A 72089-nucleotide genomic window follows, 5' to 3' on the forward strand; every position below is an offset into this window, starting at 1 on the left:
ATGAAATAAATCTAACTAGACTGTCAATGAAAATAAAGTCTAGTACTCTTTTTAAAAAGTGTTTAACACAGGATGTACAAGGTACCATTGAAATGCTAATTGTACACAACAAAGGGCATTCTCAAAAGAAGCACAGAAGTTTAGCCTTCTAGTAGAGGTGGTTATTAGGTCTGTTTATAAGCAGGTCAGATTTACAGCAGAGGTGGTAATGTAGTTAAGTTTGAAACAGTTAAAAAAAACATATATTCTAATGATGTACAACACACTGAAATAGCCAAAATATAGTTGTTTTTAATCAACATTTTCCTAGCGACTGCTCAATATTTTTTATTTTAAGATTGTTTTAATAATGTAATCTGGGGAACAGACCCCAAAGAGTGTGTCTCTCACAGCATCATTTGCCAAACTACCTTACATACCCCTAATGCAAGTAATTAGCTTATCTATAGGGCAGTGAAGCATCAGACTAAAACAGAATTTAAATAAAAATAAAATTGTTTCGTTTACCAGTAAAAGTAAATTAAAGTCACATTTTTGTTTGAAAAGTGTACATCATAGAATGTACAATATAGCATTTAAATTGTAATTTTATGCATAGACAGTGAGCAATGTATACATCCTGTAAAGGAGATCATATGTATATTGTTAATAACAAGTTAACCTTCCACCAGAGGAAGTTTCTCATGTGACACAGTTAAAAGTTTGCTTTAAAAAATGTTTTTAAAGCTATATTAATTCTGAATGTAATCTACAGCAGACTCCACATAGTGTGTCATTCTCACACAATATAACTTGCAAAACCTTCCAATAGGAAGGAATTGACATTTGCATATCTATAGGACAAGCTACAGCTAGGTGTAACAAGAAATATCGACCTTACTTGTAAACAGTGTATAGTGGCGTTCAGTTAATGTTCCTTGGTCAATATACAAAGAAAGGTTACTTGTAAGGGATTGTACCCCTGACACTATGGGGCCTATTTATCATATGTCTGTCGGACCTGATCCGACAGTGCGGATCAGGTCCGACAGACATCGCTGAATGCGGAGAGCAATACGCTCTCCGTATTCAGCATTGCACCAGCAGCTCACAATTGGCCGCCAGCAGGGGGTGTCAATCAACCCAATTGTACTCGATCGGGTTGATTTCCAGCAATTCCTGTCCGTCTCATCAGACCGCTGCTCCATAACTTGCCAGAAACACGGGCCATCAAGCTCTGTTCGGAGCATGATAGATAGGCCCCCAGGGTCTTCCGGGGGGGGGGGGGTTAGTATAATTTTTATGGATTTGGGGTAATATATACAATGTGGGAGTCCTAAGAAATTTGTTAAATAAAAAATCATATTCACTTTTATATAGTATACCCAATTTCATTCCTTTATTCAAATATTTTGATAATTTCTCCTTGTATGAGATACAAGTAACCTTTCTTTGTATATTGACCAAGGAACATTAACTGAACGCCACTATACGCTGTTTACAAGTAAGGTCACCAGGACAGGTATTGAGAGATTACTACTTACCCAGGGGGAACTAGCTAAGCCGGTGTGGCACCCTATTTCTCTCCACCCTACCAAAGGATAAGTTATCTCTCCCACTTAAAGCTCTGCTAGGGGTTTGATACCCAAGTGACTGTATACATTGACGTATATATTTGTGGCTTTTAATGATTTTATGTATTTTAAATAAATATTTTTTTTACCTGAAGCAACTGTTTGCAGTTGGTATATACTGGTTACCTGGCAGTATAAAACCGGGTGTGCGCCTATACCTAGAGCCTGGTAGGCTCAGCAAAGTGCGAGTAACCCCTTGGTGGGACTACGAATGTGAAGATAATATTTTTTTTTACCAAATTGTATTGCACTATATTTTCTTATTTTGTTTTTGAGGCAAGAAACCACTTGAATCACTTCAATCACTGGAAATGAGGAGGACTCCCACAGACCACCCATATCCTTATACACTATATATTATTGTTACTTTTATATTTGTGTATCATTTATTTTCACATATTTATTCACCAAGTGTTTATTGTACTTTTTTTAGCATAGTTGGGGAAGCAGACATGAAGGCAGGGAATATAAACAGGGACAAGCTACTAAGGGGCAAGAAACAGGAATTAAAACAAAGGAGAAACACAGGTCTAATAACCGCTTATAATAGGGCAGCAGGGAGGATTAAACAAGCGCTAAAAAAAGCCTGGCCCATCCTGCTAAAAGATCCACTTTTGAAAGATATCATTGAAAAGAATCCTAAGATTACATTTAGGAAAAACAAAACCATTAAGAATGTTGTGGCACCCAGCCTACAAGGGGTAACATTAAATGTATGGGCATGAGAAACACCATAGTGGAAGGTTTCTTGCTTGTGTTGTAAACAAAGAGATAAAGACAACAGACAAAAGAGCCTTAACTGACAGGAAAAAATCACTATTAATGGATTTATAAACTGCAGATCAAAGTTTCTAGTATACCAGTTGGAGTCTGAGTGCTCCCTGAAGTATATTGGTAGGACAAAAAGAAACTTTAAGACAAGGGTAGCCAAGCATATCCCAAAAATATTGAGGTGGGATATATGAAACAGCATCTCTGCACATTTCTCTATAGTTCACAATAAGAATCCAGCTGGTCTTAAGGTAAAAGCTTTGAACATATAGAGAGAGACATAAGGGGAGGGGACTGCTTACTAGCCCTTTGTAAGAGAGAGACATACTGGATACACAGGCTGGGAACACTTAATCCAGGGGGTTTAAATAGTATTTTAGACCTGGCTGCATTTCTGCAGTGAAGTAATAAAGGATGACTAAATGATAGGATAAATACTGAATGGTGCTTTTGATAGTTGAAGGTACTTTAAGGGTTACACATAGGATGATAATAGCATAGTAGTGATGGGGGGCCACACCAAAAGTATGGATATATTGTGTTAAGGAAAATGTAGGTCACCTAGGTATGCTGTAGAAAGACTATGTCACAGTTAGTACTAGAATCCCAATAGAAGTAATGGGAGTTTATGGATCCACTGGGATTAAGGATGTATAATAATATCCATATAGAGAAGTAGTACAGCATCATAAATTCGATTAGGGGTCCAAATAATATGTTTGAATTCGACAGGACTAGGGGATCAGCGACTATTGGAAACGTTTAATGAGTGAGGGAGTTACACTGAAAGGATACCTAGTATAAGGCGTGACCATTACCTACCTTATTTGGCGTATATAAAGGAGGATTGGTTGGCTTGTGGGCATGCCTCTGACGAAGCGGGATTGGACCTGCGAAATGCATAAGGCCACGCCCACAAGCCATAGCATTTTTTTTGTGTGTTTTTATCATATCCCCATTGAACTTATATTGTATTGGTCACGGATCCTTGGATTGAGAACACAGACCCGGGACTGATAAGCAGCAGTTCAGGACTGAATGACTACAGCCTCCTGAGGACATCTGATTTATCCTGGTATCATACATAAATTTTATGTGCAAGTGTAGTGTACCTCGGCACTAAACAAGGCTTTTATTGTGAGCGAGCATTTGCCTAGTGTCATTAAACAAATGTTAATGTGAACCATATTGATCTCCACTTAGAGCCTTTCCGGTGTGGCGCTTCTGTCTTTTTGTTTCTTATAAATTCTGTATCCACCTACTCCAGTTAGGAGGATTTTTATGAGTAATTGAAGTCACAACCTTTTGAATCTCTGTGCTCCAAGACTGACATATTCTTGTCAGTTTGTCCTGTCCTTTGCAACGTATCTTCAAAATGTGTCTGTTATATTTATAAATGAGCAATGAAATAAACATGATTCATTAGTTGACTAGGACAACTCCCACAGAAAAGCTGGTCCACTCAGCAACGGACCATCCACTTTGTAAAGAAACAAAATGCTGTAATTCTTTTTTTTTAAAAACAAACTTTTTAAGATGGGACAAAAACAAGTGAATATCATGTCCCATCTTAAAAAGTTTGTTTAAAAAAATATTTTACTCTCAAAGGGCAAGAATACATATGCGGCGTTGCCCGTAAAAGCCAGCGACACCGGTTTTTACACGGTTTTGGTATTACATATACGGTGCCACATATAAATGCGGCGCGTTTCACCCGTTGTCCGCAATTTTTACTCCCATAAGCTAACATAGAACCGCGTTGCAAATTGTTGCATATCGTTGCATATTCAGCGCAAGGACTTATGCGGCGAAAATGAAGAAATTTTACTCCATTTTTACATCGCCACACATAGGCAGGCGCAGCAAGCCTTGCTCTGAAAATGTGAGCACCGTAACTCCCATAACTGCCTGAAAATATTAACTAACACCTAACGCATGCGCAATATCTATCTACCTGTCATCTGCAATCCCCCACCGCAATAAATATTGATAAGAATAGGATGAGAGCTACTGAAACCATATTGGCTGTTCAAATCAGCCAATAGGATTTCAGTAGCTCTCATCCTATTGGCTGATTTGAATTTGAAGTATCAAATCAGCCAATAGGATTGCAAGGGACGCCATATTTAAACGCATACCTTGAATTCACTATTCAGTTTACGGCAGCGATCGTATGAAGACGATCCTCCAGCTCCATGGCTCCACAGTCGTCGGTCCTGCTCCGCGCTTATCTCCGCTCCACGCCGGCTTGATCCTGGATGAAGGAGGAAGTGATCCCCGCTTGGAAGAAGATGTCGGCCTCTTGGAAGAAGACTTCACTGCCTGAATCAGGACCTTCTCCGCCGGACTTCAGGAACAGTGACTACCTATTTGGGGGTTAGAGTTATTATTTTTTTTTTTTTTTTTTTTTTTTTTTAGATTAGGGTTTTAATGGGCACTCTTAAAAGAGCTGAATGCATTTTTATGGGCAATGCCCATACAAATGTCCCTTAAGGGGCAATGGGTAGTTTAGATTTTTTTATTGTTAGGTTTATTTATTTTGGGGAGTTTGGTGGGTAGTGTATTTTACTGTTAGGGGGGGACTTAGAATTTGCTTTAATTGCAAAAGAGCTGTTTAACTTAGAGCAATGCCCTACAAAAAACTCTTTTAAGGGCTATTGGTAGTTCAGGATTAGATTAGGGGGGGTTATTTTGGGGGGCTTTATTATTTTCATAGGGATTAGGTTTAATTTTTTTACTTTGGATAATTTTGTTTATTATTTTCTGTAATGTTAGACTTTTTTATTTTTGGTAATTTTAGATTAATTTATTTTAATTTAATGTTAGTTTTTTTTCTAAGTACTGTTAGGATTTTTTATTTTAATTATGATTTAGTATTTTCTTATTTTATGTTATTTGGGGTTAATTTAGTGGGTGTTAGGTTAGGGGCTTAGTAATTAAATTAGCTTTGTGGGGGTTTGGCGGATTAGGGGTTAATAGATGTATTAGGATTATTGCGTTGTGTGGGTTTGGTGGTTTAGGGGTTAATAGTTTTTTTAGGATTATTGTGTTGTTTGGGTTTGGTGGATTAGGGGTTAATAGATTTATAAGGTTTGTTGCGATGTGGGTTAATGACAGATTAGGGGTTAATACATTTATTAGGTAGTTTGCAAAGTTGGGGTTAGCAGATTTAGGGGTTAATACTTTTACTAGGTAGATTGCGATGTTGGTTAATGGCAGATTAGGGGTTAATAGTTTAATTAGGCATATTGCGTTGTGGGGGGTTGTCGGTTTAGGGGTTAATACTTTTATTATTAGTTGTGTTGTGGGTTTGATGGCGGATATAGGGTTTTTTTACGTGTCGGTTATATTTTTGGGAGGCGGGTTAGACTTTTACGGGAAATTTGACATTTTTTTTTATTTTCTTAGGCGCTGCCAGTTTCTAAAGTGCCGTAAGTCACTGGCGACTCCAGAAATTTGTATTTATGGTTATTTCTGGACATCGCTAATTTATTAGACTTACGGCACTTTACAGGGAGTGCAGAATTATTAGGCAAGTTGTATTTTTGAGGATTAATTTTATTATTGAACAACAACCATGTTCTCAATGAACCCAAAAAACTCATTAATATCAAAGCTGAATAGTTTTGGAAGTAGTTTTTAGTTTGTTTTTAGTTTTAGCTATTTTAGGGGGATATCTGTGTGTGCAGATGACTATTACTGTGCATAATTATTAGGCAACTTAACAAAAAACAAATATATACCCATTTCAATTATTTATTTTTACCAGTGAAACCAATATAACATCTCAACATTCACAAATATACATTTCTGATATTCAAAAACAAAACAAAAACAAATCAGTGACCAATATAGCCACCTTTCTTTGCAAGGACACTCAAAAGCCTGCCATCTATGGATTCTGTCAGTGTTTTGATCTGTTCACCATCAACATTGCGTGCAGCAGCAACCACAGCCTCCCAGACACTGTTCAGAGAGGTGTACTGTTTTCCCTCCTTGTAAATCTCACATTTGATGATGGACCACAGGTTCTCAATGGGGTTCAGATCATGTGAACAAGGAGGCCATGTCATTAGATTTTCTTCTTTTATACCCTTTCTTGCCAGCCACGCTGTGGAGTACTTGGGCGCGTGTGATGGAGCATTGTCCTGCATGAAAATCATGTTTTTCTTGAAGGATGCAGACTTCTTCCTGTACTACTGCTTGAAGAAGGTGTCTTCCAGAAACTGGCAGTAGGACTGGGAGTTGAGCTTGACTCCATCCTCAACCCGAAAAGGCCCCACAAGCTCATCTTTGATGATACCAGCCCAAACCAGTACTCCACCTCCACCTTGCTGGCGTCTGAGTCGGACTGGAGCTCTCTGCCCTTTACCAATCCAGCTACGGGCCCATCCATCTGGCCCATCAAGACTCACTCTCATTTCATCAGTCCATAAAAACTTAGAAAAATCAGTCTTGAGATATTTCTTGGCCCAGTCTTGACGTTTCAGCTTGTGTGTCTTGTTCAGTGGTGGTCATCTTTCAGCCTTTCTTACCTTGGCCATGTCTCTGAGTATTGCACACCTTGTGCTTTTGGGCACTCCAGTGATGTTGCAGCTCTGAAATATGGCCAAACTGGTGGCAAGTGGCATCTTGGCAGCTGCACGCTTGACTTTTCTCAGTTCATGGGCAGTTATTTTGCGCCTTGGTTTTTCCACACGCTTCTTGCGACCCTGTTGACTATTTTGAATGAAACGCTTGATTGTTCAATGATCACGCTTCAGAAGCTTTTCAATTTTAAGAGTGCTGCATCCCTCTGCAAGATATCTCACTATTTTTGACTTTTCTGAGCCTGTCAAGTCCTTCTTTTGACCCATTTTGCCAAAGGAAAGGAAGCTGCCTAATAATTATGCACACCTGATATAGGGTGTTGATGTCATTAGACCACACCCCTTCTCATTACAGAGATGCACATCACCTAATATGCTTAATTGGTAGTAGGCTTTCGAGCCTATACAGCTTGGAGTAAGACAACATGCATAAAGAGGATGATGTGGTCAAAATACTCATTTGCCTAATAATTCTGCACTCCCTGTATGAACTGCCGGCGCCGTATATGTGCGAGGTGAAATTACGGGCGGTGCAGGTTTCAGCAGTTGCGCTGATGCTTGCGTCACATATGTAATCTCAAACCAAGATGTAGCCAAGCTGAACTACCCCAAGTTTTTTTTTTTTTTTTAAATTCTTTTTATTGAAGAGACATAGGAGCAAGACAACATATTCATATGCACTCAGAGTAAGATTACAGAGAACAAGTTACAATCAGAGTTCTAGGTTAAATGCTACATTATAAGCATCGATATACAGTATTCGCGTATTTTTGAGAAAGATGAAAGGCACTTATGCATTTAGAGGTACATATAACTTATTCAGGCATTTTCTTATGTTGCACCCATGTCCCTAAATTTTATAATATCATCAGAACTAAACTAAACTAAATAAAACCCAACTAAGCACTAACCTAGCACAACTAAACAATAATAAACTAAAATAAAGTAAACTAGTACCTTCTATCACGGAAAGTATATATATATATGTCCCCCTTTGAAACCAATGTGGAAAACCTCCACTTATTTAGAGTTTTAGGTTCATCGTGAATTGCAATACTGTGTGAGTATTAGGTTAAGGTACAATCCTGAGAGTGCTTGCAGGCCTCATATATAAACATTTTGTAGAGATGGGCTAGTTCTTGTGGGATAAGACCTGATATAATATAGTTATTTATAAGTGAGGATTGGTATTAATAAACGCGGTTCAAAGGGGGGTAAGATGGGATCTATATAAGTATTGAGTATATATATGTAAGCCAAGTTATATTGTGGCGGAAGTATCTTCTAATACATTGGGTGTCAGAGTACATGACATAACAAAATATTACTTACATTAGACACTTAAAGATAGTTACTCTTACCACAGGAGAATAAGTACTAGCAAAACAAAAATTAACAGAATACTAAGAAAATTAAACATCTTCCCAGATGACACAGAGAATTCAGGGGTACGCCATCCCCATTATGCGTATATGAGGGGGGTCCGCATATAAGCTACCTGGTGTTGCCGGGAAAGCAACCTTATGCTTTTAAATTAATAAGACTATTGATCCTATGAGTTGATATGAGTGCTATTGTAGGGGTATATCTGAATCTAATAGTAGGTTATACTGCCCATTAGTTTGCTTTTAATAAACAGTGGTCTGGTAGTTGGTTAAGGAGGAACAGCTATGTATGACATGTGAGAGCCCAATCTATGTAGCATGAAATAGCCTATAAGAGTTGATTAAAATGAGCACTTGTAAAAACTTTTATTTGCTAGAAAATAGTTGGGAGTAGGATAGGAGACTACTTTATTAGGGATAACCAGGCCATATGTGAGTTAACCAGTAGCTGCTAATTTCTAAGAGAGTCTGAGCATCAGAGGGAGAAAAGTAGCATTTTGAAGTTATGTGAGATTCTCCCTCCCATTTGTTGCCATCGGTTGGCTGACAGACTATTATAATCTACAGATACTAAAAGGGAAACCACCAGTCTGCAGAGATATATTTTGATCAGGAAATCCTGCCTGTGATGAGTATAGCATTGTACTCACGCACATCTACAAGACCCCTACCACCTGATGTAGATAGGTCGCTGGGAAGTAAACAGAAATAAAAGCAATAAAAATAGTAGCGCCAAAACAATACATATATGCAACCACAGCGCACAACATAACCAAGTTTATAACAAGATGAAGTATATGCTGTCTAACAAAACTATATACTAGATAGAGTTACAACCACAGCGCACAACATAACCAAGTTTATAACAAGATGAAGTATATGCTGTCTAACAAAACTATATACTAGATAGAGTTAAGCAAATATATACGGTTAATCAAAATTGCCAGGTGTCGTATAGTCAAATGCAGAATTCAGTTCAAAAGTAGACAAATATTTTTGGCAACAGGTAGTTGTTAATTGTCTGAGATATCCCTAAGCCACTCAGTCTTATTGCCTGTAGTTACCAGTTTTCATAAAAAGGTTGCTATGATCTGCAGGCAGTAGTCTAAAAGGACCGCGGGTGGCTAAGATTAAATAAACAGTTCACCCGATTCCAACCCGGGTTAGAGGTATATAACTGTTTCTCAGATGAATATAGCGCTTTTGTGAGAGACAGTTTCTGCAGGAGCCCCTCATATCTGTCTCATGCTGTAGCAGTGTGTCAGTACGGCTCTGCTCTGTAGAGGCAGCTATGGGCATCGGTATGCTGGCAGGACAGCAGGTAATCTTTGAGGCTGTCTTGGCATCCGGTAAAGAGGGAGGGTGCTGCAGCAGGTCAGGCAAAAGTGGTGTCCCAATGTCCTGTCTCAACACGCATAGGGCGGGAGCCGAGGTAGCTAAAAGAGTGCTCAGAGGGCAGTCCATAGCGAGTCCCGCAGGGCCGCAGGGTTTCTCAAATGGTAAGCGCCCAGGGGGTGACCCCTCCTCCGCATGACAAACCGGGCCACAATCACGGACAATGGGATCGGCAAGCAGAGCGGACCCGTGCGGGTGAGTGGGCAGTACATTTTGCAGGTTTCGGACTGTAGAGCCGATTTGCAGGTTCTCCTTAAACTTTAGTGTAGGATCGTGTTTCCCAGCGATATGAACAGCTTCATGCAGTTTCCCATAGCTGTGGATCAGGCGATTAAATGCTGGCATAAAGACTGCTATTATCTGCGCAGCAGGGTTACACTCCGACTCCATTATTCCAGAGTTGGCGGGCAGGAAATCCATATCTGCCAAGTAATCAGTTGTAGTATTGCTCGACTTAGCTGAGCTGATGCGCCAACATGGCGGACCACAAGGGTTTCATAAATTGCTCCCGGGGGCTAGAGCAGGTGTAATGCCCTTCCCTTTCAAAAAGTCGGCTAGCGATGACCGTTGCAGAGTCTCCTAGCAAGACACGTAACATGGGGGGCTGGATGGCGATGTAAAGTGGTAAATAAGCGGTATTTGTAGCTTAAACATGCAGAGCTCCCTGCATTTGCTTCCATCCAGTAATCCCGCCCACCGGAAGTCTCCCGAACTACCCCAAGTTAAAGATAACTATACAACCATTCTAAAATGTGCTACTTATACAAACTTTTACCAAACCTAGTAATCAGAATAAGGCCTCAAATCCCTTATACACCAGGCCTGCTGGGCCAACCATGATGTGCTCTGTTTAAATACTACAAAATGAGATAAAAGGTAAAGGTAAAACACCAAATCTACCTTTACTACATTTACATTTAAACATTTTGCAGAAACACACAATTTTTATTATTTGCTCTAAGTTGAGGCCCAAAGCTAAGGTATATTTACCATCACCCATGATATATCCTGCAATATTCTAAAATTAAATCAATATATAATCTAATTCCTGCAAAACTAATTGGCATAAAGTGGCCACAAAATGTGGTTATTAATGGCGATGGATTTTTAATTTAATACTAACTAAACAGGTCACTCCATAATTTTTTGCAAAGAGGTTTAAAAGGAACAAATTCATATGTTGTAATAAGTGGAATATTTACAGGTTAATATCCTATATAATAAAAGGCCAAGTGTGTTTGTCTGAAGCTGTCATGCGCAGAAGAGACAGCACAAGGACAAACACACCTGGCCTTTGAGTCCCTAGCTGATGATCTGCGGCAGAAGAAGTGAGCGTGGCCGGGCGTGAGCGGGGGGCGTGGTCGACGTAAAGGGGCGTGGCCGGGTGTGAATAGCTGCAAAGCGGCGTGGTCGGTCGTAAAGGGGGCGTGGTCGGTCATAAATGGGGCGTGGCCGGGCACAAGAGAGAGAGAGAGGGGAGAGGGATAGAGATGGGAGAGAGATAGAGAGGGGGAGAGAGATAGAGAGGGTGGAGAGAGAGGGAGAGAGACAGCAAAAGACAGAGGGGAGAGAGACAGAAAAAGAGAGAAGGGGAGAGAGACAGCAAAAGAGAGGGGGGAGAGAGATAGCAAAAGAGAGGGGGGAGAGAGACAGCAAAAGAGAGGGGGGAGAGAGACAGCAAAAGAGAGAGGGGGAGAGAGACAGCAAAAGAGAGGGGGAGAGAGACAGCAAAAGAGAGGGGGGAGAGATACAGCAAAAGACAGGTGGGAGAGAGACAGCAAAAGAGAGAGGGGAAGAGAGACAGCAAAAGAGAGGGGGGAGAGAGACAGCAAAAGAGAGGGGGGAGAGAGACAGCAAAAGAGAGGGGGGAGAGAGACAGCAAAAGAGAGAGGGGAAGAGAGAGCAAAAGAGAGGGGGGGAGAGAGAGCACAAAAGAGAGGGGGGAAGAAAGAACGCAAAAGAGGGGGGAGAGAGAGAGTGCAAAAGACATATATGTCTAGATATCTCGAGATTTATATGCGAATATCTCTTTGAAAATACATCTGAGATATTGTTTAAAATGCATAAGATTTTAATGTGAAATATTTTCATTATCTCCATAGTTAAATATATGTCTATACATATAAATCCATGTTTCTCTATGTATGTGTATGTATGTTAATGTAAAATCCCTGCGTCAGTTTTACTTTTCTAACACCCGAGATCTCGCATCTTTGAGCCCTTATTACTTTTGTATGCAATATTTTTAAAAGACAGGTGGGAGAGAGACAGCGAAAGAGAGAGGGCAAGAGAGACAGCAAACGAGAGGGGGGAGAGAGACAGCAAAAGAGAGGGGGGAGAGAGACAGCAAAAGAGAGGGGGGAGAGAGACAGCAAAAGAGAGAGGGGAAGAGAGAGCAAAAGAGAGGGGGGGGGAGAGAGAGCACAAAAGAGAGGGGGGGAAGAAAGAACGCAAAAGAGGGGGGAGAGAGAGAGTTCAAAAGAGAGGGGGAAGAGCACAAAAGAGAGGGGGAGAGAGCGCAAAAGAGAGGGTGGGGAGAGAGCGCAAAAGAGAGGGGGGAGAGAGAGCACAAAAGAGAGGGGGGAAGAAAGAGCGCAAAAGAGAGGGGGGAAGAGAGAGCGCAAAAGAGAGGGGGAAGAGAGAGCGCAAAAGAGAGGGGGAAGAGAGAGCGCAAAAGAGAGGGTGGAGAGAGCTCAAAAGAGAGGGGTGGAGAGAGCTTAAAAGAGAGGGGTGGAGAGAGAGCGCAAAAGAGAGGGGGAGAGAGAGAGCAAAAGAGAGGGCAAGAGAGAGAGCGCAAAAGAGAGGAGGAGAGAGAGAGCGCAAAAGAGAGGGCGAGAGAGCGCAAAAGAGAGGGGGAGAGAGAGAGCGCAAAAGAGAGGGGGAGAGAGCGCAAAAGAGAGGGGAAGAGAGAGCGCAAAAGAGAGGGGGGAGAGAGAGCACAAAAGAGAGGGGAGAGAGACAGCACAAAAGAGAAGGGGAGAGAGAGAGCGCAAAAGAGAGGGGGAGAGAGAGCGCAAAAGAGAGGGGTAGAGAGAGAGTGCAAAAGAGAGGGGGGAGAGAGAGAGCTCAAAAGAGAGGGGAGAGAGAGAGCTCAGAAGAGATGGGGAGAGAGAGAGCTCAAAAGAGAGGGGGAGAGAGAGCAAAAGAGAGGGGGGAGAGAGCACAAAAGAGAGGAGGAGAGAGAGAGAGAGAGCGCAAAAGAGAGGGGGGAGATAGAGCTCAAAAGAGATGGGGGAGAGAGCAAGCTCAAAAGAGAGGGGGAGAGAGAGAGCAAAAGAGAGGGGGAGAGAGAGCAAAAGAGAGAGGGAGGGAGAGAGGGCAAGGGGTGGGACCGCTGTACTGCAAAAAATGGCCCGTATGAACGGGCTTTAGGACTAGTACACATATATTTTACAACAAAACAGTCTAATTAATACAGGCCAACTCTAGTTACCACAACCCCAATCTGTGAAACACTGCTAACAATGGGCAAATCAGTTGCGAAAACACCACACTTTATAGCTTTTTCGCATTTGGGGTTTTGCAGATATTACAAGTTGCAAAATAAGTTATTTTGCGCGTGCGTAAGCCGCGTAATGCAAACTGCAAAATTGTGTGCACGTTCACGTATTCCCCATAGAAGTCAATGGAGAAGACAAATAGAAAAAAACACAAAAACCCTAATATGTTGCGCAAAGCCCATGGCGTATTCTCCTCAAAAAGTGTACATGAAAATGTGAATATTTCATATTGTGAAAATGTTTTCGCAACGGAATATGTTCTATTTAATTCTAAATAAATATTTCTTTATATATTTGATATTTGGACAGAAATATCTATTTATAGTGAGATATATATATACTGTATATATATATATATATATATATATATATATATATATATATACTGTATATATATATATATATATATATATACATATATATATATACATATATATATATGTCTAGATATCTCGAGATTTATATGCGAATATCTCTTTGAAAATACATCTGAGATATTGTTTAAAATGCATAAGATTTTAATGTGAAATATTTTCATTATCTCCATAGTTAAATATATGTCTATACATATAAATCCATGTTTCTCTATGTATGTGTATGTATGTTAATGTAAAATCCCTGCATCAGTTTTACTTTTCTAACACCCGAGATCTCGCATCTTTGAGCCCTTATTACTTTTGTATGCAATATTTTTAAAAATAATTTTTATTAGACATTGTTAATATGAGTGTAACTGTACTTTTGGATTATGTGTAGAGGAGAAAGTAAGGAACTTTACTAGCACTCATTCCTGTCCTAATATTAACATTTAACATTCAGAAACTTTAATAATAATTCAATTAAAATATCAAGTAACTTCTATATTCCACTATATATACATTACCCTACCCTAACACCTAGCATGTATCACATCCCTGTTTCCTGGCCGATAGCAGGAAACGTCGGCTTCAGGTGACAGAAGTGATAACACACTGTGCTTAAAATAAACTAATAATAAATATCGATAAAGTTTGCAGCAAACACGTTTCAGCCGATTTCCAGGCCTTTCTCAATGCTTTCTCAATGCTCATTTACATTGAAACGATCATTTTGATGTAACTGAGCATTGAGAAATCGTCTGAAACGCGTTTGCTGCAAACTTTATCGATATTTATTATTAGTTTATTTTAAGCACAGTGTGCTAACACTTCTGTCACCTGAAGCCGACGTTTCCTGCTATCGGCCAGTAAACAGGGAAGTGATACATGCTAGGTGTTAGGGTAGGGTAATATATATATAGTGGAATATAGAAGTTACTTGATATTTTAATTGAATTATTATTAAAGTTTATGAATTTTAAATGTTAATACATGTAGTGCCAGTATTTATTTTCTTTGTAACTGTACTTTGTAATGTATTTTTGAAGTGTTTCGTGAAACTTTTTTGTTGTACAAATCTGTTAACGACAGCTCTTCGAGCGCGGAAATGATTGTTACCTAAAAGGCAAATGTGCGCATGCAATCAAGATTTTTCAAGACTTGTAATACCTGCGCAATGGAAATTGATTGCAAAAATACCAAATTACGCGAGGAAAAATCATAACGTGCTACTTGTAATCTTGCTAAAATATTCACAGAGAATTTATCCCAGGAAAAGAAGGTAGAATACTTAGCCAAATTCTCTAATGTGTTTTTGTCTTTGTGTACAAAAGCAACCATCTTCAGCAGGAAGGGGAAAGAGAAGAGAGTGAGACTAGTTTTGTTTTCCAATTTTATGCTTAATTCAAAAGGGTTTGGCCTATCCTATGCCATTCAAAGGCTATAGGGAGTAGTCTTAGAGTGGGTCAAAATCCTTGTCTAGAATATAAAGGTGTATTCAGAGGGGGGAAGGGATTTCTTATATGAAAAAGGCCTGGTGTTGTAATTCCAGGGATAAAATCTCTAAGCTATGTCACCAGACCTTGTACCTGCATATGCTCACCTTGTTCCAGAAACCAAGCATACTTACCTGATACCTATGTATGCTCACCTTGTTCCTGAGACCATGCATACTTACCTTGAACCTGCATATTCTCACCTTGTTTCAGAGACCAAGCATACTTATCTGATACCTGTGTATGCTCACCTTGCTTCAGAGACCAAGCATATTTATCTTCTACCTGTGTATTCTCACCTGGTTCTTTAAAGCCAAACAGTCTTGCTTGATATCTCAAACGCATATACATATATTCAGTGACTTCTTACACATGTTCAGTAGGAGCTGGTGACTCAAAAAGTGTAAATATAAAAACACTGTGCACATTTTGTTAATAGAAGTCAATTGGAAAGCTGTTTAAAATTGCATGCTTTCTCTGAATCATTACATTTTAATTTTGACTTGAGTGTTCCTTGAAGCTTAATTTTTCTTGATTAAAGGGACAGTAAACCTTAAAAATAATGTTATATAATTCTGCACATAGTGCAGAATTATATAACATTATTTAGGTGCTATAGCCATAAAATCATTTTTTCTGTTTAATTTGCTAAAATACGGCGCTTTAACAGACCCGCTCTCTGCTGAGCGGGTCTGCTATTTTTAGTCAGCACATCGGGCCAGCTGTATAGTCACAGCCCGGCCCGACCGCGCCATAAGACTAAGTGCAGCTCGCTCCTGTGACAGGAGCGAGCTGCACTTAGTGCAATGGCGCGGTCGGGCCGGGCTGTGACTATACAGCTGGCCCGATGCGCTGACTAAAAATAACAGACCCGCTCAGTAGAGAGCAGAGAGCGGGTCTGTTAAAGCGCCGTATTTTAGCAAATTAAACAGTAAAAAATTATTTTATGGCTATAGCACCTAAATAATGTTATATAATTCTGCACTATGTGCAGAATTATATAACATTATTTTTAAGGTTTACTGTCCCTTTAAGGAAAACACACTACTGGACCATGTTGAATTATTGTTACATTTATTTGAATATGCAAATGTTTCATTCAGTTGACCACTAACAGGTGACTCAAAAGGTGTTGCAGTAGATGTTGCAGTGTAAGATATATAACAGGACAGTTTATATGAGTTTTAGAACACGTTTTGTCAATCGTTATGACTTGTTTTGCTACTCTTCTATCTGCTATATAGAAATTATGGCTTCGGGATGCTATGGCTCTGAATATGGTAAGACAAAAAGTGTTTCTCACCCATAGAATAATATGGAGACCAACTGTAATGACCTTGTGGCAAAAACTGTAGAATTGCTAGCTGGTGTAGCATGCCTGGAAATTGCCCGTAGTTACGACGTTGGCTCTAGAGCTTCTTTAACCTTATTATACAGTATCAATATCAATATCCTAGTTGAGAGGGAATCTTTACATGTTCACACCTGGGGAGAAAGACCCTCAGAACTCGCCTACATCTTCTTAAAGAGACGACCGGTGCCATTCTTCATGTTAACCCTTCTTATATGCCTGTGAAGAAGCTAAAAAGTAAGCATGTACAATAAGGTATCCACGATAGAGCTCTTGCAGTCAGTATCTTTGCAAAGTGTGTGGTAACTGTAGTGATGTCTGCTCTGGGAAAATCATTTAATAGATTTTACAGGTGTCTGTCTGTGACCCCTATTGATTTCTATTGTATCTGCAACCTAACAACTAGCACATGTAAATCACAGATCTGCAGTTCATGGCTACATAAATGGGACCCTTTGTCTTTTTATAAGAGTATCAGTTTCTGTTATTCTGAAGAATTTGTTAAAGCTAGAGGGAATTTAACAGTATTGTTTATTATGCAACATTCGAAATAGAACTTCTGAATAGTATTTGTTACATTCGAAATTTGAAATGTGGATATTCGATCTAATTATAAACATTCAAAAATGAAAGTAAAATTTGAAAAACAGATATAACGTTTGATTAACGAATTTTAATGGATTTTTGTTCTTATGAACATTTGATTGTCCGAAACGAATGTCCACAGGACTATTCATTTTACTAACCCAATTGCACTTGCATCAAATTTGCCCATCCCTAAGTGTGAGGTCAAGTGTCAGGTAAGGGAATTTGAAACATGTTTAATTTCCCTCATGTAAATACTGAGACTTTACTTTGCAGGGGCTTAACACATCAGGCTTTTCATGTGCTGGGACTGCAATTCACAGAACCTGGACTGGAACCTATGGAAGTGCACATTGTGGAATGGATGGCACATTGTGAACACTGATAGCACACTACCGTTTAGGGGTATTAGTTCTCCAAAAGTAGGATACAGAAGATCTTGATCAATTAGGGAAACCCTAGGAAATGTGGATCCCATTGAGAGCTATAAGTCTAAGTACATGACTTGATCAACCCAAACCAGGTTTTTAATGGTGTCTGGGCTGCACTATATGTAATGGCCTTACGAACACTACGTTTTTTGTACATCCATGGACAAATAAGCAATTCTATATCAAGTATCGAGTGACCTGCACAACTAAGTATATTGTGTATATTTTACACCGTCCTTGTGGAATGTTCTATGTATGGAAGACAGTAGACGACTTATGGACTCGCATGGCCAATCATAGGGCAGGGATAAGGTTCGGCAATAAAAAAACAGAGCTCAGAGAAACCAGTGGTGAGACATGTTGCTATGACTGGACATACGGTTGCTGATTTGAGATATGTTATCATTGATCATGTACCACCTCCTGTTAGGGGCTGTGACAGGGGCATATTATTGTTGCAGCATGAGTCAAGGTGGATATTCACCCTTTATACTCTGGTGCCTAGGGGATTGAATGCCCGCCTTGACGAGCACTGCTTTTTGTGAATAGGTTCTTTTTGAGCAAACTTTTGTATGAATATGCCTGTTGTAATTGTTGATATGAGTAAGCTAGTCAGTTAAGGATAGGTTTTTTAGACTGTAGTATTCAAAGCTTAGGTGTGTAGAACTAGCAAATAAGACTAGTATAGGGCCATAGATTGTATTGTGAATATATTCGTGGAAAGTAAGTAAGTTTAGTTTAACAGTTTAACAGTCACGTGGCTTATAATCATCATGCTGTTTGTTTCCTTTTGTAGTTAATAGTCACAACTCCACTTCCGGTTCCCATGGCAATGACTGTACATGCGCAGTGGTGAGGTATGGACGCCATGGGATTTCCGGATGCGATGTGTTGGTGTGAGGTTTTTAATTTATTGCAGGTATGTGTAATATGTATTTTAAAGTCTGAAGACGGGGATAACATCCTCAAAACGTCACTATACTCATTTGAATAAATAATTATATAAGTCCCGGTGACTGCTTCGCTTTCAGTTGGATATATATATATATATATGTGTGTACAGATGTATTTATGTATTTATATGCGTATATATGTGTATATATACACATAAAAGCACACACACACACATATATATGTATATGTGTGTCCCAGGTTTTTGGAAAGGACCTTGACGTGGTACCTGGGCTTGTCCAATTTGACCAGATGCGGTAACTAACCTTTCCATTTTTGCTTTTAATCTTAGCTGAGAACTTGCAAGTGAGTGCAGGGCTTTCACTGTGTGTTGTATTAATTTGTTTTGTAACTTCCCCTATGGTTCTTGCACCCAGACCTGTCTGGGGTTAACTGCCTGTGACTTTAGGGCAGCACAGCTTCTAGTGAGTGCCAGTGAGCACCCAGGGCTGAGCATGTTTGCAGGGTCATGGGATGTTTACCAGGTTCGGTCTACGAGTGCAGTCCCCTTCCGTGTTTTGTATATGGCTGGGGTGATTACATAAGCCTGTGCACCCTTCACTTGTTCCCAGTTTGTTTGGATTGAGAGCTTGCATTGTGTGGCTGTTTTAGGGTCTCAGGTTTTTGGAAAGGACCTTAATGTGGTGCCTGGGCTTGTCCCATTTGGCCAGATGCGGTAACTAACCTTTCCATTTTTGCTTTTAATCTTAGCTGAGAGTTTGCTAGTGAGTGCAGGGCTTTCTCTATGTGTTGTATATATATATATATATATATATATATATATATATATATATATATATATATATATATATATATATATACACAAGGTTGCCCTTCTTGAATCCCCCCAGGCAGAGGCAAAATAAATAGTGTAGATGGGGGAATTACAGTACATCAGGCTTTACCTACAGCCACGTGGGTAATGTCCATTTTACCCAGATAATCCTAGGATTGCCTGGATTTCTTACCTTACCCGTAACATATATATATATATATATATATATATATATATATATATATATATATATATATACACATACACACACACACACACACACACACATACATTGAAGCCCTTTGCAGTCAAATACCTGAAAACATGAGCAATCAGTTTAATTCATCTTTAATATTTAATGTGTTTGTGTATATACTGTAAATATTCTACATTACAATGTTCCTCACTTAGGAGAATGTTATATGTATATATATATATATATATATATATATATATATATATATATATATATATATATTATATTAGTTAAGGGTAAGGGAGAGAAACCAATTATTTTCTAAAACACCTCTACCGGTATTTATTGTGTTGAAAATATAGTGCTAATATGACCAAGACTGCAATTAGCAAAACTTAGGTCCAGTGCAGACCCCTAAGCTAAATATATATTCAGAATATTTTTTTTGGTGAAAAATATTATAACATAGCAGAGTTATATGAGATTACTATGTATAAAGTAGGGGGAAACAGCACTCTAAAATGATTCCTAGTTGATCTAATATGTAGATAAAAGGCTAAACCTTTGTTTCTAAAATGAGAGACATCTCACACAAACCGGTAATCTTGAAAATACCACGATTTTATTTCTACAAAAACAAGCAGGCATAAGGGAAGTATGCTATTGTAATGCCGAAAATACCACTGCAGTGGGTTTGTCTGTTTAGTGAATCAAACACAAAAGATCTGTGTTTGTTATAACCACAAAACAAGCAAAATATATCTATGCTTCATAAGTATCTTATATAAACTTAGTATCAACAGTGAAATATCATAGTAGCAAAGTATACATGTGAACAGGGATATAAGGATTATTAAACCAAAATCCTTAAAGAGACATTGTAGTGATTCAAGTTGGTAACATTTTATCTCAAAGTCACTGCTGGAAAGTGATATTCATGAAACACATGTAGCTGACAGGGCCGAGGTAAGAGCGTCCTCAAACTGTCAGTAAGTAAGATATTTCAGTTCTAAGATGTTTAGAAGCTTATATTTCCAAATGTGGCAGTTCAATAGAGGCAAAAGCATACGACCTTATACACATAGGCAGCATCATCCGGTTTCACGAGGCTGTTACAAAAGGCATTCAGGTAAGTGGACAGGGACTCCTCCTCTGCCGTCCTTTAAAACCCAGGTTGTTTTGTCTATTTCTTCGTTCAAGAGAACGCGAAAAGGAATTGAAACTCCATACTCGGGTATATGCAAAACGAATTGCCTCCACCTTGCACTTTCCGGACCTTTCTGTGTACACCTTTCAAACTTTCAGGTGCTCCGTGTTTGCTGCCTTTGCCAGCAATGATTCAGTCGACGCGCGTTTCGCCCCACAATGCTGTGCGGTCTGGGCCTCATCAGGATGGTCCTCACAATGCTGTGCGGCCTGGGCCTCGTCAGGACTCTCAATCAAGGAATACCACTTGTTTCATTTATTTGTTATTCACCTTGAGGGAGTGGTGAGGTATGTCTGCGTTACCCAATCACATTCCAGAAATTGGTTCTGCATATCTCTTTACAGCATACTACATAAGATCTAGCTAATCAATTGTTAAAGAAACTAGAAGTACGAAATATTTGCAAAAACAACTTCAGCATTTAGTTATGAGCAGAAACACAAATAAAAAAAAATACAAGTGTTGTTTGTAGAAATACAAATTGCGGCAGAGTCAAGAGACCGGTACTGTGCAGAGCTTCTACATCTATAAACAGACAAAGGCACATAAAAGAACCTACATTAAGTTTATGTCCTATGTACCATTTGTAAGGTAAAAACTAAAGTGTAATTTATGTTAGCAGCGGTGCTATACTTTTTATAGTTTTATAACACAATTATACCTAAACTATTTTTTATTTTTTTTTATTTATTGTTTTTTATTAATGATTTGCACATTACATGAAGACATAGGTAAAAATACATCCTACTGATATAGTCCATACAATAAGTGCTAACATTCCATTCATGTCTATCAGTTATGTGAGTAATGAGTCCCTTGCTCAGATGTCTTCAATTACGTGTTAAAAGTGGAAAACAATATCAGCGTCAATGTGATAAAGTTAAACAATTAATCTAAACAATTTTCCTCAGAAGTTGTTGTTTTTTTTTGTTTTTTTTACCATCAGGTCCCCAGGTCCGGCTCTAAAAATGTTGTATATCCTAGCAGTATGAAGTAGCTATGGAAATTTTGTACGGTCTGGTATTCTCCAGGTCTGCCGCTCCTGACCTATGTGCCTGGATGAGTTGCTATCTAACTCAGGTGGAACTGATACTTATATGATAGGCCCTTCCGTGGCAAGGGGCAGTGAGTGTGTAATGCCGATGTGGTGAGTAGGATGGCCTACTCTGAGAGCGACTCCTGCCATAAAAATTTAGCATTTAAAATTATGTCTGTTTGGTTTCGGCACATGTAACCAATACCTAAACTATTTTATAGGTTGTGTTAGCTTTTGGGCAATTGAGAGCTATTCAGTAGATTAAACTATACTTTTGTTGATCTATAAAATGTGAGAAGACCTCTAAGTTACATAGAATTGGAAGACTTTAGCATTTTGTAAGGGAAGTATTAATAGAAATATTACCCTAGAAAGGACCCATACTCTATTCTTTCATTTAGGCCTAATGGGGACACTGTTTTTAACACATATGTCCATCTTGCTTCTTTCTTAAGGAGACAAGCATTATTGTCTCCTCCCCTGCCATTTATTATCCCGTGATCAATTGCTACAAATTTTAAGGATGAAGTGTTACTATTGTGAAAATCCCTAAAATGGCGTGCAACACTTGTATCTCTCTCATAGAGGATGTCATCTCAGTGTTCCTGAATCCTGTCCTTGAACATTCGATTAGTTTTCCCTACATAGAACAGGGGACACGAGCACCGCAGGAGATATACCACACCAATAGTGTTGCAATTTGAAAAACATCTAATGTCAAAAAAAATTTCAGTGTTTGCTGAGAACGTTTTGCTTTTTAACATATAGGGACAATAGACACAACATCCACAAGGAAAATTACCCTTAACTTGTTGTCTGTTTAACCAACATTTTTCTGAATCAGACCTCACAAATCTACTTTTGACTAACTTATCCTTTAAGTTAGGAGACTTTTTTGCAGTTAACAAGGGATAGTTTCCTACTTTTTCAACAATTTTTTCGTCACTAGATAGAAAATGCCACTTGTGTGATAGAATGTTTCTTATATTTTGCTATTGGCAATTATAAGTCGTTATGAATCTTATGAAATTTTCAGGGTTGGTATTTTTCTTTGAGTATAGTAAATAATTTCTATTTAATTTCCTTACTTTAATCAGGGTAGATTTTAATAAATTATGTGAATAGCCCCTTTCTAGGAAATTTTTACACATTTTTTCTGCATGGACAGTCCTGACGAGGCTCAGACCGCACAGCATTGTGGGGTGAAACGCGCGCCGACTGAATCATTGCTGGCAAAGACAGCAAACACGGAGCACCTGGAAGTTTGAAAGGTGTACACAGAAAGGTCCGGAAAGTGCAAGGTGGAGGCAATTCGTTTTGCATATACCCGAGTATGGAGTTTCAATTCCTTTTCGCGTTCTCTTGAACGAAACAACCTGGGTTTTAAAGGACGGCAGAGGAGGAGTCCCTTTCCACTTACCTGAATGCCTTCTGTAACAGCCTCGTGAAACCGGATGATGCTGCCTATGTGTATAAGGTTGTATGCTTTTGCCTCTATTGAACTGCCACATTTGGAAATATAAGCTTCTAAACATCTTAGAACTGAAATATCTTACTTACTGACAGTTTGAAGACGCTCTTACCTCGGCCCTGTCAGCTACATGTATTTCATGAATATCACTTTCCAGCAGTGACTTTGAGATAAAATGTTACCAACTTGAATCACTACAATGTCTCTTTAAGGATTTTGGTTTAATAATCCTTATATCCCTGTTCACATGTATACTTTGCTACTATGATATTTCACTGTTGATACTAAGTTTATATAAGATACTTATGAAGCATAGATATATTTTGCCTGTTTTGTGGTTATAACAAACACAGATCTTTTGTGTTTGATTCACTAAACAGACAAACCCACTGCAGTGGTATTTTCAGCATTACAATAGCATACTTCCCTTATGCCTGCTTGTTTTTGTAGAAATAAAATCGTGGTATTTTCAAGATTACCGGTTTGTGTGAGATGTCTCTCATTTTGGAAACAAAGGTTTAGCCTTTTATCTACATATTAGATCAACTAAGAATCATTTTAGAGTGCTGTTTTCCCCTACTTTATACATAGTAATCTCATATAGCTCTGCTATGTTATTATATTTTTCTCCAAAAAAAATATTCTGAATATATATATATATATAAATATAAGCACAAGATAGCGCACTCCCACTCGCCAAAGTCCCAAAGTGCATTCAACCCTTCCTCAGACCTTTCAAAAGTGATACAAACAGTGTTTAAATGCATACCAAGCCCCTCCTCCCACAGGATCTAGCCAATCAGCTAGAAATATAACAAATCATTTCATGTGTGTATACTCATAACAATTATATAGCAAACAATGACATCCAAAAAACATATGTCTAATATTCCATAAAAATAAATAAAGTCATCTGACCAAACTGTGAATATATGTGATGTATACATTAATAGTGATAGGTGACCATCAAAGTGCATAACGGTAATATGGACCCATGTGAGCAACTCTAACTATGTAAATATATAGCCAAAAAAAAGCTCCACAATGAATAAACACTTATACATTCAGAGTAATAAACTGTATCAAGCAGTAATTAAACATAGTAGTTGAACAGGGCACAGAAACTTCCGCCATTACCAAACAAACCGAAGACTGCTTGGAATCGGGGGTGTGGCCAGGACATCATCTCAGACACAGCATTAACAACCAATCAGAGAAATGTAGTGAGTGCTGTTATGGAAACCAGGAAGTAACTCTCCAATATCGTGTAGTATGTCTAGCTTATGCATGTTACATCACCAGCTATGTAATACCTGAATACATAAGATCAAATATTGGGAATCAAATATGAATCTTATAACTGTGGCTATATCGATCAGTTATTGTGGGAATTGAACAGCCATCCAAGACGCTAGTTAGTATATCATAAAACAACATAAGAAATCATGAAAAATCATAAAAAATATCATGAAAAATCATAAAAAATATCATAAAAAATCAGAGAGCCTAAATGTAGTTCTGCATAAATTTCATACAGCTTAATAACATCGCCTAATTATTGGAACAGCCAATAGAATGTGAGCTCAATCCTATTGGCTGATTGGATCAGCCAATGCCCCGCAAAAGGCCCTTTTAAGGGCTGGTAAGGTAATAGAGCTGGTAACTTTTTAATGTAGAATAGGGTAGGGCATTTTTTTATTTTGGGGGGCTTTGTTATTTTATTAGGGGGCTTAGATTAGGTGTAAGTAGCCTAAAATTGTTGTAATATTTTTTAAATGTTTGTAACTTAATTTTTTTATTTTTTGTAACTTAGTTTTTTTTTATTTTTTGTACTTTAGTTAGTTTATTTAATTGTATTTAATTGTAGTTATTTGTAGGTAATTTATTTAATTAATTTAATGATAGTGTAGTGTTAGGTTTAATTGTAACTTAGGTTAGGATTTATTTTACAGGTAATTGTGTATTTCTTTTAGCTAGGTAGTTATGAAATAGTTAATAAATATTTAATAACTATTCTAAGTAGCTAAAATAAATACAAAGTTACCTGTAAAATAAATATAAATCCTAAAATAGCTTCAATGTAATTATTAATTACATTGTAGCTATCTTAGGGTTTATTTTACAGGTAAGTATTTAGTTTTAAATAGGAATAATTTATTTAATGATAGTGTAGTGTTAGGTGTAATGGTTACTTAGGTTAGTTTTCATTTTAGAGGTAAACTTGTCTTTATTTTAACTAGGTAGCTATTAAATAGTTAATAACTATTTAATAGCTATTATTTATATTGTAGCTATATTAGGGTTTATTTTAAAGGTAAGTATTTATTTTTAAATAGGATTAATTTAGTTAATAAGAGTTATAATATTTAAATGTATTTAATTAATATTTAAGTTAGGGGGGTGTTAGGGTTAGGGTTAGACTTAGGTTTAGGAGTTAATAATTTTATTATAGGATGCAGCGGTATAGGGGGCAGGATAGGGGTTAATACATATATTATAGGTGGCGACGGTGTAGGGGGGGCAGATTAGGGGTTAATAAGTTTAATATAGGTGGCGGCGGGGTCCGGGAGCGGCGGTTTAGGGGTTAAACAATTTATTTCATAGCGGCGGGGTACGGGATCGGCAGGATAGGGGTTAATAAATTTATTATAGGTGGCGGCGGTATAGGGGAGCAGGATAGGGGTTAATAGGTATTATGTAGGTGGCGGCGGGGTCCGGGAGCGGCGGTTTAGGGGTTAATACATTTATAAGAGTTGCTGCGGGGTCTAGGAGTGGCGGTTTAGGGGTTAATAACTTTATTTAGTTGAGGGGGGCTCCGGGGGCGCCGGTATAGGGGGTAGAACAATGTAGTTTAGTGTGGGTGCTTAGTGACAGCTTGTCAATAAAGCTGTAAAAAAGCCGAAGAGCAACGAGATCGGATGAGTGATAACTATCACAGTCCGCTGCTCATCGCCCCGTACTTGGTGCGCGGCTTTTTGACAGATTTATTGATAACTTTGGCAAGATTTTTTAGGTCCGCGGCGGCGATGGTAGGAGAGCTAAGGTGGGCGTATTGGGGCCGGCGAAGGCAGGTTAGTAGACACATTGATAACTAGAGGCCTGTGTCTCTCATAGTTGAGGTATACCTATGATGAAAATTACAGGCCTCTTTCCTCTTCTTAAGTGAACTTGCACAATTGGTGGCTGACTAAATACTTTTTTGCCCCACTGTAAATACATATACAAAGATAAACATGCACAGAAACTAGGGAATAAATAAACTTTGCACATACCTCCTGTCCCAGGACTGAAAATACATTAAGAACAGTGTATATTTATAATGCAGCATTCCCCAATAAAGACCTATTATGGGAGATAGTTGTGCTGTCCTAAAATATGGTAGCATAAAATAGTAAAAGGTGGCAAGGAATACAATGCTGCTTATCTGGGGTGTGCAAGTTATCAGATTATAATGCCTCTCCTGCAGATTAAACCCCTGTTTATGTGTTATACTCGTCATCTGCCTCTTACCTTTAGAGACTTCTCTCCTACTGCTGGAGGATCACACAGCACCGCAAGGGGGAAGTGTAGGTAGGAGGGAGGTTACTGTCATGAGATGTAGGACACATGCAGGACACAGCAATGATGGTACAACTCTATTTTATTACAGAGCATGGAAACATACATCTATTCAGGTTGATTGTACTAACTAACTGCGACACAGACTACCGGACCTAAGCCCCGCCCCCAAACTAGTGACATCGCATCCTGCTCTCATCACATCTTCCCCTTTTTCAAAGGCAAAGCATACATTTGAATATAACAAATAACAAGATATACGAACAGAGTATACAACAAAAATTTTTCGAACAATATATAAACAAATAGGTTCAGAAAATATAAACACATAAATTACATCCTGCTTTGGACATCGGAGTAGACTACCCTAGTCCACAGTGACCATGGGATTATTCTGCCCATACTTCCGGTCACTGTTCTAGCTAAAGTCAGTCCCTATATCGGGCCGGAAGTTTCACCACTCTTCCGCCTGATGTAACTTTGCATGAACTGTCCTCTGATACAGAAGATGGTGAATAAGAGTCCGCTGGAGGCAAAGATATATCCCCGCTGTGATCTTGCTGTGGGGAAGGCACCTCTCTTAGAAAAGGGGATCCCACTGGCGGTGGTACTGAGGCATCCAGTTCCAGACTCTCAGGTACAGGCTGAAGATGTCTTCGGTTATGGCGTGTAACTGTCCCTCCATCAGTAAGGACTGTATAAGACCTTGGTTCTGGAGAGCGTCCAATTACCGTAGCAGGCATCTTCCATGTCTTCTCATCATCCAGTTTAATTCTGACACTTTGCCCCGCATTCAGTTCCTGTAAGGGCCTGACAGAATGTCTCCTGTCGTAGAAGAAACGATAACCCTTTTTGGCCTCTTCATCCCTCCTAAGGACTTCGTCCCGAGGAACAGGGCCAGGCAGCTTGAAGACACCCACTGAGGGTAAAGTGGTGCAAATCTTGCGTCTTAGCAACAGCTGTGCTGGGCTAAACCCGGTGGCTTGAATGGGCATGGCCCTGTATGACAAGAGGGCTAGGTACGGCTCAGATTGCTTTAGAATGAATTTTGTTGTTTGAACTACCTTTTCAGCCATTCCGTTGGCCTGAGGATAACTTGACGTGGAATGTACAAAGTCATATTCCCTGCTGAAAACACTGAACTCTGTAGAAGCGAACTGCATACCATTATCACTCACCAGCTCCATTGGAATGCCCCACCGGGCAAACAAGCTCTTCAGACGAATGATAACGTCTTGACTTGTGATATCATTCAGAGGTGCAATTTCCAAATACCTGGAATAGTAGTCGATCACAACAAGGAACTTTTTCCTGTGCAGTTCACACAAATCAGCAGCTATTTTCTGCCACGGCCCCGCAGGCAGCAAGAGTAGAAATTAAGGGCTCCCTTCTCTGAGTAGGCCGGTGTTCCCGGCAAAAGGCACAATGTCGGATCTGTTCCCAGGCCACCACACAGCTGTAGCTACCCTTTCTCTGCACTTTGTAATGCCTACGTGGCCATCGTGAATCCAGTTTAACATCTACTTCCTCATGCTGACAGGAATTACGATGTGGTCTTGGAACAGCACCAACCCCTCCAGCTCCGTGAGCTGTGACCTCTCTGGCTGGTAAGAACTTAAAGACATCCAGGCTGCCCGGCTCTCAGGCCAGCCTTCTTTTATGTACTTTATAACCTCTTGCAGATCTGTGTCCAAATATTTCTCTTTCTTTATCTCCTCCAGTTTCCTTGAAGAAATTGACTTAGAGGCCAGAACTGAATCAACATACACTTTCACATCAGATTCAGTGGAGGATTCTTCAGCAGCAGCCAGCGGGAGCCTGGATAGTGTATCCGCCACAACCAGTTGTTTCCCCTGCACATGCACTGCCTGAACATTGAACCTGAGCAGTCTCATTAAAAGTCTCTGGCATCTCAAGGGTGTTTTGTCGATATCATAAGAGTTTATTAGAGGGACTAGCGGTTTGTGGTCAGTCTCCAGACTAAATTTCTCCAAACCCACTAGATAACGCTGAAAGTGATCACAGGCCAAAAGTGCAGCCAGGCACTCTTTCTCAATTTGAGCGTATTTTGACTCCGCAGCCTTCAGTGTGTGGGAACAGTAGGCGATGGGCTGTAGTTTATTTTCATTTAACTGCAGGAGAGCAGCCCCCAACCCATAACTGCTTGCATCAGCACTAACCACAGTCTTTTTGGAAGGGTCGTAGAACCCCAGCACTGGGGAAGACCCCAGCAGGGACTTGGCCTGCATAAAAGCTTTTTCTTGTGAAGGTCCCCAGACCCAGGCAACGTCTTTCTTTAGCAACTCTGTGATAGGGTGTAGAACTGTTGATAAATCTGGAAGAAACTTGCCCACATAATTTACAAGGCCCAATATCTGTCTCAGCTCACGTACATCAGAAGGACTTTTCATCTGTTCAATAGCACAAATTTTCTCGGGGTCTGGCTTGATGCCATCCCCATTGATGATATGCCCAAAGTAACATAATTCAGTTTTCCTAAAATGGCATTTCTCTTTATTCAACTTCAGCCCAGACTCTTTGATAGCCTGCAGTACACAACTAAAACACTGATCATGCTCCTCCACTGTAGACCCATGCACCAGAATGTCGTCCATGATGACTGCCGTGCCCACATGGTCACTTAGGAGAGAACTCATTTCCCTTTGAAAATTTTTTGGGGCAGAGGATATCCCGAAGGGGAGTCTGCAGAAGCAAAACTGACCTACCGGTGTGATAAAGGTAGTCAGTCTGCGGCACTTTGGATCCAGGGGTATCTGCCAAAAGCCATTAGAAGCGTCTAATGTAGAAAAGAACTTTGCCCCAGCCAACTTTGGAGCTATGTCTTCTAATGTCGGCAGCACAAATCTCTCTCTCTCTTCACTGCCTCATTCAACCTTTTCAGGTCCACACAGATGCGCACCTTTCCATTTTTCTTTGCAACCGGAACAATGGGGGCACACCAGTCAGTTGCTTCAACAACCTCTTCAATAACCCCCATAGACTTCATGCGCATAAGCTCCTTCTCCACTTGAGGCATGAGCGGGAACGGAATTCTACGGGGAGTAGAAATACTGTATGGGACTGCGTCACTTTTAAGTGCTATACAAACTGGCTTGCAATTCAGTAGGCCCAATTCGCCAAACATATCTTCGGAGATCTCATTTACTCTGGCCACGAGGCCCAAATCACAGGCTGCTTTTCTGCTCAATAAATTGCTAACTCACTGGCCTCGAATCACGTGCACCCACATGGTGAATTTTCTTTGCTTATACCCACAGCTGGCAAAAAATTTCCCCGCACAATCAATGCGGCCACTGGGACTATGGACATTTGTTGTAACCTTCGCCAGCTGGGGCTGTCGAGGCAGTTTCATAAATGCAGCAAAAGGCATTACAGTGATCTCTGCTCCTATGTCAATCTTAAAATCAACTTTGTCTCCCATTACAGTAAAAGTAACCTTCCAATCTTCCTCTGAGTTTGGCCGTTCCACAACAGACCCCACAAAAGACACTTCCTGACCCTCTTGGTCACTGTCCACCTGCATCTCCTTAATGTATTCAGTTTTACACACCACTTCAAAATGGCCCATTCTGTTACATTTTCTGCATCTTTTATCTCTGGCCGGGCATATAACACTCTGATCATGGGCACGGTAGCACCGTGTGCATCGGCATGCTGCGCCCATCCACTTCTAGGTCTATCCATTATTTTAGATCTACTGCTCACACTGTGCCTTTCACTAGCAGTTTTCCTGGACTGTTGCACTTCATCCACAATACTCTCAGACCAGCACTTTGCTTTTTCACCAGTTCACTCTCGCGGGCCATCCTAATAGCCCCATCTAATGTTAAATCAGGCTCTAACTGCAGCTTCAGTGAGACTTCAGCATCTGCAATTCCAATAACTATTTTGTCTCTGATTTGCTCTTCTTTAGCAACACCAAACTCACAGAATTCAGTTAGTTCATACAGGCTGCGCACAAATGACTCCACAGATTCTCCCACACGCTGATTACCTTTGTGAAAACAAGCTCTCTCATGAATCACATTTCTTTTGGGCACAAAGTGGGCACTGAGTTTATCCATAACTATATCAAAGTTAAATTCTTCCCTTTCTTGGAAAGTAAAAGCATTGAACACAGGCTCCACATCTTTCCCCATAGAGTATAAAAGAGAATTAACTTGTACTTCACCACTCTCCTTGTCCAGCTTGGAAGCTGAAGCGCTGAAACCACTGACGCCATGTGGGCCAAGCTGCAGGCTGAGAGAAGTCAAAGGCTCAGGTGGGGTAAACTTTGACATCATCATCGATTAGGAACAGAAGCGCAGGCCAGAACTTCTGACACCATGTCATGAGATGCAGGACACATGCAGGACACAGCAATGATGGTACAACTCTATTTTATTACAGAGCATGAAAACATACATCTATTCAGGTTGATTGTACTAACTAACTGCGACACAGACTACCGGACCTAAGCCCCACCCCCAAACTAGTGACATCACATCCTGCTCTCATCACTTACTTCCTGTGTAAACAAGCAGCAGATGGTGCCGATCACAGCACAGGCACAGCTGCTATGAGGAGAAAGAAAATGACTAGTCAAATATAAAATCTGAGGGGCATCTGTCTCACTAATTCCTGATGCCTCAAGTGCCAGTATCGTTCACTGCACTGCCACCTTGCCTGGATCTGACTCGTTGCTTCTCAGTGCTCTCTCACTCAGTCACTAACTAAACTTTTGAGGGCAACTGGCAAGCCGAACTCCAGCCCTGCAGTCCCACATCACATGTCCATATGTCATGTCATATAGCCACGGTCCGCTGTGTGCTTCAGCTCCTTACACATACAGTGTCACCAGTGTGTAAAGTTTAACTATCTACAGTACAGTAGAAGTCTGATCTTTTAGCCTAGTCAGTGTGTGGCCAGGGCTAAGGTAACCGGCAGACCAATAGCTGCACAGTACTATATCAGTGAGTCACTTAAATGGACAGTCTAGTATAAATTAAACTTTCATTATTCAGATAGAACTTTTAATTTTAATCAACTTTCCAATTTACTTTTATCATCAAATTTGCTTTTTTCTCTTGGTATTCTTAATTTAAACTAAACATAGGTAGGCTCATATGCTAATTTCTAAGCTTTTGAGGGCTGCCTCTTATCACATGCTTTTTAAATCTCTTTTCAACACAAAGAGACAGAAAGCACATGTGGGCTATATAGATAACACTGTGTTCAGGCACAGGGGGTTATTTAAGATTTAGCACAATACAATGCTAAATTTAAGACAATAGATAATAAACAGTCACAGTCAAGGTAATCACAGAGGTAAAAAGTATAATAATATAACTGTTGGTTATGTAAAACTGGGGAATGGGTAATAAAGGGATTATCTATCTTTTAAAACAATAACAATTCTATGGTAGACTGTCCCTTTAAATAACATTTTGGGGCTAACCAAAGTGCGGTAGTGGTGGGCGTGGCTTAAGTAACTGCGGCCCACCAGGCTTTTGCCCGGTATGCCCTATGGTCAGTCCGGGCCTGTATGGCAGCTTTATGCTTGTAAAAAAAATAATTCAGATGCATAGCCTTTTTAACCTCCATTATGCCAGCTATATGTCCAATTGAGACCCAAGATTAGATATTGTGCTCCTGTAACCCCCTTGTTGCCCAAGTGAGATATCAGATTAGATGGATTACGTCTGTAGCCCCTTAAAAACTTTTGAAAGTGGTGTTGCTGATCTGCATGAAGGATGGAAAAGTGTAATAAAAATGCAGGTCTTGCTACCACACCAACTACAATGCAGCCAGGTAGTTAAAATGCAATTGCAGTCTATACTGCAATGGAAAAGGAGGCAGCATCAGCAAAAATTGCAGAACCCCAGTTCCGATGCAGCTTGCATGCACTGTTGTTCACCATTGTTAGGTTTCAGTCTGTATGTATGTATTGGGTACTTGTAAAGCACGGCTAATCACCCGTAAGGGTCTCAAGGCGCTGCTCATTTTATCGACCTCGGAAGGATGAAAGGCTCAGTGGCCTCGCCAGGGATCAAACCTGCAAACCTTGGTTTGCTACAGAGCTTAGCCACAGTGCCTTAGCATGCTGAGCTATCTGTACGGCAGCTGAGGGATGTGACTGAACTGAAGGCTACCATAAGATAGTGCAGTCAGGAATTTGGATCAGATGAAGAGAACCAAGTTTCTGTAAGTGCCTTAAAGGGATATAAAACCCAAATGTTTTCTTCAACACCTGGGTAGCGCTTGCTGATTGGTGGCTAAATGAAACCACCAATCAGCAAGCGCTACCCAGAGTGCTGGGCCAGCTCCTAAAATTACATTCCTGCTTTTTCAACTAAAGATACCTAGAGAACAAAGAAAATTTGCCAGGAGTAAAAAAGAAAGTTGCTTAAAAATGCATCCTCTATCTGGATCATGAAAGAAAGAAAAAAAGCATTTCATATACCTTTAAGATTAGGGGAATTAAAGAGAAATGAAGAGGTAATGAACTGGATTGATTTTGCTGCAGGAATTCTATTTAAAAAAACACAAGAAATAAAGAGTATTTACCATGTGTTGTCAAGGGATAGATTAAATGTTGTATGTGTTTCTCATCATTTTTGTTCTGTTAGTTAGTTGTGGCTGAATGAGTGTGGGAATGTTAAAAGGACCTGAGTTAGGGGAGAGATCCCCCATAGCTAGAAGTAACAAAATGGAGAGTGATAGCAGGTGGGAATGTGATTTATAATAGCTTGACTGTTTATGAGGTGTGTTGCAGGGTGGGGATAATTATTTAAAATATATGAGAACTAGAATAAGGTGAAGAAATGAGAGATAGGCCTATAAGCACTACAGTTTGAAGGGTGGTAAGGTGGGAAAGGTGAAAATGACAGTTTGATGAGAAGGCAAGTCATAGAAAAGAGGAAAACAAAACATAAATCATATTCATGCATACATTTATTTCAAGCAATATAGTGTATTCCAAGCATTCCATCTGTAAGAATACTGATCCCAGCAAAACTCTAGCACTTGAATATGTTTTCACCTGAGATATGTCAGTTCTGAAATGTCTGTATTTCCTACATCTTATTAGTTAAATGTGTGAAATATAAATATTCTTTACCAGAGCTTTTCTGAGACCTACATGTACGATATGAGCTGCTAATGGGGAAGGGGATATACCCTCAAAAATTGAAACAATATTGATCTTTATAGAAGACCAAATAAACGTCTATATTTTGTGTGGTTCAAGGTGCAGGGATATAAGCAAGCATGCACAGAACAGGAGAATGGTTAGTGAGAGTTAGCTTAAATAAATAGCAAAAATATACTTTTATTTATCAGTCACATAATAATAATAATAAAAAAAAATGTTGATTGAGGGTGTATGAGTGAAAGGGTTTAAGAGAGGAGTAGTGACAACATGGAAGCTCAGAGAGAGCTAGAGGTAAAAAGGTCAGAGATCAAGATGAGTGATGATACAGCAAGGGAATGTGGGACATCGAAAAATATTGGAGCTTGTTGTCAAGCATAAACTAGGCTGCTCCAATGATGTTAGTTGAGTAAGGTAGCCTTGCAAACAGAAAGTTGTTTAAAAACTAGGCTTCATTTAGATTTTTTTTCTCCAGGGCATTAGATTCAGAAATAGATAAGGATGATGCCATAGAACAACTATGGCTCCAACGTTAAAATTGTAGAAAAGTCAACAAAGTTCCCATATTTAACCATTTTTAAAATCCAAGATGGCGTACCCTTGAATTTCAAATGGCTGATAGGATTCGATCAGCTAATCGGAATTAAGGTAGGAAAAATCCTATTGGCTGATCCAATCAGCCAATAGGATTGAGCTCACATTCTATTGGCTGATTGGAACAGCCAATAGAATGCGAGCTCAATCCTATTGGCTGATTGGATCAGCCAATAGGATTGAACTTCAATCCTATTGGCTGATTGGTTCAGCCAATATGATTTTTCCTACCTTAATTCCGATTGGCTGATAGAATCCTATCAGCCAATCGGAATTCAAGGGACGCCATCTTGGATGACTTCATTTAAAGGAACCTTCATTCTTCGTTAGGACGTCGAGGAAGAAGATGCTCCGCGTCGGCTGTATTGAAGATGGACCCGCTCCGGATGGATGAAGATAGAAGATGCTGCCAGGATGAAGAATTCTGCCGGTCTGGATGTCCTCTTCTGCCCGGATCGGATGAAGACTTCTGCCCCTCTGGAGGTCCACTTGTGCCTGGCTGGATGAAGACAGCTCAAGGAAGGGTGATCTTCAGGGGGTTAGGGTTAGGTTTTTTTAAGGGGGGTTTGGGTGGGTTTTAGAGTAGGGTTGGGTGTGTGGGTTGTAATGTTGGGGGGGTATTGTATTTTTTTTTCAGGTAAAAGAGCTGATTACTTTGGGGCAATGCTCCGCAAAAGGCCCTTTTAAGGGCTATTTGTAATTTAGTATAGGGTAGGAAATTTTATTATTTTGGGGGGCTTTTTTATTTTATTAGGGTGATTAGAGTAGGTGTAATTAGTTTAAAATTCTTGCAATTTTTTTTATTTTCTGTAATTTAGTGTTTGTTTTTTTTGTACTTTAGTTAATTTTATTTAATTGTAATTAGTTTTATTTAATTGTTGTTAATTTAGGTAATTATTTAAATTATAGTGTAGTGTTAGGTGTAATTGTAACTTAGGTTAGGTTTTATTTTACAGGTAATTTTTTCTTTATTTTAGCTAGGTAGTTATTAAATAGATAATAACTATTTAATAACTATTGTACCTAGTTAAAATAAATACAAAGTTGCCTTTGAAATAAAAATAAATCCTAAAATAGCTACAATGTAACTATTAGTTATATTGTAGCTATCTTAGGGTTTATTTTACAGGTAAGTATTTAGTTTTAAATAGGAATAATTTAGTTAATAATAGTAAATTTATTTAGATTAATTTAAATAATATTTAAGTTAGGGGGGTGTTAGGGTTAGGGTTAGACTTAGGTTTAGGGGTTAATAAAATTAATTTAGTGGTGGCGGTGTAGGGGGGGCAGATTAGGGGTTAATAAATATAATGTAGGTGGCGGCGGTGTAGGGGGGGCAGATTAGGGGTTAATAAATATAATGTAGGTGGCGGCGGGGTCCGTGAGCGGCGGTTTAGGGGTTAATAAGTTTATTAGAGTGGCGGTGGGCTCTGGGAGCGGTGGTTTAGGGGTTAATATGTATAATGTAGGTGGCGGCGGTGTAGGGGGCGGCAGATTAGGGGTGTTTAGACTCAGGGTACATGTTAGGGTGTTAGGTGTAGACATTTCCCATAGGAATCAATGGGATATCGGGCAGCAGCGAACATGGGCTTTCCCTGCTGTCAGACTCCCATTGATTCCTATGGCATCCGCCGCCTCCAGGGCGGATTGGAAACCAGTTACACTGGGCCGGAAAAGTGCAGAGCGTACCTGGTAGGATCTTGATAACTTCCAAAAGTAGTCAGATTGTGCCGAACTTGCTTTTGGAACATCTGGAGTGACGTAACCATCGATCTGTGTCGGACTGAGTCCGGCGGATTGTATGTTACATCACTGAATTCTACTTTTGCCGGTCTCTAGCCTTTGATAACTAAGGCGAATCAGGCTCGCCACAAATACGCTGCGGAATTCCAGCATATTTGCGGTTGACAGCTTGATAAATAGAGGCCAAGGTCTGAGAAATTAGGCAAGTTCACAGGGGAACAGAGTTTATTCCAAACAGAGGGCTAGGAATGAGAGAAGCCTGCCTGAGAAGGTACCCAAGAGTCCAGCAGAGTATAAAATTATCTAGACAAGCAGCTAGCTAATTACATCTGGTGAGTCAATCATAAGAAGAATAGGTATTCAACCACAAATCACCAGCTAGCTTCCAGTATTGCATTGATGCTCCTCAGGATATTTACATATGGTTTTCAACAAAGGATACAAAGAGGACAAAGTAGATGTGCTAATAGAAGTGAATTAAAAAGGGATATTAAAGTTCATGCTCCATCTAAACCATTACATTTTATTTTTTGTAATTCTTTTTATTGAAGAGAGTTCAGGCATATAACATATAAACACTTACATACAGATATTTTGGTATTATTTAAGGTCGCTTTTAATAGTTTTACAATGGATATTGTCAAGAAAACAGGAGTTTCATAACATATGAAAATAGTATGAATGATATGTGAAAATGGGTATGTTACTCAGAATAGACATAGTTGCAGTTTCAGATCAGTTCCCTGTAAGTGGGTGGGTGTTAAATATGAATTTGCTGGAATGTCGTACCTGTCTAGGTGTGCCTGAGAGAAATAATAGTAAAGGGGGTCATCTTGTTAACTGTTAAAATGTACCACTAGGCAGACTACTTCCAAAACAGAGAGGACCCAGGATAAGTGAGCAACTGTTTCAGTGAAAAGGCTTGTATTTTCACACTGGATCCCCAAAGGATATTGATGATGTATGAGGCTAATTAAAAAATAAAAATAAGACATATGTAGCTATATGTGGGTAGGTATTAAATAGCGATTTGCAGAGATTTTATACTGCACAAAGATATGACTGGAATAAGAAATAATCGGAAGGTTCTTATGGTTAATTGATAACGTACCATTCCAAGCAGAGTGCCACCAATAAGCAGTACCCCATTACCTAGCAAAACAAATAAACGGGGGGAGGCAGAGCAGGATAAACCCATGGTACTTATTTGTATAGCAGTCTACCAAGAAAAGCTATGTTTGGGATATAAGTTACTTAAAATATCAATACAACCACAGAACAGTATCCTGAGTATGGGGATGGGATTGATAGCAGCTTCGCTGAAAAATTATAATTTCAGAGATATGGCTGGTGAAAACAATCTCAAGAGTGATCAACTGGGCAGTTGTTAAAATATAATGCCTGCTGGAATACAAAATTTCCTGGTTATTTACAAAAGCACAAAGAATAAAGTAGTTCACAGCAACAAGCCACAGTATAACAGAAACAACGGCATGAAACAACAACCAACGTTCATAGTGGGTATGATCATCTTATCTTGTATAGTTCCGAGTCCATTTCCTTAGTCTGCAATCAGCCAGAGATACATAGAAGCTGTGGTCCAACAACAGGTGAGTAGGGCCATGTGAATAGATTACCCGATTCCAACACGTGTTAAAGTTAGATAGCCACATTTCAGAGGAATGCAGCTTGTTTGCGAGGGACGACAACCACCATGTTGTTTTCTGTTTAAGTGTGTCGTATGTATGGTAAGAGGCCTGTCCATTTTAAGATTGTTGATTCCGCATGTAGACATGGTGTGGGTTCTGTGGGTAAATGGTTATGGTGGCTCGATCCGAGATCCAGGTCTATTACCGGGTGGACCAAAAATAGTATGCATGGTCTCACCTCCAATTCTGTATTCTGCCACAAAATTGTGTTGTAGGTACTTGCCTCTGATTCCGCTGCCACTGTCACCCCCCTCCACTGCAAAGGTTCTGAGGCCACGTAGTTATCATCCGCTTGCGGATGCGATGTGGGGTTAGTTTGTGCACTCTGAGAGGTAGGACTGCAAGTGGGTTTCTTTTGCAGATAAGGTTGTTCCTGTGCTTTTATTACTTCGCACAGGTCAGAGCAGGAAAGCAACAATCGGTCCAGTTTAGGCAGGAGCGCAGCTTTTAATTCAGCCAGGATGTTGGAGTCAGTGTTACGGTCCATAGTGATAGGAAAATCCATTTTTTGAGATCAGGAGTAGATATGAGCATGTACTAAGTTGCAGTAGACGTGGCAGTGATATTCCCTCCTCAGGGCCAAACAGCTTATTTTCTTGCTTCTCGGCAGACAAGGGGTGGTATACCTTGATCCCAGCGAGTTCCCGGACACAAATATTGTCAATGGAGAAGAGGATTGCAAGAACTATAACCACTTTAACTCTAAGCTGAACGGAGCTTCAAGAACCTGTGGCCATCTTGGATCGCCACCCACCGGAAGTCCTAAACCATAACATTTTAATTATTAATTTTATGTTCCTTTAAGCTGTTCCATCCAGTATCTGCAAATTAAATTTCATTAGATGCATACAGGTTGAGGCCTGATGGATTAAACATTTTAGTTTTTTTACAAAAAGCGAATGGAGCAGCTGGGCTTTATACAGAACACCACAATATGTTTTATTCTAATTTCCCATGAAAAAAAACAAATCTATAATTGTATACATGATATAATATGTCTGAGTAAAGACAGAAAGTGTATTGCTATGTGACTTTTAATAGGTACATTGTAAATTGTTATTTCTGGTCTGACTCCAAACTTTAATGCAGTCTTACTGGCATTTCATATTGTGGTAACAACATCCTTTCCTTCTCCTAAATCAGTTTTTTATTGCTCCTATAAGATGACATGAATAATGTATCTCCTTCACATACAGTGGATCACAGAGCATGGGAATTGTACATAAAAAACCTTGAGTACTGTTTTGTTGACAGGGTCACATAAAAGGCAGAGGATTAGATGAACAGGAATGTCTGTCCACTTCCATTCTGTTCTAAGATCTTATCCTCAGTTTGACAAATCCCATTCATGTTCATATCCTATATACCAATCATTTACTTCCATTATCTCAGTATATAGCCTGATAGCTGCCACTGTAGCATATCTAAAGATCACAGCATCATTGGATTAATATTGCATTGTAATAAATTAGTTTAGTTTCACATTTCTGTTTACAAAATTGTTTAAAGGGATATGAAGCCCAACATTTTTCTTTCATGATTCAGATAGAGCATGCAATTTTAAATAACTTTCTATTTTACTTCTATTATCAATTTTTCTTTGTTAACTTGGTATCTGTTGTTGAAAAGCAGGGACTTGTGCTTCAGAGCTGGCGCATTTCTGGAGCACTTTATGCAGCAGATTTACAATAATGTTATCCATTTGCAAAAGCACTAGATGGAAGCACTATTTCCTGTCAGTAGTAGTATTGGCAGTGGCGGCTGGTGAATTTTGAAGATGGTGGGGTGCTAGACCCCAACCCCTTAAATAAAGCTTATATATATACTTGCATATTGGTGGTTTCAAATCAGCATCCCTTTAATGTGAATATTGCAACATAGGATAAAGGTTTTATCTTGCATGATATAATTAATAAGTAAATTAATTAATTAACTGATCTACAAAACTAGGGTGAAGTATTTAGGCACATTTGAGTACAGCTTCAACTTGTCTTTCATTAAATAGAACATACTTATACAAAATAAAAATACAATTTAAGACATTATTTTTGTACCTGTAAACTCATTATGTTAAAATAAAATAAAATGCTCAATTTCCTAACCTTCTGTGTCATTAAAAAGTAAATGTAAGGAGCAATGAATATGACCTATAAGGACCTGTCTAGTACACTGACTTGCACATAAGGCAAAATGAATTAATCTACTACAGCTACACTGCAAACTGTTAAAGCTTAATGTATATAGAGTCACAAAGAGCTGCTTCAACCCAGATCCCAAATCTAATACAAAGGTCACACACTTGGTCCTACACCAGAGAAGCCTCCACTGGTAACAACCAAAATAAAAATATTGTATAACATTTCACTTCACTTAGGTGCTATAAGTACAATAGAAATTCATATGTCTCTCCAATATCTGAAAACACATTTGGATATTAAACAATAAAGCTACCAATTAAGCTTAAAGGGCCATAATACCCAAATGTTGAAACACTTGAAAGTGATGCAGTATAGCTGTAAAAAGCTGACTAGAAAATATCCCCTGAACATCTCTATGTAAAAAAGAAAGATATTTTACCTCAAAAGTTTCTCAGTAACCACATCCCATTGTAAAGGACTTCTAGGCAACAAATCAGTAAGTCTTTCCTGGGACAGCGGAAGGAGCAAGCTTTTGTGCACACTCATCTTATTTCCCTATTCAGTGTAAGGAAGTTTACAATGAAATCTCATGAGAGTTAAGTGAAATCTCATGAGATCACAGTAAAAGAGTTCATGACCTCAGCACTGTTGATGCTGATTGGCTGCTGTTCATTTCTTCATTTTTTTTTTTTTTACCTGCAGCTGAGTATAACTTTTTACACAGAACTTACTCTGCTGAGCTGAGGAAATAGTGAGGTAAAATATCTTCCTTTTACATAGAGATGCTCAGGTGATATTTTCCTGTCAGCTTTTTACAGTTATGCTGCATCAGTTTCAAGTGATTAAGCATATGAGTATTATGTCCCTTTAAATAATTATTCTCCACAAATTATTAAATAGTTGCAGTTTGTAAGGAGCATTATACAGAATTATACAGGCGTTGGTAAGTCTATTGTTTTGCTGGGTGTGAACACAATAAGTACCATCTAAGCCGGGGGACAGGGGCACTTAGGGATCACACCAAACTGTGTTTGCAGGAATCTCTCAGCACTGAGCACAAGCCAGGGCAAACCTAATATACAAACCCTATCATTTCATTACACAATCACTCTGCAGCATCACATTGAGTCTACATCATCCCAGCTGCTCTTTAAATTCCCAGTTCCCACTGTAACACCCAAACACAATTTTATTTTCCCTGCCAGTCCCTTGTGAATTCATTACCAATAAACAGGATCTGCAATACTAAGCACCTGATCATTTTAAAGACTACAACATCTCTATAAAATAAAAATGTACTATAATAATGTCATATATAAAGATAATATTAATCATAACTAGGATGACACTGAATATTAACACTTTATATTAAGGTAATTGAAAGATACTACATTTGTGATAACCACTTGGCTGACCTGCAGCCAATTTGTAAGCACACTCAGTTTCATATTCTATTTTTCAGTTTAAATTAGCTACACCTTGTAACTGATTTTCCTGCAGATCTTACATAACTGATGTGCACACAAGCCTTCATGCATCTATTAATAGTTAGAGCTTAATTTTTTAACTAAGTTAGCTACAGTTTATTTTTCCCTGGCAGGCATGTGACATGATGAGGGGCCCTCCAGCTGCAGATCTATCTAAAGGGGGACACTTTGTGGGTAAGTTTCTGTGGCCCCTCATGTTCACCCTTGCTGTCAGATGATGTGTAGCAGTCCCTTGGACAGCTACAGCCGTAGGGTCCCTCTTCATGCCAGTTCTGGACATCTTATCACATGCCTGGCAGGGTAAAAGAAATAATTCCTGAACTTATCAGAAAGGCAAGCTTCTCTCCTACCAAATGGGGGCTGAGCAGGGAAGGTGGACACAGCTGCGCATCACAGTGATCCTAGTGATGGCTGGTTTCCCTGGATCTGTCATTGGGATAGTAGCTGTGGCAAGCAAGGAGTGTGATGTGTCACCTGTTCAGTAATATGTGTGTGCAAGCCCCACTTATTGTCAGCCAATTGGAGGCTTAGAAACATTAACTTTTTATCATGGACGTCTAAGCCTAAACGACTGGAAAAGGACTAAATGGGGGATGTCAGAACTCTCTTAAGAGGCAGACTGACCATGTGTAAAGTGCTGTCAAACTGTGCAAATTTAAAAATGCCCTTAAATTTAAAAATGCCCTTAAATCTTGAATGATCAGTTGCTTTTGTTGCTTCCTCAGACTAACCTCAGTCAGGGAAGGGTAAACAAGCCTTACAGTATTTCTATTTTTTTATCATGAGCTTTTTATATTATTATTTTAACCGCCACCCCTTCTGAAAAAAGAAATGTGACTACCTCACCTTACAATTACATTTTATTTTATGCCCCCAAAAATTTATGGGGTGCTGCCCCAACTGTCCATATGAAGGAGCCTCCACTGAGTAGTAGTGCTCTAGATGCCTACCTAGATATCTCCTAAACACATAATATCTTGGGAATTAAGCAAATTTGATAATATAAGTAAATTGGAAATGGTATGCTCTGTCTGAATCACAAAAGAACATTTTAATTATCCCTTTAAGCAAATTGTTAACAAAGTACATAATTACTTTAAAGTACTGATTTTCTTTTATATAAAATAATCATGACTTTCATATATTATTCAGCTCTTTGACAAGTCATGGATCATGGTCTGTATTTATGAATTTAAAAATTTTAATGGGGGGCGGAGCCAACCACCATCTTGGCCGGTCGCATCTAGTTAGAGCTCTGAGTTTCAGTTAGCTAGAAAACGTAATTTTTTTAGCAAATTCCCTTAAAATCAAGCTACTTTCCCCAACTTGTGTTCCCATAACCACTGCTGGATCATAGAAACACCGTTTGAAGAACCTTGCTTGTTGCCGGTGGGAGACACAGAGTTACCAGCACCGCTTCTGCGGTCGGATGATTCACCTTACCCTTGGTCACTTATCCTAAACCCCGTGCCTGTATCTCCAACGGCACAACATCTAAAAACTCACTGGGTAGCACAACCGCGATTGCAGGGGCTTCAGGCCCAGCGGCACCGGAGGCTTGAAGGACCCTCCACATCTGACAAAGGAGGAGCTGTGTCGCAGTGAGACCCCCGCACCACTATATACCCCACGGCAGCTGAACCGGACTAGTGCGATAAATACGGGGAGCCTAATACCTGCTCCGGAGCCTGCTTTCCCTCACCATTTCAGGTAGCCGCCTGTGACACGGCACAACTACGGCTCCACATCCGAGCAGCTCCCACGTGGAATCCTGCTGAGCGTCCCCCCGTAAGTACTTGCAGCCTGGTCTGCAGGAGATAATATTGCCTACCCAAAATTAACTTTACCCACAAACACCCTAGCTTAGGGGTATTCTGAGACAGATTGGGGTTTACTTAACCGGCACCAACTCACTGGCCGGGTGCCAGCTAATAACGCTATTCTCTCCCCACATAGTGGCGCGAAAACGCCATCTTCAACTTCTTCCCAAATCAGCACAGCAACCTGTCAGCACGGCCTCCCTCAAAGCACTGCATAGTGTGCCTGCAGAAACCTCAGCACAGGCACCATAAAGGGCTATACCTAAGTGGGGGCTATTACCTACTAAGACAGGCATAACTGTAATTAGCTTGCCTGTCGCCTACTCACTTGTTGCTTGCCACGTGGAACTTCTCTACACAGGGGCCTGTATACTTACTGTGCAGCAGTTATTCTCTGCTTCTTCATTATCAATACCTACCTTGAAGAAGACAGTGACTTTATTGGACAATAAGTTGTTTACCCCCAGCAACGTGTGGGCCCCTAGATCTGCACTGTAACTGCTCCCTCAAGCCCTAGGTGGAATCACTCTGCATACCCAATAAACATAACAAGGTTCTCTCACAAAGTAGGACTGTGCTGCACCATCCACAGCAGTTTAAAAGCTGCAATACATCTCGCCCTTGTGTCATAGTTGGAGTGCACTCTCCTGTCCCCTTTCCTGCTGCATTCTGTTGCAGTAGGTCATACCCCTCACCCCTTTTCCGGCCTGGCCCAGAGGTGGCAATTTCCCTAAGGAGAGTGCCCTAAATCTACCTCACACACAACCAGGCTATCCCACGCCAGTGACATTCTCATTTTCCCTTGAACTTACACTCGCTTAACATGGCATAAGCACTTCTAGGCCACTTAAGCCTGTCTACCACATAGTGACCTTTCCTTATCACTGAGTAGGTCCGCCTTACCATACCTGACCTCTAGCCTCTCAAAGACCCCTCCAGTTACGGATCCAGCCTATTTTCCTCCCAACATGTCACAATCAGCCAGGGGGAAAAAAAACAAACAACCTTTCTTACCCAAAAAAACTGTGATGGACCACTTTGGGCCACCGGGAGGGCTAGCACAGAGTGATATAGAACCACCAGACTCCCCTGGGTCTGACACCTCGGATCTCGCATTGGCGGCCTTTCAGAACATTCAACAAGCCTCATCCGAGGCTGTCACTCCCTCATTCATTATGGATTCCCTCAAATCCCTCCTGGACAAGCATCATGCTTCATTCACTACCCAATTGGCGGCCTCTACCGCTGAGCTTAAAAAAGAGATCTCTTCAACAAATGAAAGAATGGACACTTTGGAAAGAAAGCAGGAGGATGCCGCTGTGGAGCATTCTAACCTACAATCTTACACACAACGACTCGCAGACTACCTAGATGTTGTCGACGATAAGATAGCGGACCTGGAGGATAGATCTCGGAGGAACAACCTCAGGATCCGAGGTATCCCCGAGTCTGTCTCTGCTGGAGAACTGCAATCATATCTAAAGGAACTATTTCTTGCACTAGCGCCTCCCGCCACGGAGGCTGAGGCCCTGATGGATCGTGCACACCGTTCTCTTAAGCCCAAAGGTCTCTCAGATGACCTACCTAGAGACACAATAGTCCGGCTGCACTACTTCACTTATAAAGAGAGAATCCAAAGGGCTCACTTCCAGAAACCTTCCCTCCCAGATAAATTTAAAAAGCTACAAATTTTTCCAGACCTTTCTGCAAGGACATTACAAAAGAGAAAAACCTTCACAGAAGTTACATCCATTTTAAGGAAAAATGAGGTCAGGTACAGGTGGGGCTACCCCATAAAGCTACTCATCTTCCGGAACAACCAGATGTTTACCATACAGACCCCTAGCAGAGGGTACGAACTACTCAAGCTGTGGAATCTATACCCTTCTCAAAAGGAAAAACCACAAACCAGCCAAACCCAACTGAGAGTCACAGCAGCAGAATGGGCGGGTCCCCCCGCCCCTGAGGATCAACGGAGCAAATCAGATGTCTCCAGTGCTGGAGACTGGACTACCCCTTCAACAAGAAGGTTTGGCCCTCAAAAACACCGTGAAGGTCAGGAGTGGCCGATCCTCACACAGAGACACAGATCTGGATCGCCAGCTCCTTAGGGAATGTGTCTCAGACCCTAAGCTGTAGTTTGTTCTTTCTGAACACTGGTTCTGTGAAGTTACTTTCTTTTTTTTCTCCTCTTTTAATATAAGTTGAATACAGGTGATCTTGCACTACTTGGACTCTTGCTTCTGGCTTGCAGATCTCGAGGAACTATGGACGATAAGTATTTTTTCTTTTATTATGTTCATCTGCAATATACAGTACCCATATCATTGTGACCATTGTTTGCATATCTGTACAGAGACCTTATTGTTTGTTAAATAGTCATCATTGCTATGTTTCTGAGATATTCAGGTTTCATCTCTACCACAATTTACAGTTAAGCACCCACAAACCTATTTCTCAACACTTACTGCCCCCACCCAGGATCACACTAATTTATAGGTATCATGTGCTCAGCGAGGGCCCGGCTGTAGCACACTCCCTGTACACATTAGCACCGAGGTTTAGGCAGACACATTAGAAAAATATCCCCTGCGCATACAACACCTGAATAACCCATATAGCACACCTGTTCACATAGAGTCCTGAACATTTAGTTGTCAACAGAACACTTCACCTCATTCATCAGAGCACTCTACCGTGGTTCTAAATTTCTGTTGCCCACTACAAACTCGCAGTAGCAAGACTGGTAGGCCACGCACCTGGAATTGAACATCAGCTGAGTCCACTGCCCACATCAGGACACCACAGTCTTGACTCCTTAATTTATCCTATGTGGTCTACACCAAGATGCATACCTGATTGATTGTTATAATACTGTAGTTACGAGTTGCTTGTTGTTCTGGTTGCTGTTTTATGTATTGAATCACTGTTTACTTGTAAGCACATTGAAAGTTTTCTATTGTCACTGTCTCATTACTCTATTTGTCATACCACCTCTTCATTTGACAGGCTATAAGGCCGTTATTTTATTTTATCTTTCGCCTACTCATCACTCCCTAGCAAGCTACTGATAAACTCTAGAGCGGCAGTCACCCCCCGATTACGTGACCCGCTGTTAACAGTATTCCATTTAAAAGCTCTTAACAACCTCCCCCCCCCACAAATCCAAGCCCCCTTAATCCCCCCATTTAAATGTGCTTCCCCTATTAGGGAAGACGATTAACGCGGTTTCTCTTGACTATACCGCAATACCTATTCTCCAATTTACCTGTACAACCATAAATCTGACTGAATGCTACATCTTTTTGTACTCTTTTAGAAGTCTAGGAACAACCAACCTTCTTTGTCTTCTCGCTCTTGCACTTCTCTTTCATTCTTTCCCTTCTTAGTGCTACCTTTATTTTCCCCTGCTCTTCTCCTTTTCCTTTTTCTTTTTTCTTTTTTCTTTTTTTTTTTTTTTCCCCTCTGATTTTCCGCTCCCCACCTCTCCTCAGCATCACCTTAACATGTCCCTTGTTTGTACCTCACTTAACACTAGAGGGCTAAATACCCCTAGCAAGAGAAGTAGATTAATTAGTTATTTAACTCGCACCAAAACTAAAATAGCCTTTCTCCAGGAGACCCATTGGGCAGATGGAACCCCTACACCCTTTAAATGTAAACAATATCCGGTAGTGGAGACAGCCTCATACCCGGGGAAATCGAGAGGTGTAGCTATTCTAATACATAAATCCGTTCTCTTCGAGAAAGTTGAATCCTTCAGAGACCCAAAGGGTAGATTCCTGATACTGACTTGCAGGTTAGACGACACTCCATACACTCTTGCCAATTACTATGGTCCAAACTCCGGTCAAATAAGGGCCTTTAGGAAGTTTTTAAGATTGCTGGCCTCTCATAAAACCCAAAATCTACTACTGGCAGGGGATTTCAATATGCTTCTAGATACAACACTAGATAGGCGCTCTCCTAAACTTAAACCCTGCGACAAACAAGCCATTAGGACAGCAAAACATTTCAATAACCTCTTGGCCCAAAATAATTTGTTCGACATCTGGCGCTCCCACCATCCTTCCTCAAGGGACTACTCCTATTACTCCAAAGTACACAATACCTACACCAGGATCGATTACTTTTTCTGTGAACCAAGACTTTTGGACTCGGTTCAATCGGTGCTTATGCCTGAGTGTACATGGTCTGACCACTCCTCAGTTCAGCTCATTTTAAATAACCCAAATAATACTCCCTTTAGATCTTCCTGGACGCTTCCGGAACACCTCCTTTCTAGTCCAGACCAGGTTGCATTGATCCAGAAAGAGATTTCTGAGTTTCTAAACATAAACGATAATGGTGCAGTTAACGACTTCTGTTTGTGGAGCACCCTCAAGGCCTTTCTTAGAGGAGTATTCATTAAACTGAATTCGGAGTATAAGAAATGACTGGGTAGCTCGCTCGCCCAACTCCAGGTCTCTCTGAGGTACCTAAACACCTTACATGTAGCATCATTGGACCCGCAAATTCTCACCCAAATTGAAACCACTAAGACAAAAATCGCAGCCCTAGAATTAAAAAGGCAACAGTCTCAGGTTCAGAAATTCAAGCAAACATTTTATGCCAAGGGAAACAAAGCAGATAGGCTACTGGCCAATAAACTCAAACAAAAGACGGCAGAAGCCCGCATCCCTTATATCAAAACACCTCAGGGAAATGTCCGGCTTCCGGCAGACATAGGGAAAGCTTTTGCCTCTTATTACTCTACATTATATAACCTGGCGAGTTCCCCCACCCAATGTGTCCCGACTACACAGTCTATTCAGGACTTTCTAGACACCATATCTTTGCCGACCTTGACGGCAGATCAGAGAGATCTGCTTGATGCTCCATTTAGCATTAAAGAAGTCTTGCATGCCATTAAAACTCTAAAATCCCACAAAGCTCCGGGTCCTGACGGTTTTGGAGTTCTGTTCTATAAAATATTTAGACTCCAGCTATCGCCACTTCTTAACAGAGTCTGCTCCTTGGCCAGACATTCCGGCTCCCTACCATCTGAGCTTTTAGAGGTGACCATAGTGACCATCCCGAAACCGGGTAAAGCCCCTAACGTATGCGAACACTTCCGCCCCATTTCGCTGATCAATGTTGACGTGAAGCTCATGGCGAAACTTCTGTCCTTTAGATTAAATAAAGTTCTCTCGTCATTGCTGGACGGCGACCAAGTAGGCTTCACCCCAGGCCGGGAAGGGCCAGATAATACCCGCCGGATCCTCAATATATACTTCGAAGCCAAGCAGTGTAATCTCTCCTGTACGACCTTAGCCTTAGATGCCGAAAAGGCTTTTGATAGGGTTAACTGGACATACCTATTTGAGGTCCTTAATAAGTTTGGCTTCCCTCAGGGATTTAGCTCTTGTGTTAGAGCTCTTTACTCGGCCCCATCGGCCTCGGTTAGAGGTCTGGGATTCCGTTCCCCGACCTTTCCGATCACCAATGGGACGCGCCAAGGCTGTCCCCTCTCCCCACTGCTCTTCGCCCTAGTTATGGAACCGCTGGCTGAGGCGATCAGAAGTAGTCCTGACGTCCGGGGAGTAGAACTAGAGGGCACCTTGCAAAAAACCGCCTTATTCGCGGATGACCTAACCATATTCCTAAGCGATCCTCTCCACTCCCTCCCCGCCCTTTTTAAGTTGCTGGATAAGTTTGGACAGATTAGTTACTACAAGCTCAACTTCAACAAGACGGAGGCATATTCCATTAACGTGTCAAGCACTGATCTTACAAAACTTCAGCAACGGTATCCATTCAATTGGTCCCAGCAGAGGATCAAACATCTCGGAGTTTACCTCTCTTGGAACATCCCCACCATAATAGAGTCTAATTTTTATCCTCTCCTCCAGCAGTTTCAATCCTGCACTGATAGGTGGAGTGTTCCGTGTATTTCCTGGTTGGGACGTATTGCTGCATTCAAGATGCTCCTGCTTCCCAAGCTCACATACCTGTTCCGGTCACTCCCTATCCCTGTTCCTAAATTTTTGATTGGCAAATTTCAGCAAATTTGCAATAAGTATATATGGATAAATAAGCGCCCTAGGGTTGCTACTAGAATACTCCAGCAACCACTCTTGTGTGGGGGCGCGGGCGCCCCTAACATATCATATTACCATGAAGCTTCAAGGCTCTCTCAAGTCCTAGCATGGAAGATCACTGACGGCAAAAACAAATGGCAAATGCTAGAGCAAGCAATGCTCCCTAGTCCTCTTACCCTAAATGACCTGATTTGGTTGCCCAAGCATGTCAGGTCGCGTTACAAAATCCAGAACACAATAATCTCTCATGCCCTCCGGTTATGGGATAGATTACGCTCACTCCCTCAGATAGCCCCACATCCTTCTCCCGTTCACTCTTTAACGGGCCTGCTAGCGGCCCTCAGAGACTCCCACCCCCATCTGTGGCAGGAGCACGGAATCCACTGTATGGCAGACCTGTTTCCCAACGGCCAATTTATCACGACCACACAATTTACCAATAACTATAACCCGCCCCAACTTCTCCTATTTGAGTTCTGGAGGCTTAGAAGTCTATTAAAGTCCTGGGGATTTCTAAACCAAACTCCCAGAGCACCCACTATGTGGGAAAAAAGATGGAGTAGCAACGTGAGGATACCTAGGTCGCTATCAATCTCCTACAAAGACTTGATGAATTCCCCCCTTTTCTACAGGTCAGCTTACACATTGGCCTGGGAAAAGGCCTTTCATTTTCGAACGGAACAAGACGAATGGGTCCAAGCGGTGGCCCTAACCAAACAGGCACTTCACTGCGTAACTCTACTAGAGTTATATCTTAAAATCTGTACACAGTGGCATCTCACCCCACTGAGATTATACAAAATTTCTCAGACCAACTCTCCATTGTGCTGGAGGCAGTGTGGGATGGTGGGTTCGCCGGCCCATATTTGGTGGGAATGTCCGCAATTGGCCTCCTTTTGGCAAGTTGTCTCACACAAATGTAGAAACCTAATTCCCTGCTTACACAACTCCCCGCAAACAGCCCTATTGCACTTAAACTTAGACACAGCCTCACTCCCAAAGGCCTTACTCTCAGTCTATATACTTATCTCAGCCAAGCTAGCTATAGCAAGACTTTGGAGACAGCAAACACCACCTACATGGGGAGAAGTAGTCAAAACCATGTCCTATTTGGAAATCATGGAGAGTCCGATCTTTACCCAACGCAACAAAGTCCTTTTACATTCGGAAATCTGGGATATATGGAAGCACTTATACTGACCCTGTTCCAGGGCAGTCACAGGGAGCAGTTGCTGTAGGCCCCATGCTCCAACTAATTCCTCTCCCTCCCCTCCTCCCCTGCCCACCCATATCCCCACCACCCTTTTCGCCCCCCTTTTTTTTTTTTTTTTTTTCTCTTCCTTTTCTAGCTACTCTGTGGTTGGTCTTTCTGGATGCATTTAACTATAAAGGTATATTTTCCAAATGCTTTTGGCTCAGTGGGTCTATAGGTGACTAACTGGCCATCCAATGTGAGTATTGTTCAAATAAGGTAAAGAAATAAAAGTATAGATTACTTAGTTTTATGACGAACATTAATATTCGCATTATTCTCAACAATTCAGACTATTCATATGACCATTCTCATATAAAAAATGAGGTTTTTCAATGAGGGTCCATGAGTGGCCCGCTCCAATTTATGTCCACCTACTCTATGTTCTATTTATGTCTACTGTTTATTATGAGAAAGTAATTGTCATTTAATCATTTGGTTTACCTGTCTGTCATATGTTTGCAGCTTACTATGTAATACTCTAATGTTTTTCTTTTATTGTATATTGGCAATTACCAAATGTTTGTTTTGGCAAAAAAAACCTCAATAAAAAATAATATAAAAAAAAAAAAAATTTTTAATATATCGGCATGATGAAGGTATTGGTTTACAATTCATCTTATAGTAGTATAGCAATTGCTATAAGAACTACAGAGGCGTGACACATATTCAGGCATTTTACATGGTAATGTCAATATACAAAAGGCTGCTTTGCATCTCATCTTTGTTGACAGATTAAGGTATACATAGAAGTAAGCAGGGGGCTCATTATTCCGGTGTTTGCACATCTGTTAATGGTGTCAGGTTGAATCAGCTAAAAAGACAAGAGGCTTACTGGATTTTTAAGCTAAAGACCCAGATACCACTAGGGTACAATTTTGAACATGATATTATAAACTGTTGGTTTTAGGTATCATTGATCTTTGTCATCTAATTAAAACTAATGTTTAGACCTGTTGATTTGTTGTTACCAGTCGCATAATTTTTTACCATTTGGACTAATCTGATTTAATAAATCTGTATATATACTCTGAGTGTTAATGTATTGAATCATTTGAGGCTGTTTTTGTATATCTAGAAAGATAGCCTATCTGCATGTTAGAATTGTAAATTGAAACAAAAGAAGAGGGTGACTCCTAGTGCAGATCCGTCAGTACAATGAGCACCCACTGGTGGTTACCAATTAAATGGATACTCACATAACATGAAGCACACTATAGTGCTAATGAAGAAAGCTGGGTATATTGTAGTGGCCCAGCGCACATAAACACCAAGGCTGTGTTCTTGTTCCAAAAGCTGGTGGGATGTGAATGAAGGACAGGAGACTCCAGTATGAGAAATTTTTTTATGATCCAAAAAGTTAAAAACAATTCATAGATAAAATATAAAATGATATATAATCAGTAAAACACGCTACGCGTTTCTCAGGGCTAACCACGCTGTTTCCTCAGGCAGGTATATATCTCTATTAGAATTGTAAATGTTGTATATATATTTGATATGGAGTGCCCTAAACTGTTTTATCTAGATAAGGGGTTAAGTACCCCATTAAGTTGTTATGTCCATCTTATATTTTGAATTATTGTATTTATATAAGGATCTGTACCCTAAAAGGAAAAAAAGTTGAGGAGATGTTTGTTAATACTTAAATTATATAGAATACTTCAACCGTATAGGAGTCTAAGATTAAGTAGTACTGTTAAACGGGTTTGGCATGGATAGAGTTAAGTTGGAGTGATTGCGGCGCAGTTGTTATCCGAAAGCATAAGACTGACCTGTTTTTCATCACTATGCTATTTTTACAAGTTTAAATAAAGTGTGTTTTTTATTAAGACTCCTTAATGTTCTTATTGTTTTAAAAGTCCAGATTGTGCCATTGTTTTTGATTTGGATACAAAACACAGAAATGAACGACACTCTTAAACTGGACTGGGCACAAATCATATGGCCCTGCAAAACTCAAAGTCCTTGGTCCTCACCAGCATTCATACACAGTACTTTCAGGTACTCGGGAAGTTAACCCCAGAGAAGCCTGGGTGTAAAGTCATTAGGGAAAATACAAAACAAAATTATTAACACAACACATAGAAAGTCTGGTACTCTCTTTCAAGCACACAGCTACATTAAAAAGTAAAATGTAAGAGTTAGTTACAGCATTTTGCCCAGGACCACATGGGTCCCTAACCTACAGTCACACAATGTGTGCCTTCAACCAAACACACTGTGATACAAGGTTAACACTTTAGTAATTTCCATAGACACATACAAACCAGGGAAATGGAGTACACTCTCAATCTGGACTTGGTACACATCCTATAACCCTGCAAAACTCACAGCCATGGGTGATCACTAGCACTCACAGATAGCTGCACAGACAAACCTGGGTGAAAAACCCATAGGGAAAATACAAAAAAAAATTATTAACAAAACATAAAAAGCTTGAAACTCTCTGGCAAGCACATAGCTAGATAAAAATGATTTTGCTTTTAATATAGATGTTTGATTGCAAGAGAGTGACAGACTTTCTATGTGTTGTGTATGTATGTAAATATATAAATAAATATATATTTAAAAAGAGAGAGAAAAAAACTTTATCCCAAACCATGATTCATAAGCCTGGTGATATTTGTGCCATTTTAAGACATTTTTAAAGGTAATGGTACAGACCCTTTGTGTAGCATTTTAAATTATTTTTAACAGAATATGTATAGGAGGATAAGTACTTCCTCCCAAAAAAAGAAAGGGAATTCAGCACTCTTTTTATATTTTTCAAGCACAGTCAATTTTATTTATAATCAAATCTAAATCCAAGAAATCTCTGTATGACACCACCATTAAAAGATACAAATTGAATCTATGTTGCACATTCCTTAAATGTGTGTAGCCATATAGCTAAAACTAGCTCCCATCTTAGGCCACATATTACACAAATATACATGAGTTATATACCACAGACATATTATTATAGCAAATAAATTCATACAGAGTTGGTTTGCTATATATTGCTCAAATTAGTGACAATTGAATACAAAGTCCAGATAAAACTTTCCGGTATAGCTTATTGCACATATCCTAAGTTTAGTTTGAAAAGTCAGTAATTGAGTGCAACATCCAGAATACACCTTTCGGTATATGACCGCGACTCTCGCCACACTCTAGGTCAGACCGGACTGAAAAGTTAGTCGTTAATATGAAGAAATGCAAAATCAATGCCAACAAGCAATTGTGCTTATGTGATCCTGTGTGAGAAGTGGCTTACATTCCCCTCCTGGGACTCCCTTTTGCGAGAGCTTGTGTACAAACGAGTAGCATCATCGCATGTGCTAAGCCCTCCTGCTCCTCTGACATCACTGGATTCTCTTCGATAGCAGGTATAGGCCTCTAGTTATTAAGCTCCGTACTTACCTGTATTCGCTGGCCCCAATACGTCCGCCTAGGTTCACCTAACCTCGCTGCCGGGGACCTGAATACGCTCGCCAAATTTATCAATAAAGCTATCAAAAAGCCGCGCACCAAGTATGAGCGATGAGCAGTGGACTGTGATATTTATCAGTCATCGATCTTGCTGCTCTTCGGCTTTTTCCCAGCTTTATTGATACCCCTGTCACTAAGCACCCACACTATACTATACTGTTATACCCCTTATACCCCTGCTCCCGGAGCCCCCAGCAACTAAATAAAGATTTTACCCCTTATACCGCCCCCCGGAGCCCCCTGCAGCTAAATAAAGATGTTACCCCCTATACTGCCGCACCCGGAGCCCCCCCACAACTAAATAAAGATTTTACCGCCTATACCACCGCTCCCGGACCCCGCCGCAACTATAATAAATATATTAACCCCTAACCCCCACTCCCGGACCCCTCCGCAACTATAATAAATATATTAACCTCTAAACTGCCGCTCCCGGACCCCGGCCGCAACTATAACAAATATATTAACCCCTAAATTGCAACTCCCAGACCCCGCCGCCACCTACATAATACCCATTAACCCCTAATCTGCCGCCCCCTATACCGCCGCCACCTACATTAAATTTATTAACCCCTATCCTGCCCCCCTATACCGCCGCCACCTATATTAAATTTATTAACCCCTATCCTGCACCCCCCTAGACCGCCGCCACTATATTAAACTTATTAACCCCTAAACCTAAGTCAATAAAATTTTATTATTTTATTTTACAGGCAACTTTGTATTTATTTTAACCAGGTACAATAGTTATTAAATAGTTATTAACTATTTAATAACTACCTAGCTAAAATACTTACAAAATTACCTGTAAAATAAATCCTAACCTAAGTTACAATTAAACCTAACACTACACTATCATTAAATTAATTAAATAAATTAACTACAATTACCTAAACGGCTCAAGAAAGGGTGATCTTCAGGGGGTTAGTGTTAGGTTTTTTTAAAGGGGGTTTGGGTGGGTTAGAGTAGGGGTATGTGGGTGGTGGGTTTTAATGTTAGGGGGTTGTATTTTTTTTACAGGTAAAAGAGCTGATTACTTTGGGGCAATGCCCCGCAAAAAGCCCTTTTAAGGGCTGGTAAAAGAGCTGATTACTTTGTAATTTAGAATAGGGTAGGGCATTTTTTTTATTTTGGGGGCCTTTATTATTTTATTAGGGGGCTTAGATTAGGTGTAATTAACTTCTTGTAATTCTTTTCTTATTTTCTGTAATTTAGTGTTTGTTTTTTTGTGCTATAGTTTAGTTTATTTAGTTGAATTTAATTTTAGGTAATTGTAGTTCATTTATTGAATTAATTTAATGATAGTGTAGTGTTAGGTTTAATTGTAACTTAGGTTAGGATTTATTTTACAGGTAATTTTGTAAGTATTTTAGCTAGGTAGTTATTAAATAGTTAATAACTATTTAATAACTATCGTACCTGGTTAAAATAAATACAAAGGCCTAGATTTAGAGTTTTGTCGGTAACGACCCGCGTAGCTAACGCCGGCTTTTTTCTGGCCGCACCATAAAAATAACTCTGGTATTGAGAGTCCACATAAAGGCTGCGTTAGGCTCCAAAAAAGGAGCGTAGAGCATATTTAACGCAGCTTCAACTCTTGATACCAGAGTTGCTTACGCAAGCGGCCAGCCTCAAAAACGTGCTCGTGCACGATTCCCCCATAGGAAACAATGGGGCTGTTTGAGCTGAAAAAAAACCTAACACCTGCAAAAAAGCCGCGTTCAGCTCCTAACGCAGCCCTATTGTTTGCTATGGGGAAACACTTCCTACGTCTGCACCTAACACCCTAACATGTACCCCGAGTCTAAACACCCCTAACCTTACACTTATTAACCCCTAATCTGCCGCCCCCGCTATCGCTGACCCCTGCATATTATTTTTAACCCCTAATCTGCCGTTCCGTAAACCGCCGCTACTTACATTATCCTTATGTACCCCTAATCTGCTGCCCCTAACACCGCCGACCCCTATATTATATTTATTAACCCCTAATCTGCCCCCCTCAATGTCGCCTCCACCTGCCTACACTTATTAACCCCTAATCTGCCGAGCGGACCTGAGCGCTACTATAATAAAGTTATTAACCCCTAATCCGCATCACTAACCCTATAATAAATAGTATTAACCCCTAATCTGCCCTCCCTAACATCGCCGACACCTAACTTCAAACATTAACCCCTAATCTGCTGACCGGAGCTCACCGCTACTATAATAAATGTATTAACCCCTAAAGCTAAGTCTAACCCTAACACTAACACCCCCCTAAGTTAAATATAATTTTAATCTAACGAAATTTATTAACTCTTATTAAATAAATTATTCCTATTTAAAGCTAAATACTTACCTGTAAAATAAATCCTAATATAGCTACAATATAAATTATAATTACATTGTAGCTATTTTAGGATTAATATTTATTTTACAGGCAACTTTGTAATTATTTTAACCAGGTACAATAGCTATTAAATAGTTAAGAACTATTTAATAGTTACCTAGTTAAAATAATAACAAAATTACCTGTAAAATAAATCCTAACCTAAGTTACAATTAAACCTAACACTACACTATCAATAAATTAATTAAATAAAATGCCTATAATTATCTACAATTAAACCTAACACTACACTATCAATAAATAAATTAAATATAATACCTACAAATAACTACAATGAAATAAACTATCTAAAGTACAAAAAATAAAAAAGAACTAAGTTACAAAAAATAAAAAATATTTACAAACATAAGAAAAATATTACAATAACTTTAAACTAATTACACCTACTCTAAGCCCCCTAATAAAATAACAAAGACCCCCAAAATAACAAAATGCCCTACCCTATTCTAAATTACTACATTTCAAAGCTCTTTTACCTTACCAGCCCTGAACAGGGCCCTTTGCGGGGCATGCCCCAAGAAATTCAGCTCTTTTGCCTGTAAAAAAAACATACAATACCCCCCCCCCCAACATTACAACCCACCACCCACATACCCCTAATCTAACCCAAACCCCCCTTAAATAAACCTAACACTAAGCCCCTGAAGGTCTTCCTACCTTGTCTTCACCCTACCAGGTTCACCGATCCGTCCTGAAGAGCTCCTCCGATATCCTGATCCAAGCCCAAGCGGGGGGCTGAAGAGGTCCATGATCCGGCTGAAGTCTTCATCCAAGCGGGAGCTGAAGAGGTCCATGATCCGGATGAAGTCTTCTATCAACGGCATCTTCAATCTTCTTTCTTCCGGATCCATCTTGCAGACCTCCGACGCGGAACATCCTCTTCACCCGACGCCTACTAGCCGAATGATGGTTCCTTTAAGGGACGTCATCCAAGATGGCATCCCTCGAATTCCGATTGGCTTATAGGATTCTATCAGACAATCGGAATTAAGGTAGGAATATTCTGATTGGCTGATGGAATCAGCCAATCAGAATCAAGTTCAATCCGATTGGCTGATTCCATCAGCCAATCAGATTGAGCTTGCATTCTATTGGCTGTTCCGATCAGCCTATAGAATGCGAGCTCAATCTGATTGGCTGATTGGATCAGCCAATCGGATTGATCTTGATTCTGATTGGCTGATTCCATCAGCCAATCAGAATATTCCTACCTTAATTCCGATTGGCTGATAGAATCCTATCAGCCAATCGGAATTCGAGGGACGCCATCTTGGATGACGTCCCTTAAAGGAACCGTCATTCGGCTAGTAGGCATCGGGAGAAGAGGATGTTCCGCGTCGGAGGTCTGCAAGATGGATCCGGAAGAAAGAAGATTGAAGATGCCGTTGATAGAAGACTTCATCCGGGTCATGGACCTCTTCAGCTCCCGCTTGGATGAAGACTTCAGCCAGATCATGGACCTCTTCAGCCCCCGTAGGTGGCGGTCGGCAGATTAGGGGTTAAAAAAATTTAATCGAGTGGCGGCGATGTGGGGGGGGCCTCAGTTTAGGGGTACATAGGTAGTTTATGGGTGTTAGTGTACTTTAGAGTACAGTAGTTAAGAGCTTTATGAACCGGCGTTAGCCCGAAAGCTCTTAACTACTGACTTTTTTCCTGCGGCTGGAGTTTTGTCGTTAGATGTCTAACACTCACTTCAGACACGACTCTAAATACCGGAGTTAGAAAGATCCCATTGAAAAGATAGGATACGCAATTGACGTTAGGGGATCTGCGGTATGGAAAAGTCGCGGCTCAAAAGTGAGCGTTAGACCCTATTTTGAGTGACTCCAAATACCGGAGTTAGCCTAAAACCAGCGTTAGGAGCCTCTAACGCTGGTTTTCACGGCTAACGCCAAACTCCAAATCTAGGCCAAAGTTTCCTGTAAAATAAAATTAAATCCTAAAATAGCTACAATATAACTATTAGTTATATTGTAGCTATATTAGGGTTTATTTTATAGGTAAGTATTTATTTTTAAATAGGAATAATTTAGTTAATAATAGTAATTTTTATTTAGATTTATTTAAATAATATTTAAGTTATGGGGGTGTTAGGGTTAGTGTTAGACTTAGGTTTAGGGGTTAATAAGTTTAATATAGTGGCGGCGGTGTAGGGGGGGCAGGATAGGGGTTAATAAGTTTAATATAGGTGGCGGCGGTATAGGGGGGGCAAGATAGGGGTTAATAAATTTAATATAGGTGGCGGCGGTATAGGGGGGCAGGATAGAGGTTAATAAATTTAATATAGGTGGCAGCGGTATAGGGGGGGCAGGATAGGGGTTAATAACTTTAAGATAGGTGGCGGTGGTATAGGAGGGCCAGGATAGGGGTTAATAAATTTAATATAGGTGGCGGCGGTATAGGGGACGGCAGATTAGGGGTTAATAGGTATTATGTAGGTGGCAGCGGGGTACGGGAGCAGCGACTTAGGGGTTAATATATTTATTATAGTTGCGGCGGGGTCCGGGAGTGGCGGTTTAGGGGTTAGTAAGTTTATTTAGTTGCAGCGGGGTGCGGGAAAGGCGGTTTATGGGTTAATAAGTATAATGTAGGCGGCGGCGGTGTAGGGGGGACAGATTAGGGGTGTTTAGACTCGGGGTACATGTTAGGGTGTTAGGTGCAGACGTTCCCATAGGAATCAATGGGATATCGGGCAGCAGCGAACATGAGCTCTCGCTGCTGTCAGACTCCCATTGATTCCTATGGGATCCGCTGCCTCCAGGGCGGCGGATTGAAAACCAGGTACGCTGGGCCGGAAAAGTGCAGAGCGTACCTGCTAGTTATTTGATAACTAGCAAAAGTAGTCAGATTGTGCCGAACTTGCGTTCGGCACATCTGGAGTGACGTAAGAATCGATCTGTGTCGGACTTTGACCGGCAGATCGTAGCTTACGTCACTAGATTCTACTTTTGCCGGTCTGTAGGGCTTGATAACTACAGCGAATCAGCCTCGCCACAAATACGCTGCAGAATTCCAGTGTATTTGCGGTTGACGGCTTGATAACTAGAGGCCATAGTATTAGTAAAACCTGTAACTTATCGCTATTTTATGGGGTGCTTTGTTTCAGGGAAAGAGCGGCCGTCTCCTTACCCTCCCCAGACACTTTTAAAGAGATATTCAACAAACTCCAAACACAGCTGTGTATTTCAGATACCGGAACCAATTTAGGATTACAAATTCTGTACCTATAACTCATGGATGTCAAGTGCAGCATAGATAATGCAGTAAAATGTCCAGACTGTGTCTGTTTTGTAGAGCATAACAAAAAAAAGCATTAGCCGACACATATGTGTTTCACCCCTCAGGCAATCTCATGCTGGGGCTTCTTTAGGGCTGTAAACACCTAAACTCAATACCCCATTTAAACCTAATGTGGTCCAACCTACTTTCTACAATATACCTGTTGGCTCTTAAATGGACATATTTACTATGCTCAACTTAAATTTAAAATACACTACAAATACTTTACTTATATCCATTTACATGGAAATTTGACTCTGTCATAGTTAAAAGCATACACCTCCTCAGACCCAATTGCGATCATATTGAATACCAATCCCATTGGATATAATATTTCCATTTAAACTTTTAAACATACAAATGTCATTAGAATGCACTTTAGAGATTACTTATTGACTATAGAAAGCAAGCATAACCCAATTTATCATTAAGGCCTATGGGAGATCTTGTCTTTAACACAAAGATCCACCTGGCTTCTTTTTGAAGAAGAAGTTTGTCCACATCACCACCCCTACTACTGGAATCTCCCTTATCAATAACTGTAAATCTAAGGGAGTGTGGATCACCTGCATGAAATTTTTTTAAATGTCTGGCAACATTTGTGTCTCTTTTATAGTATATATCATCTCTATGTTCTTGAATCCTATCTTTAAGGACATGTTTAGTTTTCCCCATGTAAAAACGGGGGCAATCACAATGCAGTAAATACACTACTCCCACTGAGTCACAGTTAAAAAAGAACCTATTATCAAATTCTCTATTAAAGTTACCTGTGAACCTATGACTTTTTTTTCCATATAAGGACAGTACACGCACTTTAAATATGGAAAGCTTCCTTTTATGCCCCTATTTTTTCTGAGCCAATCTGCTGTAGAGGGGCTTCTTTCAAACTTACTTCTTACTAGTTTATTTTTTAAGTTAGGTGCTCTTTTGACTGTTAGCAGTGGATAATCTCCCACTACCTCTTTCACCTTATCATCCAGGTGTAAAATATGCCAATTATTTTCAAGTGTATATCTTACATTTTTCCATTGATCATTATATGTTGTTATGAATCTTATTTGTCTAGTATTCTCTTTTTGTTTAAAGGAGATCATCCCTATTGCTGTTTCTAGCTCTGACATAAGCTGTTTTTTATACATTTCTTTGAGTACCCTCTCTTGCTGAACCTTTACTTCATAGATGCTTCATGTTCAACTTATTAAGAGATGAACGTCTCAATTTTAAGAATTGACCAACTGGAATACCCTGTATGAGTGATTGGGGATGAGCACTTTTTGCTTCCAGTATACTATTGGTGGCATTCGCTTTTCTATGATTTTCTGTGACTATAGATATTCCTTCCTTATTTTTATATCTAAAAAGGCTAGTTCTTTGGTATTAATTTCACTAGTCAGTAAAATATTTTTATTGTTGTTATTTAATTTACAAATGAAATCATGTAGTTTTTCAAGAGGACCATCCCACTATAGTAGGATGTCATCCACATATCTTATCCATAGTAAAACCGATGACTCAAAAATATCACTTAACATATAAAAAATTTAATGTTCCCAGGCTCCTAGGTGGAGACATGCATAAGTGGGCGTAGAGCAAAATTAAGCTCCACATCTCACCTCAATACCAGTGCTGCTTACGATAACGGTGAGCAGATAAAACGTGCTCATGCACGATTTCCTCATAGGAATCAATGGGGGAGAGTCGGTTGAAAACCCTAACCCTAACCCTAACACCTGCAAAAAAGCATCATAAAGCTCCTAACGCAGCCCCATTGATTCCTATGGGGAAATAATCTTACACTTATTAACCCCTAATCTGCTGCCCCTGACATTGCCGACATCTGCATTATATTATTAACCCCTAATCTGCCGCTCCGGACACCGCCGCCACCTACATTATACTTATGAATCCCTAATCTGCTGCCCCCAACATCGCTGAAAGCTACATTATATTTATTAACCCCTAATCTGCCACCCCCAATATCGTCGCAATCTACCTACACTTATTAACCCCTAATCTGCCGCCCCCAAAGTCGCCGCGACTATAATAAACATATTAACCCCTAAACCTAAGTCTAACCCTAACCCTAACACCCCCCTAACTTAAATATAATTTAAATAAATCTAAATAAAATTACTACAATTAACTAAATTATTCCTATTTAAAACTAAATACTTACCTATAAAATAAACCATAAGCTAGCTACAATATAACTAATAGTTACATTTTAGCTATCTTAGGCCTAGATTTGGAGTTTGGCGGTAGATGGGCTGTTAACGCTACGCGGGCTTTTTTCTGGCCGCACCATAAAATTAACTCTGGTATCGAGAGTCCAAAAAAATGCTGCGTTAGGCTCCAAAAAAGGAGCGTAGAGCATTTCTACCGCAAATGCAACTCTCGATACCAGAGTTGCTTACGGACGCGGCCAGCCTCAAAAACGTGTTCGTGCACGATTCTCCCATAGGAAACAATGGGGCTGTTTGAGCTGAAAAAAAACCTAACACCTGCAAAAAAGCAGCGTTCAGCTCCTAACGCAGCCCCATTGTTTCCTATGGGGAAACACTTCCTACGTCTGCACCTAACACTCTAACATGTACCCCGAGTCTAAACAACCCTAACCTTACACTTATTAACCCCTAATCTGCCGCCCCCGCTATCGCTGACCCCTGCATTATATTATTAACCCCTAATCTTCCGCTCCGTAAACCGCCGCAACTTACATTATCCCTATGTACCCTTAATCTGCTGCCCTAACATCGCCGACCCCTGTATTATATTTATTAACCCCTAACCTGCCCCCCACAACGTCGCCGCCAGCTACTTACAATAATTAACCCCTAATCTGGCGACCGCAAAGCGCCGCCACCTACGTTATCCTTATGTACCCCTAATCTGCTGCCCCTAACACCGCCGACCCCTATATTATATTTATTAACCCCTAACCTGCCCCCCACAACGTCGCCGTCAGCTACTTACAATAATTAACCCCTAATCTGGCGACCGCAAAGCGCCGCCACCTACGTTATCCTTATGTACCCCTAATCTGCTGCCCCTAACACCGCCGACCCCTATATTATATTTATTAACCCCTAATCTGCCCCCCTCAACGTCGCCTCCACCTGCCTACACTTATTAACCCCTAATCTGCCGATAGTATTAACCCCTAATCTGCCCTCCCTAACATCGCCGACACCAAACTTCAATTATTAACCCCTAATCTGCCGACCGGAGCTCACCGCTATTCTAATAAATGTATTAACCCCTAAAGCTAAGTCTAACCCTAACACTAACACCCCCCTAACTTAAATATATTTTACATCTAACGAAATTTATTAACTCTTATTAAATAAATTATTCCTATTTAAAGCTAAATACTTACCTGTAAAATAAATCCTAATATAGCTACAATATAAATTATAATTATATTATAGCTATTTTAGGATTTATATTTATTTTACAGGTAACTTTGTATTTATTTTAACCAGGTACAATAGCTATTAAATAGTTAAGAACTATTTAATAGCTAAAATAGTTAAAATAATTACAAATTTACCTGTAAAAGAAATCCTAACCTAAGTTACAAATAAACCTAACACTAGACTATCAATAAATTAATTAAATAAACTACCTACAATTACCTACAATTAACCTAACACTACACTATCAATAAATTAATTAAATACAATTGCTACAAATAAATACAATTAAATAAACTAGCTAAAGTACAAAAAATAAAAAAGAACTAAGTTACAAAAAATCAAAAAATATTTACAAACATAAGAAAAATATTACAACAATTTTAAACTAATTACACCTACTCTAAGCCCCCTAATAAAATAACAAAGCCCCCCAAAATAAAAAAATGCCCTACCCTATTCTAAATTACTAAAGTTCAAAGCTCTTTTACCTTACCAGCCCTGAACAGGGCCCTATACGGGGCATGCCCCAAGAAGTTCAGCTCTTTTGCCTGTAAAAAAAAACATACAATACCCCCCCCAACATTACAACCCACCACCCACATACCCCTAATCTAACCCAAACCCCCCTTAAATAAACCTAACACTAAGCCCCTGAAGATCATCCTACCTTGTCTTCACCTCACCAGGTATCACCGATCCGTCCTGGCTCCAAAATCTTCATCCAACCCAAGTGGGGGTTGGCGATCCATCATCCGGTGGCTGAAGAGGTCCAGAAGAGGCTCCAAAGTCTTCATCCTATCCAGGAAGAAGAGGCGATCCAGACCGGCAACCATCTTGATCCAAGCGGCATCTTCTATCTTCATCCGATGACGACCAGCTCCATCCTGAAGACCTCCACCGCGGACCCATCTTCTTCTGGAGACGTCCAACTGCAGAATGACGGTTCCTTTAAGGGACGTCATCCAAGATGGCGTCCCTCGAATTCCGATTGGCTGATAGGATTCTATCAGCCAATCAGAATTAAGGTAGGAATATTCTGATTGGCTGATGGAATCAGCCAATCAGAATCAAGTTCAATCCGATTGGCTGATCCAATCAGCCAATCAGATTGAGCTCGCATTATATTGGCTGTTCCGATCAGCCAATAGAATGCGAGCTCAATCTGATTGGCTGATTGGATCAGCCAATCGGATTGAACTTGATTCTGATTGGCTGATTCCATCAGCCAATCAGAATATTCCTACCTTAATTCCGATTGGCTGATAGAATCCCATCAGCCAATCGGAATTCAAGGGACGCCATCTTGGATGACGTCCCTTAAAGGAACCGTCATTCGTCGGGAGACGCCGGAAGAAGAGGATGGATCCGCGTCGGCTGCTTCAACATGGACCCGCTCCGCACCGGATGGAAGAAGATCGAAGATGTCGCTTGGATCAAGATGTTTGCCGGTCCGGATGTCCTCTTCTTGCCGGATAGGAGGAAGACTTTGGACCCTCTTCTGGACTTCTTCAGTGGATGTCTAGCCCCCGCTTGGGTTGGATGAAGATATCGGAGCCAGGACCGATCGGTGATACCCGGTGAGGTGAAGATAAGGTAGGAAGATCTTCAGGGGCTTAGTGTTAGGTTTATTTAAGGGGGGTTTGGGTTAGATTAGGGGTATGTGGGTGGTGGGTTGTAATGTTGGGGGGGGGTATTGTATGTTTTTTTTTACAGGCAAAAGAGCTGATTTTCTTGGGGCATGCCCCGCAAAGGGCCCTGTTCAGGGCTGGTAAGGTAAAAGAGCTTTTAAATTTATTAATTTAGAATAGGGTAGGGCATTTTTTTATTTTGGGGGTCTTTGTTATTTTATTAGGGGGCTTAGAGTAGGTGTAATTAGTTTAAAATTGTTGTAATATTTTTCTTATGTTTGTAAATATTTTTTTATTTTTTGTAACTTAGTTCTTTTTTATTTTTTGTACTTTAGTTAGTTTATTTAATTGTAGTTATTTGTAGAAATTGTATTTAATTTATTTATTGATAGTGTAGTGTTAGGTTTTATTGTAGGTAATTGTAGGTATTTTATTTAATTAATTTATTGATAGGGTAGTGTTAGGTTTAATTATAACTTAGGTTAGGATTTATTTTACAGGTAATTTTGTAATTATTTTAACTATTTTAGCTATTAAATAGTTCTTAACTATTTAATAGCTATTGTACCTGGTTAAAATAATTACAAAGTTGCCTGTAAAATAAATATTAATCCTAAAATAGCTATAATATAATTATAATTTATATTGTAGCTATATTAGGATTTATTTTACAGGTAAGTATTTAGCTTTAAATAGGAATAATTTATTTAATAAGAGTTAATTAATTTCGTTAGATCTAAATTATATTTAAGTTAGGGGGGTGTTAGTGTTAGGGTTAGACTTAGCTTTAGGGGTTAATCCATTTATTATAGTAGCGGTGAGCTCCGGTCGTCAGATTAGGGGTTAATGTTTGAAGTTAGGTGTCGGCGATGTTAGGGAGGGCAGATTAGGGGTTAATACTATTTATGATAGGGTTAGTGAGGCGGATTAGGGGTTAATAACTTTATTATAGTAGCGCTCAGGTCCGGTCGGCAGATTAGGGGTTAATAAGTGTAGGCAGGTGGAGGCGACGTTGAGGGGGGCAGATTAGGGGTTAATAAATATAATATAGGGGTCGGCGGTGTTAGGGGCAGCAGATTAGGGGTACATAAGGATAACGTAGGTGGCGGCGCTTTGCGGTCGGCAGATTAGGGGTTAATTATTGTAGGTAGCTGGCGGCGACGTTGAGGGGGGCAGGTTAGGGGTTAATAAATATAATACAGGGGTCGGCGGGGTTAGGGGCAGCAGATTAGGGGTACATAAGTATAACGTAGGTGGCGGTCGGCAGATTAGGGGTTAAAAAATTTAATTGAGGTGCGGCGATGTGGGGGGACCTCGGTTTAGGGGTACATAGGTAGTTTATGGGTGTTAGTGTACTTTAGAGTACAGTAGTCAAGAGCTTTATGAACCGGCATTAGCCCAGAAAGCTCTTAACTCCTGCTTTTTTCCTGCAGCTGGAGTTTTGTCGTTAGAGCTCTAACGCTCACTTCAGAAACGACTCTAAATACCGGCGTTAGAGAAATCCCATTGAAAAGATAGGATACGCAATTGACGTAAGGGGATCTGCGGTATGGAAAAGTCGCGGCTGAAAAGTGAGCGTTAGACCCTATTTTGAGTGACTCCAAATACCGGCGGTAGCCTAAAACCAGCGTTAGGAGCCTCTAACGCTGGTTTTCACGGCTAACGCCGAACTCTAAATCTAGGCCTTAGGGTTTATTTTTATTTTACAGGCAACTTTGTATTTATTTTAACTAGGTAGAATAGTTATTAAATAGTTATTAACTATTTAATAGCTACCAAGTTAAAATAAATTCAAATTTACCTGTAAAATAAAACCTAACCTAAGTTACAATTACACCTAACACTACACTATAATTAAATAAAGTACCTAAACTAAATACAATTAAATACAATTTATAAAAATTATCTAAAGTACAACCCCCCCCCACTAAATAACAGAAAATAATAAAATAAATACAAGTTTTTTAAACTAAGTACACCTAATCTAATCCCCCTAATAAAATTTAAAAAAATAAATAAATAATAAAAAGCCCTACCCTATACTAAATTACAAATACCCCTTAAAAGGGCCTTTTGCGGGGCATTGCCCCAAAGTAATCAGCTCTTTTGCCTGTAAAAAACAAGTACAAATACCCCCCAAACATTAAAACGCACCACCCACACAACCAACCCTACTCTAAAACCCACCCAATCCCCCCTTAATAAAACCTAACACTAACCCCTTGAAGATCACCCTACCTTGAGAAGTCTTCACCCAGCCGGGCCCAAGTCCTCAATGAAGCCGGGCGAAGTGGTCCTCCAGACAGGCAGAAGTCTTTATCCAGATGGCATCTTCTATCTTCATCCATCCGGCGTGGAGCGAGTCCATCTTCAAGACATCTGACACGGAGCATCCTCTTCCAACAAAGAGAATAAGAAATTGCCAAGGAGCGCCTAAGTGAATGTCTAGGCAAAGGTTGAAATTTAATATAACAATAATCAAACAATATAACAATAATATAGTGGATAAAATATACAGAATGGTAGTATTTCAATTAAAACATGGATCCATGTAACAAATACAATCTCATAAAATAAAAGAATGCAATATTATAAGAAATACAGTAAAATCGTTAAGTCAGATACTTATGGTAAAATCGTTAAGTCAGATACTTATAGATATGTACAAAGGACGTGGTAATAAAAAATAATAATAGATAACCAATAATGTGATAGGTATAAGATCACATAAGAGTTCAAGATTGTATGAGAAAGTTCATCAAGTAAATAATCCTGTGAGTAGAAAAACGGAGTGCAGAAAAATGTTTAAAAATGTGATCAAAAAAATGAAGTGAAAAATATGTGATATGAAATGTCCAAAAAGACAAAAAATCCAAATGGTATATATATATATATATATATATATATATATATATATATATATATATATATATATATATATATATATATATATCTGTGATAAAAAAATGTATTAATCCAAACAAAGTTCAGTGAAAAAGAAAAAATGTAACATTGATTGCAGAAAAAAATCCACTCATTATTCTAACAGTACTTTAAAAAAAACAGATTATACTTCTATCTTTAAGAATTTAGAAAAATTACTCATTCAAGAAGTTAAATATAAGGCTGAAATTACTTTTTTAAGGAAATGTCTAGAATTTAATATAATCCCTAAAGGGCTATTAATTAAGAAAGAATGTGCTTTCCAATCAGAAGACCAAGACTTCTTAATTAAATGGTCGAACACTCTGATAGAAACCTCCAGAAAACTAATACAGGTTATTATTGAACATAGAGAAGCTATACTTAAGCAAATAGATATCAACATCAAAAACAATGAGGATGAACTCATTGGCCCAGATGGATTATTATTAGAAACAAAAGAAATTCTAGATAAGAAAGAAAATCTTAATAATAAAATAACTAAGATAAGAGATGATATCATTAGCAAGAAATCTAAGAAACTAAACAGAGAATTGGAGCTAATTAGAAGTGCTGAACCAATATAAATAGACAATCAAGAAAACCAAGAAACAAAAAGTCCCTTAGATAAACACGGGAATAATAAGTTACCAGATAAAGATGGGGAATGATTAGGGTCACACACAAAAAGAATAGACCCAACCCGAAAGCCCAATACAATATAATCGAGATGGATTATAACAACTCACGGCTCAATCCACAATACTCCAACCATACATCTGACAATTATGACCATAGGTGGAAACAGCAAAGAACAAATTAAAGGTCCTTTAACAGAAATAACAAAAGAGCACCTTGGAGAGGACACTTCCACCCATGACAGAGAAATGTATGGGATGACAACAGAAGACATGACACATATGTCACCCCTAACCACTATACTTATCACAACAGAAATCAGGTCCCATATACACCCAATCAAGGTGATCATTACAACAGAAATCAAGTCCAATATACACCCAACCGAGGTGATCATTACTTTAGACACTCGAAAGATCACTTTGCATCTCCCTCATCTAACCAATATAGGGGACATAGACACATATATTTTAATGGTCCCCAAAGGGAATATAGACCATATATGGATGTATATGAAAGAGATTCATATAATCCAGGGAGACAGACCAGACAATACCAATATTCCACCCCCAGGCACCACTACCAACATAGAGGTGGTAACCACCAAAATGGGTCATTTCAAAATCCTATTAAACCTCCCCAAACTAATAATAGGGACACATTTCACATGAGAACATCAAACAATGCAACTCTCCCCTCTTTTAAAGAACATCGAAACCCGGGGATTAATGTGGACATGCAAGCATCCACCTCTGGGCATTCAATACCATCTCCTTCTTTTTTATGGTTGGGTCAATCAAAAACCAGAGAGCCAGACAGAACATCAACGAAAAGAAAGAACTCAGGCACAGAAGAGTTTCATACCCCAATCGATAAAAGAAAATCCATAGAGGGAAAAGAGGGGGAAGGAGAATAAATACCAAAAAGAGACATATAATTAGAACGAATATGACCCTTGTACCCGATCAACCAGTCACAACAAAAGGAATCTACAATTTAAGTTCAGTGGCACTTACAGAAAAAGAGAATTCCATACTAAGCTATGGACTCTCTTTTGCTCCATTCAAAAGCCTTAACAAATTCAATACATTTATTAACGCAAAAGAATTTGTTAGAAAACTTACGCTAAAAAGACACTTCTTAAAAACACAGTTAGAATCAAATTCACATGCATTTGGCACAAATTACAGCACCAGTCAAAATACAAACATGTATTGTCACACAGATCTAAAACCAAGATCCACCTTCTTTCCCATTGCCAGTAAAGGCAATGCCATAGAGACATTTGAAATGATGGTATGCAATGAGATCAAAGATATCCACCAACGAAATAACAAATATAAACATAATTTGTCCAACACACAAATACACACTATCAAGAAGCTAGAGAAAAATCATAGCCTGGTGATAAAACCGGCAGACAAGGGTGGCGGAATCGTTATCCTCAGTAAAGAGAACTACAATCTTGAAAGTGAGAGAATTTTAACCGATTCAGAAACGTATGAGATAATCAGACACAATCCAGTGGAAAGTTTTAAGAGAGAGTTGGAAGACATCTTGGGTGAGGCAAAACTGAAGAGTATATTAAACAACAAAGAATATAGCTACCTGAAGAGCAATCACCCCATAACCCCAGTTTTCTATTACCTACCCAAGATACACAAATCTCTAACCAATCCACCAGGGAGACCGATCATTTCAGGTATCGGCTCCCTGTCGAGTAATTTATCTGAATAAGTTGATAAGAATCTCCAGAAATATGTAATATCACTACCATCCTATCTGAGAGACTCCACACAAGTTCTCAACATTCTAGATAATATCGAATGGGCAGAGAACTATATACTTGTCACATGCGATGTGACTTCCTTATACACTTGCATACCACATGAGGGTGGTCTTGAAGCTGTAGAGTTCTTTTTAAATAAAGACACAACGGTACCAACTATACAAAAAATATTCATACTTGACAGTATACGATATATCCTCACCCATAACTATTTCCATAACAACGGAAAATATTATAGACAATTATGTGGAATGGCGATGGGGACCAGGTTCGCGCCAAGCTATGCTAACTTATACATGGGGAGATGGGAACTCATATTCTGGGAGTCCTATCCAGCTGGTGCGGACCTGGTCCTATACCATAGATACATTGACGACATCTTGCTAATATGGAAAGGTTCCATAGAGGATCTCAAATACACAGTACACGTGATGAATAATAACACCCACAATCTCAAAATCACCTATAACTACAGTAGCACTCATATAACCTTCTTAGATCTAAAAATTGAGATCAAGAATGGTAAATTAGAAACTTCTACATTTTTTAAAACTGTAGATTGCAATAATTACATTCACAATGACAGTTGTCATCATAGAAACTGGAAGCGTTATATATACCTAAGGGGCAACTACTTAGATTAAAGAAGAACTGTTCAGACCCTATCAAATGGGAAGAACAAGCCCTAAACTTGAAAGCCAAGTTTTTAGAAAGAGGATATGAGGAGACTAGCCTCGATACCAATATTCAAGAAGTAAGAAGCAGAGACAGAAAAGAACTCCTAACATATAAAGAAAAAACAATTAGAAACACATATGAAGGTGACACAATAACAGTCCCTTTTATCACAGAATACAGCGAGAACAGAGGTTTAATTGAGAAAATCATAGAAAAACATTGGCCATTGCTCAAAGATGATGACATCTTAGGAGAAAAATTGAGCAATAGACCAAGATTCCTCTATCGTAAAACCGACAACTTGAAAAACATTCTATCCCCCAGTGTCCCTCGCAGGAAACAACTAAGGGTCAAAGACACTTTTGGGAGGGTAGTAAAAGGCTTTTTTCCTTGTACCACATGTAAAGCATGTGAAAGGGGGACTAAAACTAAACACTTCACCTCCCACCACTCAGGAACAAAATACGAGATTAAAGCTCTAATTAGATGTAGCAGCAAAGGAGTCATATATGTCATCCAATGTAGTTGTGGTCTACAATATGTGGGCCAAACCTCGAGACATCTGAGAGACAGGATCCGTGAGCATTTACTCCAGATCAAACATAAAAATACTCCCCTTTATAAACATTTTGCTACACATCACCATGGTAAACAAAAAGACTTTAGTTATTTTGGTATCCAAATAGCAGCACCTAATTGGAGAGGTGGGAACTTTGATAAAACAACTGCTGACCTCGGAATCCAAATGGATTTTCAACCTTGACAGTCTTTATCCCAGAGGACTTAACAATAAGGAGGGTTTAGCACATCTGTTATATTAAGACACATGTTAGTTAATTTCCCCATTTTATTTACAGAGTACATTTGAATATTCTATTTTACATTGACATCTTTAGAGTGGATAGTAAGCATATATCTTTATACTAGTCAGATTAGGCCTTTAACAGTAGTACTTTATATATCCAGTCACCTGTTTTATCACAATTGTAGTTCTATTAGATACTCTTTCTGACATTATGCAATAACCACTTTTGATTGCCTTACTTTTTGAACCACAGAGCATATATAATACTCCATTCTTAAGTGACACTTCTAGAGTTAACAGACAGCATGTATCTTCATACTAGCTAGATTGGGTTAACTTTAGTAGACACTTTATACTGAGTATTATCTGGGACTTATCACACAGTGCTCTTCACATCTATATCCCTGAGATTTGTATTTCAA

The sequence above is a fragment of the Bombina bombina genome, chromosome 6 (genome assembly GCF_027579735.1).
Source record: "Bombina bombina isolate aBomBom1 chromosome 6, aBomBom1.pri, whole genome shotgun sequence".
In the NCBI taxonomy this organism is placed as follows: domain Eukaryota; kingdom Metazoa; phylum Chordata; class Amphibia; order Anura; family Bombinatoridae; genus Bombina; species Bombina bombina.